This window comes from Silene latifolia, chromosome 10, assembly GCF_048544455.1.
Source record: "Silene latifolia isolate original U9 population chromosome 10, ASM4854445v1, whole genome shotgun sequence".
In the NCBI taxonomy this organism is placed as follows: domain Eukaryota; kingdom Viridiplantae; phylum Streptophyta; class Magnoliopsida; order Caryophyllales; family Caryophyllaceae; genus Silene; species Silene latifolia.
The window spans coordinates 50245695-50317783 of NC_133535.1; the positions used below are offsets into that span (position 1 = coordinate 50245695).

Here is a 72089-nt window from a genome sequence, read left to right on the forward strand (position 1 = left end):
GGACGGTTAAAAGAATGAGGAGGAGATCATTTTTACTCACTTCTTTTTGACCTAATTCTATCATCACAAAAACCCTAAAATAATTAGAGAAACTGGGGATCTCTTTCTAGCAAGAACAAGGGCATTTCTCAAAACATTTTGGGTGCAACAATTAGGAGAATATCGATCTCGATATTTGTTCTTAGGCAAAATTGCTAGGACCAAAGGTTGATTCTAATCTCTACTCTTTTTGTTTATGTAATTTCATTTATGACTAGCATTTTCATAATTATAATTTCGTTATAATCCGAATTTCTTGATGAAATATACCGATATTTCCCACAGGGTCCCTCTCCAACTCAAGCGGTGGAAATAAACCAATTGTAGAAATAGTAGGCAGCCTCCGACATGTGTTGTGTCATTCTTCTTGTACGATGCAACAACGTCGCTCAACCTAGCTAAAACATAGGAGCACCAATCCTGCCTCACTATGTCATCAACAGTCTCCACCGCGCTGACCAGCCTTTCAACACAGTTGTGCACCGTGGGTGCTCAAAAGGAGCCCATCGCGAACAGGACAAATAACTTCTTAAACATGTTACTGTTAGGTTCATATACCTATTATTAGACTCTTCTAATAGTGAACTAATTAACTTCTTAATTTACGTTCTTAAGATCTAGTGCATGCATAACAAAGTAAGAGATTTATAAGAAAAATAATGTCCCTTACATTATTATTTTCGGATTTATGGGCACAAGTAAGGTCTCCTACCTTCACTTGTTCTTGAGCTATAATGAGTATTAGGATGATCCTCCAAAACTCTAAATTAAGAGCTCTCCTTTTGATTGCCCCAAGATTTAACCCTTATCACTACGAAATGATATTTGCTAGATATTTATTTAGTAGTCTATCTTAAAATTGATTACTAATACTCATATATTACACTAATAATATTAGTAATTTTATTGAACAATTTGTATCATCATTTCTCAAGTTTTTTTAGAGAAAGATGAACAAGAAAGGTGTGAGAGAGGAAAGTTATGCATGTAGTATGAATGGTAGTATGTAAGAGTGAAGATAAAAGCCAAAAACTACTCATATATAAGTAGTGAGGCCGGCACATATATGGCCAAGCAAGGCATCTTCCTTTTTCTTTTTCTCTTATCAAAGTGTAGGTTGTGTAAGGCTAGTAGTGTAGGTTCCATTATTTATTATTTCATTACATAAAATAAAATAATCACAACCCACTAATACTCCCTCCATTTCGGTCCAACCCACATAAAATGGACTACCATTTTATTTTGTCAATTTGTCATTTGTCACACAATATGTCACATGTAGTATGTTACATGTTATTAATTAATTTAATGCATATTTATCACATAAATATCATTTTATAAATTAATTAAATTACATACAACAAATTGACTAGTGATACTTGATCACATAAATAAAATGAGTCATATAGTTATAATTCACAACATCTTGTAATTATAATTAACCATTCATTCTTGTCTCGATTGTTTCACAAACAATAAACAATTTCAGTAATAAAGTATTTCAATTACTGAAATAAATCTTATTTAATCCCATTACAATAAGATATCAATATTCTCTCTCACAAATGAATTGTTCAATTTTAAGAAATTGATTAACTTGTATCGTCATACAATTAATCAACTTTACTGATAAGGGCATCATCCTTTAGGTGTGACCTTAAGGGAACAACTGACCACCACCGTCCTACGACAGTAACGTCAAACTCTAGCAAGCCAATCGTTACCGATTAATGTTGATCAGTTGATTATATAAATGAATCATCCCTTACGTATTCTTAATATGAGATTTAATTATGATATTAACTCATGTGATCGCACTATTGTTGATGACACATATTCCAACAGTTACCACCATCTACCAATCCCAGCATTTCCTTCTTCACCTTATCCAATGATATCTCAGCCGTTGGACCCATATTATATCTCGCCCTGCACGCCATAACTAACTCCCGATCTGGGTTATCCTTTTTTGCTAGACGTCACCTGCACATCCCTGTCTGTACATGGCAGCATGAACACGTCATACACATCATGCTTGGTGATGACAAAGTTGGTCTTCTCACTAAACATAAACATTTGTGAATGGTTAACGTAACACTCCATCAACCAGTCCGCCATGAAATGATAGAACACATTTGCCTTCAATTCCAAAAGCCCACCAAACCCTATATCCTCAACGCATTTTTTCTGAGCTGGTGTCAACACTTGTATCAACTCGAACAACGCTCTTGGGTTACCGTGACTGATGCCCGTCGTTGTGTGCACCAAAGATAATATTTATAATACCTATTAAAACTAACAGAAGCTAGTGGTAACAGGGTCGAACCACAGGGAGGCGATGCAATTATTAGTTGTCTATTTAAGTCTTAAAGTAACGGTGTGTGGGGGTTTGATTTGATTTGGTCTATAGCTAAAGACAATAAAAGAAAAGTAAACTAAATAAACGGATGAAAACAAATATTAAAAAGGGGTGCTAAGATGGTCGGTTCACTATAGCTTCGGCGGCAGTAAACTAGGTAGGTCTAAAACAAACACGTGAGACGGGAAAATAAGAAGTCCTCTCGGTCCATTCTTACAGGTAGCATCTTTCGATCTCGCTACAGGTCCCTAATATCACTAATACTAACCTTCGTCCTGAAAAGTGACTAAAAAGGCTAAATTAATTCATCTCTCGATCCTATTAATTTAGTCGTCTTAATTAGGTAGGTTGTCTCCCTTCCCTATCTTTCGATCTTTATTGGGTCGGTCAATTCCTAAACATTTAACTAGTCGTGTGCACTCGATTCGTCAAACATAGCAATTAAATTAATTAAAACGAAGCAAAATCTCACGAAGCCAGTCGATCGACCAGGGTGTGCGGTCGATCGACCGTGGCGCGATTCCAGGTCTCCTATTCAATGCCGCCTACACTACAGATTCCCTACATCCTAGCACAAAGAGTTTAGCTACTCATACTGGAATTAATAACAACAATAAAATCAACTAATAAAACAGAAGAATTCATGCTTAAATTAATTAGAAGAACAATTGACATAAAACAATAATTTCGGCTTCGGGAGATCTAACCTAGCAATCCTAAACTACGAACGAAAGCAATAAAACTTAAAATAAGGAACAGAAGAGTACCGTGTAAAGGAATTGTAAAGGGGAGATCAAAACCGATTGCCAAAAAGAACTTTATTAACGAAAGATTAAACTTAAGAACCCTAATTATCAATGATAAACTAAAACTGAATAAAAACTGGATGATTGTAGCATCAGGAATGAGTTACGTTATATAGGTAGACATACGTAACTTTATTCTAAAACCTAAAAATACAATGGGCTTCTTAATTCTCGATCTCTTAATTCACGCAGATTAGCGGTGTGGAGTGGTCGATCGACTGGACTGCAGTGTACAGTAGCTCCTGTAAGTCGTGCGTTGGTCGATCGACTATGAAGGCCAGTCGATCGACTGCTTTAACTGATAGTCCGCTTCTAATTCTTCATAAAATTATCTTTCAGGCCTTGAAATGCGCACCAAGCTCGTTCCTTGAGTAAATACTTTACGTCAAATGCAATGCAAGGTACTCGGAGACGGATTTAGCTCAATATCTACTCATTTCCGCATAAATCTGCAATATTACATAAAAATACGAAAGTAGACAAAATGGGACAAATAGTAGCTTTAAACTACATAATTGAGCTCTGAAATGCGTGTAAAATGAGGTGTAAAACATCATATAAAAGACACGCATCAAACTTCCCCAAACCAAACCCTTGCTTGTCCCCAAGCAAGAACTAGACTCGATCCTAAAACCTAATGGAACGAGTTCAAACTCAGAGCGAAATACAACTATAAAGCCGAAACCAATTTAATGCAACAACTAACAATCAATTAGCAATATGAATCATGCAAACGAGTTATGAAGTCATTAAAGACTGCTGAACCATCAACTATAGAGACTTATCAATTCGGACTCTCACGGGTCGCTCATATCACTCATTAAATACAGGTGAGTATATGTGAAGATAGAAAGAATTCATATTGTAGTGACTCTCTCCTAACTACGACCTATAAGAACATGCCTGCAATCTAATATGAAAGTAATCTCTACAACCGTACATATGCATTTCAACCATAAAAGACCATGACACATGCCGAGGTAATATGGGATATGTGAGTTAATGGGTAAGAAGAGGCAAAACAATTATGGAAATGTGGAGGTATAGGTGATCAAGCTAGTACCCTAACAAAACCATATGACAAAATCCAACTTCTTGCTCAAAATCTTTGATCAACACGGTGCTATTAGCAAGCACAAATCTCACAATCTCCGAAATAATCAAACTACTCCCCATAAGATACAAATATAACATGGGAGCAAAATTCGCCATTTAATAAAGACTTTGAATTATGCGAATTGATTTTCTTTTTCTTGGGCTGCAGTCGATCGACCATAAAGGGCAGTCGACCGACCGTATCTACAGTATAGCACTCTTTTTTTCTTTTCTCTTTTTCGAATCATTTTTTTCTCTTTTTTTCAATTCTATTTTTTCTTTCTTTCTTTCCTTTCTTTTTCATCTTCCCAACAACATCTCAAAATGAGCATTAACTACCAAAAATGAAGTAACAATCCCAAGAACATAAGCTACTAGCTTGACAAGGGCAGGCTAAATGTAGGATGTAGTAACGGGACAAAAAGGCTATTTTTGGCAGTGTGAAGCTTATGGGCTAAAAGAACAAAGGAAACCTCTTCCACATGTGTCAACAAACCACGAACCGAATGCATACAGGTATTAAGCAGATTAAGTTCATATTTATGCAAATTGATGTAACATGTCTCATAAGGAGTACTACTCACATTCTTAGATAAACTAGTCATGGATGTCACCAGTTATAGGCTCTAAACCTCAGAAAATAATGTAGTTTGCCAAAATTCTAAGTCAAGTCTCAAGTCCAGCAAAATATTTAACGAAAACTCGTAGACTATGCATATGATTCTACTAATAACATGTCAATTAAGCAAGGCTTAGGCATAAACAGCTGAAAATGCAATGTCATCATTGAAATACTACCGTTCCGACTCGACCTATATGCTAAAATAAACATGCAATTTTTTGAATTTTTTTGAATTTTGATGTATATATAAGAGAAATGAAATAACAAACAAATGCAAACTGAAGTGCAATAAACGTAAAACAGAAATGCAATAAAACATGTGAATGTAGTGCAAAATCCTTCCCCAAACCAAATCACACAATGTCCCCATTGTGCAAAACCATGTAATGAAGTAAAAGGAAAACGGGAATTTGCGTGAAATACTATATAAGACGTGAAGTAAGGACTCGGAACTCACAAGACTTTAAGCGCAGCAAAAGGAAACCTCCCTAAACCAGCGTGAGCTAGGAGGTTTCAGTAGCCAGCAGTGCTACCAATAAGTACCTGAAAAGACAGAAAATACCGCGCATAAAACGAGAAAACAATTTATGAAACGCAACATCATGTGTAAAATAGAGAAATGGAAGAAAACAGAAACGAAACGGAGAATAAAGTGGAGAAAAGACTCTCTCAACTTCCGCAAATCGATCAAACACAGCAGGGGAATGATCGAAAACAGTCTGACGAAATAACATGGTCGATCGACCACATCACCCAGTCGATCGACCAGGGTGAACAGGAACAGAAGCTCCTGGAAATCGCAGCTCAGTCGATCGACCATACTGGCCAGTCGATCGACTGCAAAACCTGCTGTAACTTTCTGATTTCTTCGAATTAGCTCGATAACTTGAACTAACAAGGTCTATAAACCTGCAAATACACATAATAACGCGCTTGCGCAAAACCCAAAGTAACAGTCTAAAGTACTTAAAATCCTAAACAAACTTATAAGATGCGAAGTCTCGCGCATACAAAAGCAATAAAAAGAGTCTAAAAGCAATAAAATGAATGGTTTTGTAAACGTCTTGATCAACTAGTAGTTGATAAAAAATGGCCACGGAATGGCCCACTTGCTCGGCTTCTGCCTACAAGAGGTAGCCTCTACAGTGCTCATCTTCTCAGCTGCATTCTTCTCAACTCCAGCATCCGCAGAACTCAACAGATCAACAGCTTCAACATCTCCCCAATCAATGACCTCGTCTGACTCGTCAGAATCCAAATCGGACTCTGTTGCTTTGACTGGCTCCTCACCAGGCTCCTCATCAGTGCCATATCTAAGACATCCTAGACCGCCTCTTTGAACGATCGGCTCCCTCACAGCTGGAGCGACATGCGGCTCTTCCTTCCCCAAACCAGCTCCTGCAATATCCAAAACAGAAGAATCTTCCTCCAATTTGCTCCCAATCTGGGACGGAGGTGTTACAACAGGAATAGGAACAGATACAGGCATATCAGGAAGTACAATATAAGATTTCTTATCAGAAACCGTATTACAAGTTACGGGCCACATGGGGTCTTTCTTCTTAGCTGTTTGGGCAAAGACAATGGAATGTTTCCCTACTTTGAAGGTCAAAGTCCCTGAACCAACATCAATAACTGAACCAGCAGTGTGCAGAAATGGTCTACCTAATATGATAGGAATGTGGGCATCCTCGGGCATATCTAGTACGACGAAGTCAACAGGGAAAAAGAACTTTCCTATTTGCACAGGAATGTCCTCTAAGACTCCTATAGGCTGGACCGCAGATCGATCAGCCATCTGTACTGTCATGTTGGTGACTGCAAACCTAGTCAATTTCAACTTCCTAGCAAGACTCAAGGGCATGACACTAATACTGGCTCCTAGGTCACACAAGGCCTTCTCAATAGAAAAGGTGCCAATACTACATGGGACTGAAAAACTACCTGGGTCTTTTAGCTTATGGGGTGCAGTATGAGTCAAATAAGAGCATGACTCCTCAGTTAGTGCGACAGTATGCACAGTTTCAAGTGACTTCTTTTTAGACAACAGTTGCTTCATAAATTTCATGTAAGCAGGCACTTGATTAACTAACTCAAGAAAAGGAACTTGTACGTTTAAGCTACGAATAACATTTTCAAATTTATTAAACGATACCTGTTCCTTTGTCGGCACTAATCTCTCCGGGTTGGGGGCTGAAAGAAGTAACTTAGCCCTCTCCTCTATATCTCTCATGCCGGCATCGATGGACTTAGGCTGAAAATCCACTACCTTCTCCTTGTTGTAGCTTGACCCTTCTTCAGACCGTCTCAAAAATGAACCATTAATCGACATCGGGTCATATTTTGGAACCGGGACTGACCCATCAGCATTCGGGTCTTGCCTCAATATTTTCGGAGTAGTCGTACCCCGAAACAAGTGGTCCCTCAAGTTATTTGGCATTGGAGGACGAAAAGACTCATCATCAGCAGCGTCGTCAGTCGATCGACCATGAATGTCAGTCGATCGACTGACGTCTACAGGAACAGAAGTTGTTTCAACTCGCGGACTGGTCGATCGACTGGGTATGTCAGTCGATCGACTGACATACCTGCCGATCGTCTTTTTCTTGCCATTGTTCGTCACTGCTTTCTTCTTGCTTGGTTCCGCCTCATCTTTTTCAGTAGCTTCCTCAACCATGGCGGGCCCATCAAAGGTAGACCCACTCCTCAAAGTAATGGCATTAAGGGTCTCCTTTTGATCCATTTGCGACGGTAAATGTCCCGGAGCTCGAGTCGCACTCTTGCTAGCCAATTGAGCAATTTGGCTCTCTAACATCTTCACCTCGGCCTCTCTAGCTTGAGACTCTTTCAGCAACAAATTTTTCAACTCGACAAATTCAGAGCCTTGGGATTGCTGCTGCTGCTGAGGAACATACGGAGGCTTTTGAAACTGTTGTTGCTTATGAGGGGGCACCTAACTTTGCTGCTGCTGCTGCTGCTGTGGAGGTGGAGTCGGATTTAGGATATTTTGGCTACTCTACCTCAAGTTAGGATGGACATTCGGCTCATAACAGCTGTTTGTCTGCCTATAATGTTGAAAGGCAGCACAAGACTCATATGGATTGGGACAGTTGTCTGAAACATGTCCTTCTCCTCCACATCTCTTACAGACGAAAGGACCGTCTGAAACAGTATTCACATGATAGATCCCTCCTTTCGAAGCTCCTCCCAACTTGTACTTATCAAATCTCGCTGTGAGAGCCTCTAATGCAGCTACAGAAGGGGATTCAACACTTCTCCTTTGGTTTCCCCTGGAATTTCCATACTCAGCTTTATGGGTGGCCAAATCATCAATAATCTTCCACCCCTTAGTCTCTCCAACATTCTCCTGGAATCTGCCATTAGCTGCCGCATCCAGGATAGCCCTCTGATCGTCATAAAGCCTTATAAAACTGATTGCATAGGCTCCACTTCTCAAACCCATGATGTGGAATAGTTCGCACCAGCTTCTTGAAACGGACCCACGCCTCATGAAAATTCTCATCCGGACTCTGTTTAAAGCTCGTGATCTGAGCTCTAATGGCATTTGTCTTCGAGGCAGAGAAATATTTCTTGTAGAATGCCAGGACCAACGAATTCCAATCAGTGATCCCATTAGCAGCTCGATCCAGGTCTCTGTACCACTCCCTTGCAGCATCGCGAAGAGAGAATAGGAACATAGTTTCCTTCACCTGGTCCTGGGTCACACCGGTTGGTTGGGGTATGGAACAGCCATAATCAATTAATGTCTCCATATGCTTGGCTGCATCTTCATTTGCTGCTCCCCCGAATTGGTTTCTCTCACCCAAGTTGATATAGGACGGTTTCGGCTCGAATTTTCTATTCGTCCCAGGTAATGCGAATCCCTTATAGAGATTCTCAGCTGTCGGCTCGGAGTGACTCGCTATAGTTGCTTCTTCAGCCATGTCAGGAGATGTGACGGTCTCAGCTGAGGAAGTAGAAATAGGAGATGAAGGTGGATCCTCCTCAAACAGCTCGTTCTCGTAGTAACTGGATAGAGTACTCAGCTCTTCCTCTGTCGGCAATACCTTAGATGATCGTCTCAATTCACGCAAAGTCTTCTCAATCTCGGGATTGAACGGTAGTAATTCACCACCCTGTGACCTGCGTATAAGAAGAAACTACAAGAAGAATATGAGAATAGTTTAAGGAACAGACGTCCCTTAAACTAATAGAAAGACTAAAAATAAAAACAACTAAAAATTTTAAACAATTGCCTCCCCGACAACGGCGCCAAAATTTGATGCCCGTCGTTGTGTGCACCAAAGATAATATTTATAATACCTATTAAAACTAACAGAAGCTAGTGGTAACAGGGTCGAACCACAGGGAGGCGATACAATTATTAGTTGTCTATTTAAGTCTTAAAGTAACGGTGTGTGGGGGTTTGATTTGATTTGGTCTATAGCTAAAGACAATAAAAGAAAAGTAAACTAAATAAACGGATGAAAACAAATATTAAAAAGGGGTGCTAAGATGGTCGGTTCATTATAGCTTCGGCGGCAGTAAACTAGGTAGGTCTAAAACAAACACGTGAGACGGGAAAATAAGAAGTACTCTCGGTCCATTCTTACAGGTAGCATCTTTCGATCTCGCTACAGGTCCCTAATATCACTAATACTAACCTTCTTCCTGAAAAGTGACTAAAAAGGCTAAATTAATTCATCTCCCGATCCTATTAATTTAGTCGTCTTAATTAGGTAGGCTGTCTCCCTTCCCTATCTTTCGATCTTTATTGGGTCGGTCAATTCCTAAACATTTAACTAGTCGCGTGCACTCGATTCGTCAAACATAGCAATTAAATTAATTAAAACGAAGCAAAACCTCACGAAGCCAGTCGATTGACCAGGGTGTGCGGTCGATCGACCGTGGCGCGATTCCAGGTCTCCTATTCTAATGCCACCTACACTACAGATTTTCTACATCCTAGCACAAGGAGTTTAGCTACTCATACTGGAGTTAATAACAACAATAAAATCAACTAATAAAACAGAAGAATTCATGCTTAAATTAATTAGAAGAACAATTGACATAAAACAATAATTTCGGCTTCTGGAGATCTAACCTAGCAATCCTAAACTACGAACGAAAGCAATAAAACTGAAAATAAGGAACAGAAGAGTACCGTGTAAAGGAATTGTAAAGGGGAGATCAAAACCGATTGCCAAAAAGAACTTTATTAACGAAAGATTAAACTTAAGAACCCTTATTATCAATGATAAACTAAAACTGAATAAAAACTGGATGATTGTAGCATCAGGAATGAGTTACGTTATATAGGTAGACATACGTAACTTTATTCTAAAACCTAAAAATACAATGGGCTTCTTAATTCTCGATCTCTTAATTCACGCAGATTAGCGGTGTGGAGTGGTCGATCGACTGGACTGCAGTGTACAGTAGCTCCTGTAAGTCGTGCGTTGGTCGATCGACTATGAAGGCCAGTCGATCGACTGCTTTAACTGATAGTCCGCTTCTAATTCTTCATAAAATTATCTTTCAGGCCTTGAAATGCGCACCAAGCTCGTTCCTTGAGTAAATACTTTACGTCAAATGCAATGCAAGGTACTCGGGGACGGATTTAGCTCAATATCTACTCATTTCCGCATAAATCTGCAATATTACATAAAAATACGAAAGTAGACAAAATGGGACAAATAGTAGCTTTAAACTACATAAATGAGCTCTGAAATGCGTGTAAAATGAGGTGTAAAACATCATATAAATGACACGCATCAAACTTCCCCAAACCAAACTCTTGCTTGTCCCCAAGCAAGAACTAGACTCGATCCTAAAACCTAATAGAACGAGTTCAATCTCAGAGCGAAATGCAAACCGAATAGCCTAAACCAATTTAATGCAACAACTAACAATCAATTAGCAATATGAATCATGCAAACGAGTTATGAAGTCGTTAAAAACCTGTTGAACCGTCAACTGTAGAGACTTATCAAATCGGACTCTCACGGGTCGCTCGTATCGCTCAATAAACACAGGTGAATAATGTAAAGATAGAAAGAATTCAGTTTGTAATGACACTCACCTAACTACGACCTATAAGAACATGTCTGCAATCTAATATGAAAATAATCTCTACAACCGTATATATGCATTCTAACTAAACATATGCATTCCAACCAAACAGATGACCATGACACATGCCGAGGTAAATATGGATATGTGAGGTAATGGGTAAAAAGAGGCTAAGATAAATTTGGACAAAAACAGAGTTAAAAGCCAAGCTAGTAACTAAGGGAACCAAATTATAACAACATCCAACTTCTTGCTCAAAATTTTAATCGAAACGGTGCTAATAGCAAACACAAAACTCACAATCTCTGATATAATTGTAAATCCTCAAATGATGATAATAAAGCATGGGAATAAAATCACCAACTGATCAAAACTCCAACCATGTGATTTTGACTTTTCTTTTCTCGGGCTTCAGTCGATCGACCAAGATGGGCAGTCGACCGACCGTCCTCTACAGTACAACATGCGTTTTTTTTTCTTTCTTTCCTTCCTTTTTCATCTTCCCAATATCATCTCAAAATGAGCATTAACTACCAAAAATAAAGTAACAATCCCAAAAACTAAACTACTAGCTTGACAAGGGGAGGCTAAATGTAGGATGTAGTAACGGGACAAAAAGGCTATTTTTGGCAGTGTGGAGCTTATGGGCAAAATGAATAAAGGGATGACCTCTTCCACATGTGTCAACTAACCACAAACCGAATGCATACAGATATTAAGCAGATTAAGTTCATATTTATGCAAATTAATATAGCATGTCTCATAAGGAATAACTACTCACAATCCTAAATAAACTGGTCATGAATGACACCAGTTATAAGCTCTAAATCTCAGAAAATGATGTAGTTTGCCAGAAATCTAAGTCAAGTGTCAAGTTCAGCAAATAATTAACGAAAACTCGTAGACTATGCATATGATTCTACTAATAACATGTCAATTAGCAAGGCTTAGGCATAAAACAGCTGCAAATGCAATGTCATCATTGAAATACTACCGTTCCGACTCGACCTAAATGCTAAAATAAACGTGCATTTTTTTGAAATTTTGAAAATTTTCAAATTTTTTTTTTATTTTTATTTTTTTTTTAAAATTTTCTGTATATAAAAGAGAAAATATACAATAATGCAAGACAAAAATGTAAACGTGAATGCAAAAACATATGAATGCTATGCAAAACCCTTCCCCAAACCAAATCACACAATGTCCCCATTGTGCAAAATCATGTAATGAAATAAAAGGGAAACGGGGATTTTGCGATAAATTAACTAAATAAGACATGAAGTAAGAACTCGAAAACTCACAAGACTTTAAGCACAACAAAAGGAAACCTCCCCAAACCAGCGTGAGATAGGAGATTTCAGTAGCCAGCAGTGCTACCATAGGTACCTGAAAAGACAGAAAATACCGCGCGTAATCCGAGAAAACAATTTATGAAACGCAACATTATGTGTAAAATAAAGAAACGGAAGAAAACAGAAATGAGTCGGAGAATAAAGTGGAGAAAAGACTCCCTCAACTCCGCAAATCGACCAAACACAGCAGGGGAATGATCGAAAACAGGTACAGCAGCGAACATGGTCGATCGACCACATCACTCAGTCGATCGACCAGAGTGAACAGGAACAGAAGCTCCTGGAAGTCGCAGCTCAGTCGATCGACCATAGGAGACAGTCGATCGACCGGAAAACCTGCTGTAACTTCTAATTTCTTCGAATTAGCTCAATAACTCGAGCTAATATGGTCTATAAACCTGCAAATGCACATAATAACGCGCCCAAAATTGCGCAAAACCCAAAGCAATAGTCTAAAGTATTCAAAATCCTAAGCAAACTTATTAAAATGCGAAGTCTCGCGCACACAAAAGCAATAAAAAGAGAAACTTTAACGAAAGCAAATAAAATGTTTGTAACGCATTTGATCAACTAATAGTTGATTAAGAACGGCCACGGAATGGCCCACTTGCTCGGCTCTTGGCTACAAGAGGTAGCCTCTACAATGCTCATCTCCTCAGCTGCACTCTTCTCAACTCCAACATCTGCAGAACTCAACGGATCAACAGCTGCAACATCTTCCCAAGCAATGACCTCGTCTGGCTCGTCAGAATCCAAATCGGACTCCGTCACTTTGACTGGCTCCTCATCAGTGCCATAGCTAAGACATCCTAAACCGCCTCTTTGAACGATTGGCTCCTTCACAGCTGGAGAAACATGCGGCTCTTCCTTCCCCAAACCAGTTTCTGCAATATCCAAAACAGAAGGATCTTCCTCCAATTTGCTCCCAATCTGGGGCGGAGGTGTTATAGCAGAAACAGGCATAGAGACAGGCATATCAGAAAGCACAAAATAAGATTTCTTTTCAGAAACCGTATTACAAGTGACTGGCCACATGGGGTCTTTCTTCTTAGCTGTCTGGGCAAAGACAATGGAATGCTTCCCTACTTTGAAGGTCAATGTCCCTGAACCAACATCTATAATCGCACCAAAGAAAGTGTGCGAGAAATGGTCTACCCAATATGATAGGAATGTGGGCATCCTCGGGCATATCTAGTACAATGAAGTCAACAGGGAAAAAGAACTTTCCTATTTGCACAGGAATGTCTTCTAAGACTCCTATAGGCTGGACCGCAGAACGATCAGCCATCTGTACTGTCATGTTGATAACTGCAAACCTAGTCAATTTCAGCTTCCTAGCAAGACTCAAAGGCATTACACTAATACTAGCTCCTAGGTCACACAAGGCCTTCTCAATAGAAAAGGTGCCAATACTACATGGGACTGAAAAGCTACCTGGGTCTTCTAGCTTATGAGGTGCAGTATAGGTCAAATAAGAACATGACTCCTCAGTTAGTGCGACAGATTGCACAGTTTCAAGTGACTTCTTTTTAGACAAAAGTTGCTTCATAAATTTCATGTAAGCAGGCATTTGATTAACTAACTCAAGAAAAGGAACTTGTACATTTAAGCTACGAATAACATTTTCAAATTTGTTAAACGATACCTGTTCCTTTGTCGGCACCAATCTCTCCGGATAGGGGGCTGAAAGAAGCAACTTAGCCCTCTCCTCCAAGTCTCTCATGCCGGCATCGGTGGATTTAGGCTGAAAATCCACTACCTTCTCCTTCTTATAGCTTGACCCTTCTTCAGACCGTCTCAAAAATGAACCATTAATCGTCTTCGGGTCGTACTTCAGAACCGGGACTGACCCATCAGCATTTGGGTCTTGTCTCAATATTTTCGGAGTAGTCGTACCCCGAAACAAGTGGTCCCTCAAGTTATTTGGCATTGGAGTATGAAAAGACTCACCATCAGCAGCGCTGTCAGTCGATCGACCATGCATATCAGTCGATCGACTGACTTCTACAGGACCAGAAGCTGTTTTGTTTCGCGATTCAGTCGATCGACCGGGTATGTCAGTTGATCGACTGATATACCTGGTAGACGTCTTTTTTCTGCCACTGTTCGTCTCTGCTTTCTTCTTGCTTGGTTCCGCCTCATCTTTTCCAGTAGCTTCCTCGACCATAGCGGGCCCTTCAAGGGTAGACCCACTCCTCAAAGTAATAGCATTAAGGGTCTCCTTCTGATCCGTCTGCGACGGTAAATGTCCCGGAGCTCGAGTTGTACTCTTGCTAGCCAATTGAGCGATTTGGCTTTCTAACATCTTCATCCCGGCCTCTCTAGCTTGAGACTCTTTCAGCAACAAATTTTTCAACTCGGCAAATTCGGAAACTTTGGACTGCTGTTGCTGCTGAGGGACATACGGAGGCTTTTGATATGGCTGCTGCTGCTTATGAGGGGGCACATAATTCTGCTGCTGCTGCTGCTGTGGAGGTGGAGTCGGATTTAGGACATTTTGGCTACTCCTCCTCAAATTCGGATGTACATTCGGCTCAAAATAAGTGTTTGTCTGCCTATAATGTTGAAAAGCAGCACAAGACTCATAGGAAATGCTGCAGTTGTCTGAAACATGTCCTTCTCCTCCACATCTCTTGCAGACGAAAGGACCGTCTGAAACAGCATTCACATGATAGATCCCTCCTTTTGAAGCTCCTCCCAACTCGTACTTATCAAATCTCGCCGTAAGAGCCTCTAATGCAGCTACAGAAGGGGATTCAGCACTTCTCCTTTGATTTTCCCTGAAATTTCCATACTCAGCTTTATGGGTGGCCAAATCATCAATAATTTTCCACCCCTTAGTTTCTCCAACATTCTCCTAGAATCTACCATTAGCTGCCGCATCCAGGATAGCCCTCTGATCGTCATAAAGCCCATTATAAAATTGATTGCATAGGCTCCACTTCTCAAACCCATGATGTGGAATAGTTCGCACCAGCTTCTTGAAACGGACCCACGCCTCATGGAAGTTCTCATCAGGACCTTGTTTAAAGCCCGTGATCTGAGCTCTAATGGAGTTGGTCTTCGAGGCAGAGAAATATTTCTTGTAAAATGCTAAAGCCAGCGAATTCCAATCAGTGATTTCGTTAGCAGCCCGATTCAGGTCTCGGTACCACTCCCTTGCAGCATCACGAAAAGAGAATATGAACATAATCTCCTTCACCTGGTCCTGGGTCACACCGGTCGGTGGGGGTATGGAACATCAATAATCAATGAATGTCTCCATATGTTTGGCTGCATCTTCATTTGCAGCTCCCCCAAATTGGTTTCTCTCAACCAAGTTGATATAGAACGGTTTCGGCTCGAATTTTCTGTCCATCCCTGGTAATGCGAATCCCTTATAGAGATTCTCAGCTGTCGGCTCGAGTGATCAAGCTATACTTGCTTCTTCACCATGTCCGGAGATGTGACGGTCTCGGTCAAAGAAGTAGAAATAGGTGACGAAGGTGGATCCTCCTCAAAAAGCTCGTTCTCGTAGTAACTAGACAGAGTACTCAGCTCTTCCTCTGTCGGCAATACTCTAGATGATCGTCTCAACTCACGCAAAGTCTTCTCAATCTCAGGATTGAACGGTAGTAATTCACCACCCTGTGACCTGCGCATAAGAAGAAACTACAAGTAGAATATGAGAATAGTTTAAGGAACAGATGTCACTTAAACTAAAAGAAAGACTAAAAATAAAACAACTAATAATTTTAAACAATTGCCTCCCTGGCAACGGCGCCAAAATTTGATGTCTGTCATTGTGTGCACCAAAGATAATATTTATAGTCCAAACTACTACAATAGCTAGTGGCAGTCAGGGTCGAACCACATGGAGGCGATGCAATTAATAGTTGTTTTATTTAAGTCTTAAGGTAACAGAGTGAGGGGGATTTGATTTGAGTTGGTTTATACTAATGGCAATGAAATTAAAAGAAAACTAAAGAAATGTATGGAATCAAATGATAAAAGGGGTGCTAAGATGGTCGGTTCACTATAGTTTCGGCGGCAGTATACCAGGTAGGTCTAAAACAATCACGTGAGATGGGAAAATAAGAAGTCCTCTCGGTCCATTCTCAACAGGTAGCATCTTTCGATCTCGCTACAGGTCCCTAATATCATTAATGCTAACTTTCGTCCTGAAAAGTGATTTAAAAGGCTAAATTAACTCATCTTTCGATCTCATTAATCTAGTCGTCTTAATTAGGTAGGCTATCTCCCTTCCCTATCTTTCGATCTTTATTGGATCGGTCGATTCCTAAACATTCAACTAGTCGCGGGCACTCGATTCGTCAAACATAGCAATTAAATTAATTAAAACGAAGCATATCTCACGTAGCCATTCGATCGACCAGGATGTGTGGTCGATCGACCGTGGCGCGATTCCAAGTCTACTATTATAATGCCGCCTACACTACATATTCCATACATCCTAGCACATTGGTTTAGCTACTCATGCTTACGATAAAAATAACAACAAGATTAACAAATAAAGATACTGAATTCATGATTAAATTAACTAAACAAGCAAATAACATGAGACGATAAATTGGCTTTCGGGAAACTATTCTAGCAATTCTATACTACGAACGAAATAAAGCAGTAAACTGAATATAAGAACAGTGAAATACCGTATGAAAGCAGGAGAGAAGAATTGCAGAACAACGATCCAAAAACCGAATGCAAAAGTAAATTGTATTGAAAACGAAACAATCTTAAGAACCCTAATTACTGATGATAAACTAAAAACTGAATCAATGTCTCCGAATGAGCAGGTTACGTTATATAGAAATATCACGTAACTTTATTCTCAAAACTTAAAACACAATGGGCTTCCTAATCCTCGCTCTATTAATTCACGTCAAAATAACGGCTTGGTCGATCGACCACTGTGACCGGTCGATCGATCGATCAGGCTTTGAATGTAAGCTTCAGTATGTCGGCTCGTCGATCGACCATGGAGGTCAGTCGATCGACTGGAGTAGCTGGTACTTGGCTTCAAAAACTTCGTGAATTAGTCTTTCGGGCCTCGATATGCGCACCAAGTTCGTTTATTGAGTAAATACTTCACGTCAAATGCAATGCAAAGTACTCGAGGACGGATTTAGCTTGATTTCCGCTGGATTCTTCACATTTCTGCAATAATGTACAAAAACACGAAAGTAGACGAAAATAGGGAGAATAGTAGCATAAACTACATAAATGAGCTCTGAAATGCGTGTAAAATGAGGTGTAAAACATCATATAAATGACACGCATCAAGATCTATGAAAACATCTTATTGGACACATAACAACAACATTAAACATCAAATATTCAAATTTAATGAACACGGTGACATATTACACAAAAAGGTAAACAACTAAGGCACATTATACCTTCATTTGCAAGAGGCTTTTGCCTCTTTCCCTTTCCCTTCTTTTTCGCCACTGTTGGTGGTGGTTGTACTCCTTCACTTTTAGAATCTTCAATTTCTGATTCATCAACTTCAACCTCAATCACAACACCTTATCTCTTGCCCAATACCACCTTTGGACCTCTTCTTTTTATCACCACAACCTCTTCTACAAAGAAAAATTAAGATATCCAAATATTAATTCACAGATTGACAAATAAATCAATTAAAAACAGACATGCAAATCCAAAACACTCATGTATTGCACAATTTGGTAACAAAATCGTATATAAATACAAAGATTCCTCCACTTACCCATCTCGACGTCTTCAACAACACTTTCTTCAACCATAAACTTCTTCCTTCCGGTGGCTTTCGACCTCAATGGCACCTCCTCCACAGTTGCATTTGTGCCCTTCTTTGGACCCCTTTTTGGAGGGGTTCTGTTTGCCATTTTTTTTTTCTTTCCCATTGATCTTGTTGACGATTTTAGAATTTTATGGATTTTTTTTTTATTTTCAGCGAGTTGTGAGGAGAGAAGAGAGTGAAGTGAAAGAAATGAAACAGATAACTGAGAAATGAATGTGGGGGGACAGGAAGGAGGCGTGTGACAGGTAAGAAGTAACACAATGGTCAATTCACAACAGTACTTTGTGTACTCTAAATTATTATTAAATGCCAACTAACAACAGTACTCGACCCATATTCTCAATTTGGTATCAAATATGACCCGTCTTATTAATAAGACGGATATAGTAGGTCTTAAGTAAGACTTATTGTTAAACTTCTAATAATATTCAACCTTTATATGAGTAGAGAATAGGAATTTAATTTGTTAACCCTACATTAATAACACAAATTCTCATTAATTTTTTGTCTTTTAACAATGTGGTCCCAATAGTACGTACTATGTAAACTTATTTATTCAAATGTAGTACACATAGTAATTGGTTAGTTATTTATTTGTCATATTTTGTTTTTACAATGTAAGCAAGTAAGATTTGGGATAAATTAGAGAGGGAAATTTGGAGGGGAAATCGTATGGGGTATAATTGCCAATCGTGTACTTTGATGAGTAAAATGCATACTGCGAAAATCAGCACCCCTATATTATTAGCTGACATCATAGGACAAAAGGACACATGCATAATGCATCTGATGTATACATCAGACTTTTTAGCAACAGAACTTACGTGTATTTTTTTCCGAATTTTAAAGTTCATAAATTACATTTTAATTTTTTAATTTTAATTTTTTGAAAAACTCAAAATTAAATGAATTCATATGTATAGTTTTTGAGTTATATACTTATATTGAAATTTTTTTTAGCTTAATGTTTAAATGAAAAAGTTTAGAAATTTTTTAAAACAAAACTCGAAAAATTTATTATAAAATTCAAAACCTATAAACTAGTTATACCCTTAGAGGTAGACCTGTTAAATTCTGACTCGACCCGAAAAACTAACCCGACCCGTTTTTTCAGGGTCAAGAGTCGAGACCCGAAAATTTTGACTCGGCGACCCATTTAACCCGAACCCGAAATGATCCGTTATTTTAGGGTTGAGATCCGACCCGAACGAATCGACCCGTTGGGTCAAAGGTAAATATTTTTTTTATTAAAATATTAATATTTATATATTATATTTGAAAAAATAGTTAGAAAATTATTGTATTTAGAGAAATTTGTTGATTACAGCCTTTTAAAAACCACCTTTTGAAAATTACAGCCTTATATAATTTTTTTTTTTTTTGAAAATTACAGACATAATAACAGTTCTGATAAGAAATTACAACCAAAAGTTTACACCGTTGGAAAATTGAGACAAATTTGAATTTTTGTTGCTTAAGTACATTTTTTAGGACAAAAATACCCTTACCTTCAACCTATAACAACCCCTTATGTTCTTCCTCTTCATCTAAGGGGCTGTTTGGTTGCCTTCCAAATTCATGTGAATTGGAAGTTCCTAGGAAGTGCAAAAATGAGGTTTTGTTTGGTTACCCAATTCATGAGAAGTTGAAGTTCCTATGGAACTCCAATTCGTACATAATGTAGGAAGTCACTTACCTAGCCCCCCTTGGTAAGTGGAACTTCCCACATGAATTGAGTTCACATATCCCAACCAAACAACTTTTTTGAAATTCACATGAATTGCAAAATCATATGAATTTTATTTCATGGGAACTCCATCTCCCCATTGTCAACCAAATAACCCCTAAATTAACAACTCCATCTTCTCTCTAATTTTCCATTTCTTCTTCACCAATTTTATCAAATCTAATTCGTCATTTTACCCTAATCAATATAATTGAATTGTAATTCTTTTATTTCCATTTTCTCTTAAAATTAATTAATTAGTGTTCATCATCAATTTTCCCCAAATTGAAAATAATTAGGGTTCTTCAATTTTGGGAAAAATTTGAGGAAGTAGTGTGGAGGAAGTTGAGGGGTTTAGGGTTAAATGAGAGGTGAGTGAAATGAACTGGGTGAGTAGGCAAACAAATAAGCAAGAGTATTTCAGTCACATTTTAACACAATTCACCGGAAACGTCATCTTGGTGCAATTCTAAAAGAAAAGTGATATTATGGCTGTAATTTTCAAAAAATTATATAAGGCTGTAATTTTCAAAAAGTGGTTTTTAAAAGGTTGTAATCAACAATTTTCTCTTATATATATTACTTAAAATTACAAACACAATTAAAAGGTCAATTTTATATAACTTTTATAATATTTAATAATAAAATAACTATTAAAAAAAATATTTTAATAATTATGTTAATATAATTAATGTAAACATTGAATATGATTAAAATATTAATTTTAATTTTTTTTTAAAAAAAATTGATTATAAAAATTGTTAAAAAAAAGCATAAAAAATTATTTCTTAACCCATATTCTAATCATAACCCGACTCGCCTGACCCGTATAATAGATCTACTAGAGATAGTCATAATCCACTACCCAAACCTAAAATAGAAATTTTTTTAAACTCGTTTAACAAGGAGAGATAGAGTTGGTCACTCAGAAAAGACAAAAATGACGATAAGTAAACAAAATGAGATCACATAAATGACACTTATTTTTTTCACCAAAGCGTCTTGCTTGTGAAGACTTATTACAAAAAGGGAAGAGGGATAAGGTGGGGCACCCCCCATGTGTTGCCCCACTCACCTCTTATGAGTATTTTATGAGAGAAAACGGTATCCGTCACAAACTTGTGACGGATATCGCCGTATTCAATGAGATTTTGTGTTCAATGACATTTGTCGTCGTTATAAAAACGCAAATTCTCATACCAACTACCACGGTTGTCCTAGTTTTAATGGATGCTTGATTTGCTTCTATTATTTACTACTTACCATTACAAAACTCTGTCCTAAACAACTACAATAGGTCTTGGTATAAATGGGTGGGGCGAACAGACGGGTAAAGACCTCTAATAAAATGGGCAGGGGGGACAAGGTGGGGCATCCCCCATGTGCTTCCCATTTTATGGCAAATGGGTATTTTGTGAGGGAAATGGTATCCGTCTATACGTATAGACGGATAGTCTATCCGTCTATAATGAGAATTTGTGAAACAACTATTAGTTGTCCTTATAACTGAATTTAACAGATCTCATAAACAACTTCTCCCTCCTATTCTGAATAATTGTCTCATTTGCCATTTCCGTCTATTCACATAACTGTCCCATTTGTCATATTTGGATATGTTTTTTGACTTTCCTACCCTTGGCTCTTTTCTTTATTTACCATCCTAAACCATCATATTCAATACTTTTCATTATTTAACTCTTTTATTCTCACCCCTATATAATAATTTTCATTATTTTAACCTTATTCCTTAATTTTCGTACCATTGTCCAAATGGAACAGTTATTCGGAATAGGAGGAAGTATTTTGTTAATACATTTATCATAACAATTGCTGAAAATTAATAGAATTAATTAAACGATCAAGTTTCAGAACGAAAGCAGTAGCGAAATGTGCAAAATTAGCGAGATATCACCAATGATGAGAAGCAAGAGATGTTGGATATTTTCAGTAATTGAAAATATTAAGATTGTGGCCCATTAATTTGGCAGTCAAAATATGGACTCAAACTGCCCTATTTTGTCTCCCCATTTCCTTCAGTTGACCACCACTCTCCACTACATTTGCAACTGATTTTTGATGGCAAAATCAGTATAAGTACAACATAATTTCTGATTAACAAGGTCACCAAACCTACTCTCCCTTAAGAAAATATACACCATCTAAATCAGTGAGAAGGAGGGTTCGGAACCGAAATCAGAAAAGGCACACTAAGCAGACGGGTTTTTTACAACAGCAAAGGTTTATATCGGAAACGGGTTTATTTCTTTTATTTGGGTAAAAGCTGATCAGGAATACCGATAAGCAATGGCTGGAGGTTTAATTCTCGATCTTTATTTATCGCTTCCGCATTTTATATATCGTATATTCATTTAGTAATTGGAATATACATGATTAAGAATTGAATTAAACTTACATTTGGTATCAGAGCGAGTTTATCGCCTCTGTCTTGCTTGTTAATTTTCTGACTTCAGTCTTCCGTCTTGATATAATGGATCTGTTGTGTCGAATTTTCGTTTTTCCGTCTGACGACGGAAACTCCCTTGATAATTGTTTTTTGATTAGCTTCGTCTTCATTCTGATTCCTTTTTATCATGAAATCTGGAATTTTTGTGTTGGGTTTTTCTGGGTTTTAATGGAGATTTTTATGGAGAAAGTCGAATGGGGATGAAGTTTGTTGCCATTTTCTCTCATAACTGTGTATTGTTGGTTTAAGACTCTTGGTTTATAGTCTTTCTCATAATGTGCAGTACCTTTATATGATGTTAACATGTCATGTAAATAATAAATAATAAAGTGATTTGTCCTTTTCTGGAGCCCAACACACGGGGACTTGGGATTTTTATCAATTTCGGTTCTATGCATTGGATACTTTTACCATAGGATACTTCTTGGTGTTTTGTTTAGATTTTGTCCATTAACCTTGTTTTGTGAGTATATACTTATACGTATATGCTTGTATATTATATTGTTGGATGGACTTTATTTATTCCCTTTTTGTTCTCTTTAGTTGCAGTCAGTATCAAGTACTCACATTATTAACTCAACTGTTCTTTCAATATGTTGCCTCCTGAGACCATAGTACTTGTGTTATTTTTGTCTATACACCTTTGGTTTATCGTGGTCTAAGAGTAATGCTACTGTATTTTTTTTTGGTGGTTGTAATTATATGTGAGATTGAAGTTAGTTGGTCTATATACATGAAGTTCTGTATATAACTTAATGTTTAAATGTCAAGTGATTTTAAATTTGTTAGTTAGGGAGTAGCCACAGCATCTCTAATTTATTAAATTTTATTCGAAATCACATGTGGAAACTAGACATTTATTGTAATTAATTATACGTAATGTGATGAGACTTACCCACAGGAATCTTATTATATTTGTTTGATTAATTAGGATGTTATATTGAATTATGTTTCTTAATATACCCACAGGAGTTGAGAAATGAATATAATTTGATAGTTTCATCATAAAGTTTAAAATTTTTATGCATCTAATTTGAGTAGACTTTAGCCCACAGGCAAGTTTATGTCACTAGATTCATATGAGCATAATTTACATTGGTAAGTTGTGATAAAGTTAAGTCTCATTTTTTGTTACTAAGCATGTATATTTAAAATTTGCAGCAAGTTTACCTGGAAGTTCCTTTGATATCAAAATAGACGTTCCTGAATTAACTGGTGATAATTTTAAGGTGTGGAAGGAAAGAGTTCTATTGCATTTAGGATTCACGCGTTTCGATTATGCCATACAACACGATGAACCGACTGAGGTAAAGGAAACTAGCACACCAGATGAAGTAGACCATCATGAAAAGTGGGAGAAATCAAACTATATTTGCACGATGTTCATAAAGACAAAACTGTGTGCTAGTATCCGAGGTTCCGTCGAGCATCATACTAAAGTTCGAGACCTTCTTAAAGCAATAGATGAACAGTTCGAAACTTCTGATAAGGCTTTGGCAAGCACCTTAATTATGAAATTCACTTCTTTGAAGCTCAATGCCACTAAAGGAGTGCGTGATTTCATCATGCGCATGAGGGATATTGCAGCCCAACTTAAGGTATTGGAAGTTACTATGTCTGACTCTTTCCTAGTACATTTCATTTTGTGTTCTCTTCCAGCACAATATGCTCCCTTTAAGATCTCTTACAATACACATAAGGATAAATGGTCTCTTAATGAATTAATGACCATGTGTGTTCAAGAGGAGGGGAGGTTGTTGTTGGAGGAGGGCGAAAAGGTGAACCTAACCACTAATACTAATAAAGAATCATCTAGTACTAAGAAGGGTCACCATAAGGATAAGGGAAAGGGTAAGATATCTGTTGAGCCGACCATTAAGAAGGAGTCTTCATGTTTCTTCTGTAAAAAGAAGGGACATATGAAGAAAGACTGCATAAAGTTCAAGGCTTGGCTTAAAAAGAAAGGTAATTTTCATGCGTTTGTTTGTTATGAATCTAATATGGTTAATGTTATTCATAATACTTGGTGGATTGACTCTGGTACTACAATCCATGTTTCGAATACCTTGCAGGGTATGACAAACCTGCGGAAACCAGTGGCAAGTGAAAGCTCTATCTATTCAGGAAACCAGATAGGCTCGAACGTGGAGGCCGTAGGGACATGCAGTTTAGTTTTGAGTAGTGGTTTTGTTTTGGTTTTGGAAAAGACATTTTATGTTCCGAATTTTGCTCGGAATTTAATTTCAGTTTCAAGGCTTGTACCGTTTGGATTTACCTTTAATTTTTCGAATTCTGGTTTCGATTTGCGAAAATTCTAAAGTTATTGGTTATGGTATTTTGTCTGATAATTTATATCGTCTTTATTTACAAAATGATACCACTCAAAATACTATGCATGTTAATACTGGTTTAAAAAGAAGTATTATGAATGAGGAGTCCTCTATGTTGTGGCACCCGAGATTGGGACACATCTCCATTGAGAGGGTTAAGAGATTGGTAAAGGAAGGGGTACTTGGTACTTTAGACTTTACCGATTTTGATACTTGTGTTAGTTGCATTAAGGGAAAGCAAACTAACAAATCTAAGAAAGGTGTTAAGAGGAGTTCTGACCTATTAGAAATCATACACACGGATATTTGTTGTCCGGACATGAACGCTAATGATCCGAAATACTTTATTACCTTTATTGACGATTATTCACGATATATGTACATCTACTTACTTCGTTCCAAAGACGAAGCTTTTGATGCCTTTAAATTGTTTAAGGCTGAAGTAGAGAAACAATGTGGTAAGCACATTAAAATTGTGAGATCAGATAGAGGTGGTGAGTACTATGGTAGATATACTGAGGATGGACAAGCACCTGGTCCTTTTGCTAAATTCCTTCAAGAGCATGGGATTGTTGCCCAATACACTATGCCCGGTTCTCCGGATCAGAATGGTGTAGCAGATAGAAGGAATCGGACATTAATTGAAATGGTGCGTAGTATGAGAAGTAATATTAAACTTCCTTCATTTTTGTGGGTGGATGCACTAAAGACGGCTGCGTATATATTAAATCGGGTTCCTTCCAAGGCCGTCTCAAAGACGCCTTTTGAGTTATTCAAAGGTTGGAAACCGAGTTTGCAACATATACGCGTTTGGGGATGTCCGTCTGAGGTGAGAATTTACAACCCACAAGAAAAGAAACTAGACCCAAAGACTATTAGTGGGCATTTCATTGGATATGCCGAAAAGTCCAAAGGTTATAGGTTCTATTGTCCATCTCATAGTACCAGGATTGTGGAATCTAGAAATGCAAAATTTCTAGAGAATGACTTAATCAGTGGGAGTACTATAGAAGTTGAACCTGAAAAGGATCAACATGAAGCTTCACCCTCTGTTTTAAGTGAGAGGTTGGTTATTGTTCACGGTCCTGAAGTTCGACCGCAGGTTCAACAACCAAATACAGAAATTCCACAAAATGTCGATCAAAATAGGGTGGATCATAATGAGGAAGAAGTTCACCGTGAGGTTGAACAAATTTCATTAAGAAGATCTATTCGAGAAAGAAGATCGACTATTCCTGACGACTATGAAGTGTATCTACAAGAATCGGATTGCAATGTTGGAGCTGATAATGATCCTATGTCATTTTCACAAGCCATAAGTTCTACAGATTCAAACTTATGGATGGATGCTATGAAAGATGAGATGAACTCTATGGCGTCTAATCAAGTTTGGGATCTCGTCGAGTTGCCTGATGGTGTAAAAACCATCGGATGTAAGTGGGTCTTTAAGACTAAGAAAGACTCACTTGGCAACATCGAGAGACATAAGGCAAGACTCGTTGCTAAAGGGTTCACTCAAAAGGAAGGAATCGACTACACGGAGACATTTTCTCCTGTATCAAAGAAAGATTCTCTTCGAGTGGTCATGGCATTAGTAGCTCATTTTGACTTCGAGCTACATCAAATGGATGTGAAAACGGCATTTCTCAATGGCAATTTAGAGGAGGAGGTTTACATGAAACAACCTGAAGGGTTCTCCTCTAAAGATGGTGAGCATTTGGTTTGTAAGCTAAATAAATCCATATACGGTTTGAAACAAGCCTCCCGTCAATGGTATAAAAAGTTCCATGAAGTAATTTCTTCATTCGGTTTTGAAGAAAATATCATGGACCAATGCATATACCTTAAGGTCAGTGGGAGTAAGATTTGTTTCCTTGTGTTATACGTGGATGACATTTTGCTAGCAACCAATGATAAGGGGTTATTATATGAGGTGAAACAATTTCTTTCAAATAACTTTGATATGAAAGATATGGGCGAGGCATCTTATGTCATTGGCATTAAGATCCATAGAGATAGATCCCAAGGCATTTTAGGCTTGTCTTAGGAGGCCTATATCAACAAAGTGCTTGAAAGATTCGGAATGAAAGATTGTTCACCAACTGTAGCACCTATTGTGAAAGGTGACCGATTCAGTTTAGACCAGTGTCCCAGGAATGATTTAGAAAGGGAACAAATGAAAAATGTTCCATATGCTTCAGCTGTTGGTAGTATTATGTATGCTCAAGTCCTGTACTGGACCCGACATTGCATATCTTTGTTGGAGTATTAGGCGATATCGAGTAACCCGTTTCGATCACCGGAAGGTCAAAAGAAAGTGTTGATGTACCTTCAGGGTACCAAAGACTACATGCTTATGTATAGACGGACTGATAGTCTTGAAGTGTAATACCTCGTATTTTATATCGTTTATTGAGTCGAGTAATTGTTTGGTCGTATTCTTAATTAATTAATTTAATTTCCGGGTTATTTAAATAATTAAAGACGGGTTTTGAGTCGGGTTGTTGAGTTGTTCAAATGTTTGATTCGGGTTTTCTTAATCGTATAATTCGTTAATCCTTTAATTATCATTTTGGTTTTAGTTCCGAGTTATTTACAATAAAATAATAATTAATCATAATTAATTATTTAGAGACGGGTTTAATAGAAAAGTTACTATATCGGGAAAGTTTCCATTTTTAGAAAGTTCTATCTTTAATAACTCTCTATTTTGGGAACGGGAATAGTTAAGTAATTGTTTATCATTATTTATCTTTCAGAGGGCGAACTGTTGTGGAATATTACTGAGCACCCAACTATTTGATTGCGGTATTGAGATAGGGAAATACACTTGACTTATTACCATTGTTGTTGAAGTGTGTTGACTTGTTTGTGTTTCATATGACCAAACTGTGAACGTTGACTTGATTCGTGGTTGTTGATTCGTGTTATGATTCATATCCTGGAATGTGCTTGATTGAATTGATCGTATTGAGTATATTATCATAATATTCGGTAACCGGCATGATTCTATGATTTACCCGTTCAATGACATACATATTGTGTTGCATTAATTTCTTGAGCATTCATATGCATTGGAGATGGAGGATGTTGTGGAGACGTGGTGAGGTGATGATGATGTTGTGATAAGGCCCAGGCGGGTTCTGCAGGACTTGCCCTGGTGTCCTCAGCTGCGAGCTGGCAGATCGGCTGCGGTCGATATATATATATAGTCTACCGGGGATCGGTATGGCTGGGTTGTCCGGGTTATGAGATACGAGTTGAGATGGAGATGGAGGTGACGGAGGAACATGCATATCATATTACTTGTTGTTTCATTGTTTTCCCTACTCAACCTCGTGGTTGACCCTGTATATTCGTGAACACCTGTGATGACCCAAATATTGGCGAGCAGACTTGACAGGTTTAAGAGATAGAACGGGAGCTTGGTGGGCGTGAGACACGGGATCAGAAGACTTAGTAGCTAGATCATTACTTAGAAGACTTTCATTTTCATTTATGTTAGTTCCTTGTAATTGATGTAAAAGAGGTTTTGTAATAATTAAGTTAAAGTAATTATATATATCTTGCCTTGGAGTTTAATTTGTTATTCACTACCTCGGGAAACCGAGATGGTAACAGTCCGGTTTATTAGGGAATGCCTTGCTAAAGGCTCCTTCATAAATCGGGGTGTTACAAAGTGGTATCTGAGCGAACGATCCTCAGGCCTAAACCAATGAACCCAATGAACGTAGGATGTGTCTAAATAAAATGAACCCCTGGGAATAAACTGTTAGGAGCTCACAGTGCGGTTAAGAAGGCGCCCTTAATACGTGCTCTTTTGCCCTCTCAGTTTTGAACCAGGTAACCCGAGATAAATTGAGTGAATGGGGTAGTTAGAAGGAAAACCTTGGATATAATCGAGTGATGTATACCTTGAGACCCATACATTCTAACCATTCTGCAGGACAACGTTACGGTAAGTGTTACGTATGAATGATGACGTGATCATATGATGTCGTGGAGATGAGAATAAATTTTCGTGTTCAGTTTAATAATCAATGAAGTGTTGGATTGTGGTAATCGTGAGCGTGAAAATAATTAAGAATTGATGATAACTATCTGGATAGATGTTGAATGATGTGTTGATAGTACTACTATGTCTAGTAATATGCGGTTATGTGATCCCGAAGCCATGCTAGTATAGTATTGTGATAGTAATTAGAAACACTATTGAATTGCTTGTTTCTAGTCATAGCAATCGTGATTTAGATGTAAGGAGTAGGTCGAGATGCGAAGGGATTCTATGGGATAGACGTATACGTAAGTACAAAGTGTGAGATTTAAGTTGGGATGGGTTAGTATACATAGTGGGTTCATAAGAGCTTGTAACATAGTAAAGAATGACCTAGTGCTGAAACACGTTTGTTTGATTTTACTCCCTAATTGATCTTGCTGTCATTTCTTTCCTGTTTATTTCCTGTAGATGAAAATTTTATGAGAGATAGACTCGTGAGTTAGTGTTCATTTGGCATTGGTTTCATGTTTATAGGATATACGGATTAGGAGTAATAAATATTTTAGTGGGCTGTGGTCAGGAAGTTCCTGTGCAGTGATGTTTTGACCAACGATTTTGTAAAACTTCTCATTTAATTTGTATAAATGATTTTTGCATAATTCCAACTCCATCGACCAGAAGGTTCGCATACGTTTTCAAATTGATAAGCCACGAAATTTTTTGATGTTTCTATATTAAATGGTAAGTTTTGCAAACTGACCCAAGTTTCGGACCAATTGCTGCCACATACTTGTTTGGACCAACTGAGTTGCAAAATCCTTTAAAAATTGAATTCTTGAACTTTGGACCTCATTATTTTTATCACGAATTATTAACTCTCTGTATGTTATGAAAAGTAATATAACTCAAGTTTTCGTTGAACGGCTATTTATTCGTGATTTTTGAAAGTTACAACGTGAATCATGACTTGTAAAATGTGCGTTATATGTTGAGTTTTCATATAATTGTTTGGTTATTTCATGAGCCTCATTAAGGTGACCTTATAATGTTTTATATGATGACAGTAGCACGCGTTTTCAGTAGTTATGTATCTTAACAAGTGATAAAATTAAAGTTTAGTTGATAACATTGTTGGCATGATAGTATGAGTGAAATTGAATAGCTTAATTTGATTCTTAATCGGGGCTGAAATATTTTATACGAGTCCAGTTGTTTGCATAATTTACATACGTTGGGCGTGTTGTATTATCTCTGGTGTCTTCATCATATTTGCATAGTGGTCGGATATATGTAAATATCAAACTATAATGTCATATCTTGGTAAAGTTGATGGCGCTAAATGTTAACTTGATTGTTCTCATATACTCGCATGAATATTTATAATAATTATGTTTAAATGTTTACACATGGATGGTAGTAATGAGTATGTCTAAATGTTCACTCATGTAGGATGCCATCTGAGTTCTAATGTCTTTTATGTGAGTCTGTGTGCCTATAGTTATACTTATTACTTTCATTGCATTAACTTATTTCAGTTGAACCTAAACTTATGATATGATAACAAAACAGTGTTGTTATTCCTTATTGGATATGCTCGTTATTATATTGTCACAAAATACTAAAGTGAGTCTTGCAATTGTATGGGCGTGATATGAAGGAAACTGTTTGATGTAGCACGACATTTGACATATCTATATTTCCGAGTCGTTCCTATCAATTATACTCTAATGAATATTGTTTATGATAACTATGTTGACAATTATAATGGGATAACCCTTTGATGATCCACATGTTATGTGTATGTTTAAATGATAGTCGTTATAGTTACGTTTAATTGAGCCGCGAGTTGCCTATTTGTTCAAACCGTGCAAACCAGAGAACTTGTTCACCTTGCTAATCTTTGCCATAGATAATGTTTTACAAGTTCTATGATGGTATATGTATATGTTTAGGCTAATTATGCGATATCTTTTGTTTTGCTGAAAAGGAGTTATACTAAGTTGCTGGACACAACTGAACGATATGGTTGCTAAAATGTTAAACACATGGGTGATAATGGAAGTAATGTAGTGTTGTCATGGATCATATGTTGTAACTTTTATTGGGAAATATGTTTTCAGAATTTATATCATACAAATTGATTAATTCGTGTTGTATGTCTGATGAGTCAAAAGGTTTTGATTACGTGTGATGTTTTCTATGGTTTCAAGGTGTTTAAGTAGTGCATATGCACCGCATGTTTTAATACTCCTGGTGATTTATTAGTAGTAGGGCGGAATGAATGCACATATGATTCAATTGTTCGGAATTAGTAATAGTTTTGACTTGGGAGAGGAATTTGGCGGGGTCAATGTTAGATTGTATGCTGGCTTACGTGTATCCTTGTGGTTGATCTTTCTAAGGTTGTTGTTCTCTGGTAGATAATGCGAACTGTGATGATCTTGGGTTGACCAAAACCCTGGTACTACAACAGTTACCCTGAAAACTTGTTATATAACTTTCGCACACTTAAACCTCGTGAATGAATCCTTTATCTTAACACCCTTCTACGGTAACACCCTTGTGTCTTAATTTGTTTAACTTTCCACTTTGTAGGATGGATCCCTACAATGTACACCCGCGAGTGTGGACAGCGGGCCGCCCACGGGGGCGCTTGGTGAAGGGGCTCGAAAACAAGCGTTTGCATTTTGTAAGGAGTCGCCACCAATTTTTATGGGAAATTGGAACCGTTCGAATACCTCGTGTCATGTCAAGACACAAAGTAGTGACATGAACACTAAGCAATCGTTACCCTTAGCATTCTATGTCTAGAATGACTCTCGTGGATGCCAATGAACACGGGTGCTCACGGAGATCTGGAGTAAGGGGTGAGGGTACGTATTAGGAAGCTCTTTTGATCGAACACCTAATCCCGCCCGCCTCGATAGCGGCCTCTACTAATGATTAGGGAAGTTATTCGTACTTGATATACCGTCGGCTATATGCATGCAATGCAACATCCATAGATTAATCCTAGCATGTGAGAATTAGACTAAGTCGGTTGACATGTAATTAGCATACAATTGGGTCGAAGTAGGATTTAATGCTCATTTACATGTGAAAGCATACAAACAATAAAAGAAAAACAATAAATTACAATAATGGAAATTACATTAATTACAACGGATTAGGCGATTTATGTCGAAAATACCTTTAAAACGGATAATTTGAGAAAAAGGATAAAAGAATAAAAGAAATAAATCACGAACAGGTCAGAAGGTGATATTACGAACATTAGTTAGTTAATAAGTAGCTAATTAAACTAGGTCAAGGCAGAAAAGGGGTTCAGGGACAGAATTCACCCTGGAACAGGCGCAGCAGGCACTGCGCCCTTTGGAAGAGGCGCAGCAGTTGCTGCGTCTGTTCCAAGGGTGAGTTCTGGCTGTGAAGCCGGAACTGCAAACCGTTAATGTTATTTGTTAATTTTAGGGATTGATTACGATTTTAGACTCGGATGAAAGTTATTAGCAGATTATTTACATATGATTAAGGTCATAAAACAGTAAAACATGGATGAGACGGAAATAAGACGGATTAATTATGTGAAGGGTCGATGTTAATGAATGATTAATTAAACTAACTAACTAAACGAATTAGACTAAACATGATGAATGACGACGGATTAATGAACAAACAGGTGAAAATATACCAACGATGAATCCCAGAAACTCAACATGAACGAATTGAATCTCTAAAACTCGAATTGAATTTAATGACGAAAACCCGCAAATATTGATTATTTGGGATTTGAGTCGGATTTATGACGATTTAAACATGCTAATGATGATGGTTAATATACATATGAATTATTAAACTATCATGTGAACGAATTAACAGACGAACAAAACAAAAGAAATTAAATTTGGTACGAATTACAAAGGACGGAGGAAGAAGAAAAGAAGCAGGAACTGCGGCAGCCTCACGAAGAGGCGCAGCAGGTGCTGCGCTCCTTCGAAGAGGCGCAGCGGTTGCTGCGTCTTTTCTCGACGTCTGTCTACTGGAAATCCGCAAAAAAGGTTTTAAAGACGGTTTTAGAAATCGGTTTTAATGAGGTACTTTCGACGTAAACCTTACAATAATGGTACGATAAATAAAATACAATAAATAAATAAAGATTATACACCCTCAGACTTATATGTTGACGAAACGAGAAGAACTAAGATATCGATTAGTGACGCTCGACGCGAATGCAAAGAGAGTGCCCTCGTAAGAGGAAAACGATTAAGTTAATTAAGGTTGATTATTGGTGTAGTTGGTCAAATTGGTCGGTCATGCAACGGAGAGGCTGGTACCCGGAAAGATCCGAGCTTACGTGGTCGGAAGTCCAAGCACGTAGGCGCCAATTAGTAAGAACGAAGTCTAGAATGCAAAGGGAGAAGAGAAGGGCGGACACTCGCGTGAGAAATATGAGGAACGAAAGCTCCTATTTATACTAATCACGTGAAGAAATAGGGTTTCGGAGACTCTTTGGAAGTGAATCTCGGAAAGATATGAAAAAGATACGTAAATCATGCAAAGAAGGGCCTGGGAAGAGGCGCAGCAGCCCACCGCGTCTCTTGGAAGAGGCGCAGCAGTCTTGCGTCTATTCCCAGGAGGTTTCCTCCTGCTTAAGAAAGATTTCCGCGTTTGAGTTATGGTAGGACGGAAATAATTCGATTATCTTTTGAATATTACGGGATATTATTTGCCAAAAGATAAAATTTGAGAAATATGGAATAGAAATATCCTAACATTCCGAACATTCGACTCGGGATTTAACAAATATTAGAAAATGGAGACGGTTTTTGACCCGGACTCCGAATGTACTCTAATTACTGCCAAAACGACCGTATCGGCACGTAGATGACAACTAAGAGGTTGACATTAATATTTGAGCAATCACTTGACGATAATCTTACGAACTGTTACTAATCGTTCCGCGAATCAAACATGCGGCCCAATCATCACCGGGTGGTTTGCGAGAGGTGCAGAAACGAGGTGTCTACAGAGCCCCCACTTTGACTGAGGCTTGGACAAGGCGAAAGTCAAAGTATAGCCATCAGGTCAATCGAAGATTACAACCTGACGACTATGGCGACGCGAGGTGGCTCAAGGGGTCTGAGCCAAGGACCTGTTGTCGGGAACATTTTAGAGTCTGTCGACTTCCGGGGAGGGTCGTTTAAAGTCCATTAGACTACGTAAGGAGGCTCGCCAGCCATAAGAAGAGACCATACCTGAGATTTAATCGAACTTCGCGGGGAACAAGAGATATTGAAAACAGCAGGACGTCGGTAGAAACTGCTGGGGATCCGCTTGCGTCGGTCTCAAGCGAACTCGCGAAACTTGAGGTTGAATCGCTTGCGTTGGTCTCAAGCGAACTCTGGTTGGGGAACATACCGACGACTAGGAACATCTTGATCGTCGTAGGGGAAACCTTGAGTGAGCAGTACTGCAAAATACTACTGCGCTGGGGACAAACGACCAGGAACATCTTGATCGTCGTAGAAAGAAAGTCTTGAGTGAGCAGTATTGCAAAATACTACTGTGCTGGATAAAAATTCGAACAATATCACAAATATCTTTGCTGCGCGGGATAAAATGAATTCGGACGATACTGCAAAATATTGTCGCGCTGGATGAAACGTGGGCCGGAACGAAAGAAAATCGTCGAAACGGACCAAAATGATAAAACGTCATCGAGGAAGAGGCGCACCAAAGATGGGCCCACGAATAACGAACTCATAACGGATTTTTGAAAATCCGCCAGGAGGGAAACAAAGGCAGAGGCGCAACAAGAGCTGCGTCTTTTGGAAGAGGCGCAGCACCTGCTGCGTCTTTTCCCTAATTTGGCAATTCTGCGTAAAAACGCGAAAGTCAGAAGGTTTATGTTCATTTTATTCGAAACACAATTTTTGCAATTTCTCTCTCAAATCTTCACCATTTCCGCCAAGGTTTGATTCAAAAGCTTGCTTAAAATATGACTAATCGAGGTATGTGCTTTAATCGTGCATTAATCTTCCATATTTGTCGAATTTTGAGCTGCGAACATTAGGGTTTTCGACCCTTTTGATCGAAAATTTGGGGCTTTTCCCCCAAATGGATTTGTCTTGCCAAATTGATGCTAGAAATGGATAATAGGTAATGTTAGAAACATAACCATGTATTTACTTTGAATTTTCATCGAGTTTTGAGCCCTTGAGCGAATTTTGAGACGGTTTCACAGCTAGATCGTAAATTGCTTCGAAAATGGCCCTAGGATTGCCCATTGGTGATGAAATTTGATATTTGGGATCCTTGGATGGTGGGTAAACTTTCTACCATCTCGGAAGTTTGGTTTGTGACAACTTTTTCAGGACACTCTTCTAGGGCATAACCGCCATTATAGCGAAATGCTGCCGAATTTTCGACTCGAACCCGGAACTAGGCTTTGACTCGGACTTGACTTGACTCAACTCATCACATGAGTGATTGAATTGGTGGGAATATGGCCAAGGATGGCCAGAAATGGGGAATTCCCGGGCCTTGAAGGCTCGAAAACTTCTTAACAAAGGCTTGTCGTCATGGGACGCGGCCTGAATTTGCTTTAACGTTGCAGGTGACGATGCTTCTACTTCTGGGAGAGATCCCATGGACATAGACGCCGCTGTTGTTGAGGAGGCGCTAGAGCAGGCCTTCACCGCTGCGGTGATGGCTGCTGCGGACGAGGTTCCCGAGGAGGAGGTCTGCGAGGAGGAGGAGATTCCGAGACGGGCCCACCTCGGACGAGGAGGTCGTCAGCTGAGAGGTGCTCCTGCGTGGGCTGAGACCTGGGAGAGTAGGCACCTCGTGTGGGCTGCAGAGGGTCACTTGTCCTATAGGACGGTGAAGAGCTTGGTAAATAGGAATTCCCTAACTCATTACCTATCCTTCTCTATCTTTGTTCAAACTTCTTTTAAATTCATTCAAAACTAAAGATAGCTTTGTTTCGAATCATAATAGGAGGCCGGGAACATCCGGTCGTTCTCGGGGTACACGACGGCGATGGAGCATTACGAGCGGCTGTCGGCGGAGGAGAGGGCCATGATCGAGCGTGGAGCGTTCGGTCCTCCGGGTTCGTGTCCGGAGGGATATCGTGAAGAGGAAGTTGCGGGCCAACCTTAGCCTGGTCCGCGCTTTCTTGGATCGATTTTGGGATACGACTTCCACGTTTCACCTGCCTTTTGGTGAGGTGGGAGTCACCTTGGAGGACTACGGCATGATTTACTCGTCCGTGTGTGGGACGAGGAGATGGTGTGGCCGGAGACTGGCATGAGGGCGGATTCGGCCGAGGCGAGGAGGTTGATCGGCTGGAACCTGTCGCCGAAGGCTGTTGCGGTGCCGGGTTTGGTACCCAGTACCTACGTTCGAGATTACTTTGCGGGGAAGACCCCGGCATCGGTGGTGATCGATGGGAGGGAGACGACTCCTCCTCCTTGTACAGCTGAGCAGAGGGCTCGTCTGTGGCTTTGGTGGTTCTTGTCTTCGATTTACCTCGGAGACAAGGGTGAGAGGCTGTCGACGAAGCTTCTCGCCTTTCTTTCGACCCGAGTTCCCTAGGGCGTTGGGGCCGGTCACTTTCTTTTTGCGGTCCTCATCCGCTTTATGAGGGCCATGGTTCGTCCGGAGTTGATGGAGAAGGGGACTTCTCTCCGGCGCTGTCGGACACAGGCTCTTGTTGGAGGTATGAACCTTCCTTTAGACCAAAGTAAATTCCTTTCTTTTATCAAAGATCGAAAGATCGTCATTGACTATTCTGTTTTACATGCGTGGGTGTACTCTTACTTTCCGGGCCTCGCGCCCAAGAGGACGGAGCCGTTGGAGAGGGCCTACCCCGTGGTGAGGGATTGGGTCATGTGCCGGACGAAGAGCAAGCGTTCTTCTCACAATGTCTACCGGCGGGATGTGAACGCTCTTCAACTGAGCAGCGTGAGTATCTCATTTGTATTCATTCACACCTTCTTATACTTTGTTTTAAATTGATCATAGGAATGACCTTTGCCTTCATATTGTCGCAGTGGGTGCCCAGACCTTGGGCGGAGTACGCTGGAGCGCCTCCTTTTGTCGCTGAGGTCCTTCGACCTAGGAGCTCGAGTCGGCTGCTGTTGTGGACGTCGATGGGTCATGTGTGGTATCTGGGCGAGCGGTTAGCTCGTCAGTGCTTTCGGGGCGCGTTGACGGTTCCCGTCGATCCTCCTAGGACGATGTTTAGGGAGCCTTCTGAGGCTGAGAGGGAGGCGGACTTGGCTGGCGCTAGTGGCGACGACCTTCTTCTCCCTGACGAGGATTACTCGGCGTTCCTTTACGGGAGGTTGGCGTATTGGCCGGTAGTGGTGAGTATCTTTTGTTTTCTTGTTGGATTTTGATTTTCGAGAATTGCGACGAAAGATCATCGATTAACGAGGGCCATTTGTCTTTGCAGGAGGTTGAGGCGGCGGGCATCGAGGCCCCAGAGTACCCCGAGACCCTTGAGTACACTGACGCTACTGGGAGGACGACGATCTCCGAGCTGCGTGACTTTGACGTGGCTGTGACGGATGCTGGCCTAGATGACTGGCAACATCTGATTCGGAGGGTGAGTTCCCATTTTGCATAGTTTTCGTGTAAGAACACATTTGATTGAATTTGTTCAATTTTGCTGAGAATTACTTTTTGAAAATGCAGGTTGCGCCGTCCCGGTTCGTGGCATTATGGAGGGTGGCCAACCGGCTGCGAGCTACGGCCATCGAGGCACTCGTCGGCGGTCGAGGTCGTCAGGTATGAACCTCATTTGTTTTTCCTTGATCTTTGGTTTTTCAGTTTTGTTTGAATTGATTGACATGAGCCAATTTATTGTTGTTTACAGGCCGATCGTGAGCTGGAGCGAGAGTTGGCCCAGTCTCGGGAGGAGACGGCTCGCTTGCTGAGGGAGCTCGAGTTTCGGGACGCCGAGATTGCCGCGCTTACGGCGAGGGTTGCCGAGCTGGAGGGTGCCCAGCAGTAGTCTGCGTGGTTTTGTAGACTTGATTTTGAACATTTTTGGACTTGTTTGGGGCGCAAGCCCCGATTACTGGACTTTTGATTTGTTTGGGGCGAAGCCCCGGTTGCTGTACATTTGGACTGTTTGGGCGAAGCCCCGGTTGCTTGTACATTTGCTTTTTGTATATACGACGGCCCGAGTGCCTTTTGTCTTTCTGGGTTGTGTTGTTTGTACCTGCAGGTTAGCTTTTGAACAGGTTTGGTAGACAACGGTTTACGCCGTCATGCTGCCGAAATTTACATAGAAAATCACGCAACACATACATTTTTATATACACATAGGGCCTTTAATTAGCGTAAAATGAGACTCAAAAGGACGTGAAAATGCAAAAATGCAAAAATTTTGTCGGAAATGACCGGACGGTAGGGAGGGTTATAAGTTAGAAAATGGAAAAAATAGAAATTAAGAAAATGAAATGACTAAGTAAATGTTGAAATTAAAATGAAAACTAAATATAAAAGTGTGAGAAAAAATGGCGGAAAATGTCGATGTCGCCTCGAAATGCGTGTCCGCGGATTAAGGAAACCTGAAGCATGGTAAATTTCTCGGATGTACCAAAATAAAATCCCGTAGGAATAGGAAATTATTCGTTTATAGAATTAGGAAAGATCCAAACACGGAAATCACAGAAGTAAGGCTGGGGAAGAGGCGCAGCATGAGCTGCGTCCCTTTGAAGAGGCGCAGCAGGTGCCGCGCCTGTTCCTAAGCAGGTCGGTTCTGACGGATTTTTGGAAACAGCAATTAGTATAAATAGAAGCGTCGACGAAGCTTTAAATCATATAATTCTTCCGTCTCTTCTTCGTCGATTCACACATAAAAACTCCCAATAAATTTTCAAGAGAAAATTATCATCATAAATACTTTGGAGATTCGCTTGAAGGAATGGACTAATGAATTCTCGAACATCGAGAAGCATGATATGGGTGCTTACAACCTTGGGTCTTTGTTGAGTTTGAAACTCATTAAGGTTGTAAAAACGTTCTTGGATGCTTGCCTTGATTATTGGGACCCAAATTATCACGTTTTTGCGTTCCCAGGAGGTGATATTTGTCCTTTTCCGGAGGAAATTGCTGCTATTGGCGGGTGGGACCCTGAACATCTACCTGCCATCCCTTCTACTGCTCAAGGGTATAAGAGCAAGTTCAGAGATTTGCTTGGACTTACTAGACTCGAGGTGGATCGCTTAGTTACCCCGAAAGGCGTGAGAATGCTGGATTTTGTAGACCGATTCATCAACAGGGCCGACCCCACAGTTTCTTATGTTGCCAGGAGGAGGGCGTTTGGCTTCTGTTTGCTACATGTGTATGTCTTTCAGGGACATGTTGATGAAGATCTGCGAGGTGATCCCCGTCTATTGGGTCTTATTGAGCAAATGGAGCTGCGCAGGAGCCCAGCTTGTCTATGCCTAGGGGAGATCATTTTGGGTTTGGATAATAGGAAATCCAACCGCGATCTGCCGTTCTTGGGAAGTCCCGTTATCCTACAGGTAAAAGACACCCTTCTTTCTCTTTTTTTTTTTTTTTTTTTTTTTTTTTTTTTTTTTTTTTTTTTTTTTTTTTTTTTTTTTTTTTTTTTTTTTTTTTTTTTTTTTTTTTTTTTTCGCGGGTGTCTAATACCTGTTTTTTGGTAGGTTTGGCTTATGGAACGGCTCCGATTGCTCGAGCCCCCAGTTCATGCACTTTCCTATCATGCCCGTATGATTTCGATGAGGACACGGTACACATGGTGGACTTCACCCGGTCTGCGACTATTGGAAGAACAAGTCAAGACCGATGATGGCCCGTTGATCGGGTGGGTCGTTCCGTGGTGGCACCTCAAGTCTTCTTTCGGAGTGTCTTCTTTAGATCCCACTAGGTCCGTGCGCATTCCCGGATTGGAGTTTATGGTATGCATCTTCCCCGAGAGATTGATGAGGCAAGTCGGGTTGAAGCGAGATGATCCCTAGGCTTGACACCGTTCCGAGATGCTATGGCGCTTACTACAGAGAGCCGAAGAGAGTGGGCTATGAAGTGGGCCCAAAGAAACATGTGGTTCTTGAACTTCTCCTCCAACGCCTTGTGGGTGTCGGACTCTTATCTGAGGTGGAGGAAGGCTGCAACTTCGGAAGAGCGCGAAGGACTGAGGAAACGCGAGCCCGTTGACTACAAGGTGCGCGAGGGAGAGAAGGAGAAGGAGAAGCATCTGACTGAAGGAGAAGAAGAAGCCGGGTTTCAAGTCATTCATCCTTCGAAGAAATCGAAGACTACTCCTGTCGCAGAGATGGTGGTTGGCAAGAATGGAAGAGTCAGGCCTCGAGAAAGACCGTTGGTGATTAGGTCTGAAGTGGTGCAAGAGCGCCCGGCTCGAGGTCGTGACAAGAAATATGACAAGAACGACAAGGGCAAGGGAAAGATGGAGGAATAGCCCAAGTCTTATTTATTATTGGATTATTATTATTATTGTTGTAATAAGAAAGGAGGGATTTTTAGAATCCTAGCCTAATCTATTTTTATTATTTGTCGTATTATTATTATTAGAAATTGAATGAAATAAAATGGTTATGAAACCGTTGGTATTTTCTACTTATTACTCTTGTCGAATTTCAAATGCGATGCAAATGTCCTTCTATTTACATTTTAAATATAATGGTGGGTTGAATCCCGTGAAGAATTGCCTACGTATTCACTTAAAAAAAGCGAAATCAAACCCTTGCGCGTAGTTCGAGTAAATGTAGAAGAATAATTGTTCGAAGCAAGAGCTTGTAATGAACATAGAAAATAAGCATGAGCTTTTGCTTACTCGGGAGGTGCGAATTTAGTTTGTTTGATGATATGAGGATGACAAGTTTGCCAAGACGCAAGAGCATAGTGACATTCAAATGGGCCAGGGGCCGCTTATTTAGTGCCACAAGAGCGACACTTAGGTTTACGCGAGGCGCGTTTTTGTTCTATTCTAGGCATAGTATCGTTTCAGTTGGTCGAGATTTGTGGGGTTTGAGAACTCATTCCCATCTAGGTCTGTGATTCTAACCGCGCCTCCTGGGAGTATGGATTTGACTAGATATGGTCCGGCCCAATTAGGTTTGAATTTTCCCCTCGGGTCGACAGGTAAAAGAGCTCTAACCGATTTGAGAACTAAGTCTCCTTCCTTGATGTTTCTTGGCCTAACCCTTTTGTTGAAAACTCGTTTGATACGTGCTTGATATGTTTGGACATTATGTAAGGCACGTAGCCTATGTTCATCCAGGAGGATGAGTTCTTCGTATCTATCTTTCTTCCAATCGGCCTCCGGGATTTGACTCTCTAGTAGGATGCGCAGGGATGGTATTTCTAGCTCAACTGGTTGTACGGCTTCCATGCCGTAGGTCAAATAGAAAGGAGTAGCCCCAGTGGGCGTCCTAACTGATGTACGATACCCCCACAAAGCGAAGGGTATTTTGCTTGGCCAATCTCTGTAATTGTCAGTCATTTTCTTGAGGATTGTGATGACATTTTTGTTAGCCGCTTCTACCGCGCCGTTAGTCTGTGGTCTATAGGGCGAGGAGTGATGATGCTTGATATTGTATTTGGCTAGCAATTGTTCGGTTTCGGCTTGGAAGTGGGACCCATTATCGCTAATGATCTCATGTGGGCAACCATATCGACAGATGATGTTGTTTTGTATGAATTTTGCCACATTTTTGGCCGTAAGAGCGGTGTAGGAAGCCGCTTCTACCCACTTGGTGAAGTAGTCAATTGCCACTAGGATGAAACAGTGACCTCCTGTTCCGGCTGGGGTTATTTTTCCAATTATGTCAATTCCCCATGCGGAGAATGGCCAAGGAGATGTCATCGTATAGAGCAACGAAGGAGGGACATGTTGTACATTCCCGAAGATTTGGCAATTGTGGCAATGTCTCACATATTTGATGCAATCGGATTCCATTGTGGTCCAATAGTACCCTAGACGTGTGATTTTCTTTGCCATCATGGGTCCACTCATGTGAGGACCGCATTCTCCGTCGTGGACTTCTTCCATTACTTTTCGTGCCTGTGAATGATCAAGGCAACGTAGGACTACACCAAGAGGTGTTCTTTTGTATAATTCTCCTTGCATGAGAACGTATTGTGAAGACAATAGGCGTATAGCGCGTTGTCCCCTTTTGTCCATATCTGGTGGATAGGTACCATTAAGCTTGAAGTTCAGGATTGCTTGGAACCAGGGTTCCTGTGCGATTTCTTCTTCATCGGTAATTTGATGGACATAAGCCGGCTCCGACCGTCGTTCGATACACAAAGGCATTTCCATCATGTAATCTGGCATGTTTATCAAAGATGCAAGTTTCGCAAGAGCGTCTGCAAATTGATTTTCTTCTCGAGGTAGGTGTAAGTAGGTTACGTGATCAAAGAATTGAGCGACTTGGTCTATCCTAGCCTGATAGGGTGCTAGGCTTTCACTTCGGATTTTCCAGGATCCTGTAACTTGGTTGATGATTAGTGACGAATCCCCGTGCACTCGGAGGTTTTTGATGCCTAAGCTTACTGCCGCTTGTAGTCCAATTAGACAAGCCTCATACTCTGCGGCGTTGTTTGTCACCTCGAAGTCGAGTTTGACAGCAATCGGTGTATGCTCACCTTCAGGAGAAATGAGCAACACTCCTATCCCAAATCCTCTTAGGTTTGATGCTCCATCAAAGTATAGGTCCCAGGAGTCTACATCTGTTTGAAGTATATCCTCGTCTGGAAATGACCAAGTATCTATGGTTTGTGCGTCGTTGATGGGATTTTCTGCGAAGAATTCGGCGACGGCGCGACCCTTTATTACTTTCAGTGGCACATATTTGAGGTCAAATTCCGAGAGCATCATGGTCCATCTTGCCAGGCGTCCGTTGAGGACGGGTTTCTCGAAGAGGTATTTGACTGGATCCATTTTGGAGAATATCTTGACAGAGTAGCTAAGCATGTAGTGACGTAGCTTCTTTGTTGCCCACACAAGAGCGAGGCATGTCTTTTCGAGTTGTGAGTATTTGCACTCGTATTCCAAGAACTTCTTACTTAGATAGTAAATAGCTCTTTCTTCACTTCCTACGGTTTGAGCTAGCATGGCACCCATGGCGGTTTCGGTTACCGTGAGATACAAACCAAGAGGTAGATCTTGTTGTGGTGGCATGAGCACTGGTGGTTTAGCCAATATCTCCTTGATTCTGTCGAACGCCTTTTGACAATCATCGTCCCACATGGTGTGGTCTGTTTTCTTGAGTTTCTTGAAGATAGGCTCGCAAATCATCGTAAGTTTCGATATGAATCGACTTATGTATTGCACTTTTCCCAGGAATCCTCTGACTTCTTTTTCTGTTTGAGGTTGTGGCATTTCGATCAGAGCTTTGATTTTGGAAGGATCTATTTCTATGCCTCGTTGGCTAACGACGTATCCTAGGAGTTTGCCAGATGTCACCCCAAATGTGCACTTTTGAGGGTTGAGTCTCATGTTGTACTTCCGTAGCCTTGCGAAGAACTTGCGAAGGTTCGCAATATGTCCCTCTCTTTCCTTGGATTTGACGATCATGTCATCTACATATACCTCGACTTCTTTATGCATCATGTCATGTAGGAGTGTAGTCGCGGTGCGTTGGTATGTAGCTCCGGCGTTGATCAATCCGAACGGCATTACTGTATAGCAATAGGTTCCCCATTGGGTGACGAACGCGGTCTTATGCATGTCTTCCATGGCCATTTTGATTTGGTTATAACCCGCATATCCATCCATGAAGGATAGTAATGCGTGGTCTGCAGTATTGTCCACTAATATGTCGATGTGAGGTAGAGGGAAGTCATCTTTTGGACTTGCTTTGTTCAAATCCCTAAAGTCAACACAAACTCGGATTCTCCCATCCTTTTTGGGTACGGGCACTATGTTAGCTACCTAGTCAGAATACTCGGAAACTTTGATGAACCCGGCTTTGAATTGTTTGTCAACTTCTTCCTTAATCTTTAGAGCCCACTCTGTTCTCATTCGTCGAAGCTTCTGTTTCACGGTTTGAAACCCGCCTAATCGGAATCCTATGTTCGGCGATATCCCTGTCGATCCCTGGCATGTCTTTGTAGGACCAAGCGAAGACGTCTTTGAATTCATTTAGGAGGTCTATGAGGTCGGCCCGTTCGGTAGAGCTCAAGGTAGTCCCTATCCTAAGTTCTTTGGGTTCTAGTTCAGTTCCTACATTGATGGGTTCGGTGTCCTCAATTACAGGTCCCCCTTCCCCTTCCTGTAGTATTTCTTTGGCTACGTAGGGAGGTATTTCGGTCAAGTCTGGGTTTTGGTCATCCTCAGTATCATCATAAACAGAATTGCACTCAAGATAACGCAAAGAGTAAGCAGAACCTGATTTATTCATATTAAGATTTGAGTAAAGTTGAAACAAAGAAGCCAACTGATCCATGGTCAGTGGCGGTAAAGGGACAGTAATTGGGGCATTTCCCGAACTACTGTGGCTACTTGAAAATAAGCTAGGAGAAACGAAGGGAGTGGGGATGACGACAGAAGTAGACTCTCTAATGACTTCTCTAGACTTTGACTCTAACTCCGACTCCGACTCTGATTCTGATTCGAACTCGTCGTCTTCTGGTTCTTATTTGAACATCTCTCCTTCTCCAGTGGTGAGCTTGAAGAGTCTTCCTTGACTGTTGGTCCATTTGATTGATTTTCTCCATCCTTTCTGCTGCTTTGTGTCGATTTCTGTGATCAATGCGGTGGGGTTGAAGCGATCGTCTTGAAGTATCGTAGTAATGATCTCATCCTGCGCGGCCTTAACAAATCGGTCCTCTCCAAACAGGAGGCTCACAGCTTGTTCGTCTAAGCAAGGTGCTTGACGGGTTTTGACGATAGGAACCGTTTCTGGAGGGATGAAGTAGCAATCGTGAAAGATCTCGATTCCGGCTAACTTCCTCTCGAGGTAATGCCAAGGTTCGGGAAATCCATGAAAGAGTTCCGAACTTCCTTCTTGAACGAAGTATCCATTCAAGGTAGGGAGATATGGCCTCATTTGGACTCCTACATACTTGCGATTTTGGACTTGGGCAAGCATTTCGAGAACTTCTTCTGTTGTGGGTTTGTACCCTAGTCCAAGTGGTATTCTCGATGAGTTGCCTTTCTTGTATGGCGCGAAGGTGTTCTTCCGAATCGGGTTCAAAGGCATTCCAGGGAAGTATCCCTGATTTTTGAGAATATGGTTGACCACCAAGTTAGAGTAGGGATTATAGTATAAGGGTGCCAACTCACTTTCTATGACATTTACACTTTGGAAGCCCCCAAGTTCGTATATGGGATCCGCAAGGACTTGATTATTTGATTGCTTCTCAATTATTGCCTTGATAGGCGACGAAGTGATTGTCACAACTTTGCCATTGAGTGGGATCTTGATCTTTTGGTGAAGGGTGGATGTTACTGCTTTGGAAGCATGAATCCAAGGCCTTCCCAGAAGTATGTTGAATGAAGCTTCGATGTCCACTATTTGGAAGTTAACCTTTCGTTCGATTGGTCCCGTGGCTATGGTTAGGCTAGCAAGTCCTACCACTTTTCGTCGTGTACCGTCATATGCACGTACACCTTGATTTGTAGGGGTCCAGTCCGACTCTTTCATGCCTAGTTTGTATGCCGTTTTGAGGGGTATGACGTTGACCGCGGAGCCATCATCTACCAAGGTCATTGGCACATTTTTCTTTAGACAGATGACAGTGATGTATAGAGCAAGGTTGTGGACCGGCGCCGAAAGGTGGCAAGTCTTCGTCTGAGAAAGTAATAGGATTACTTAGCTTGGGTGATTCTTGGAAGACCAAGTTGACTACATCTTCAGGAGTAGAGTTATGTGCTACATTTAATTTGGCCAAAGCTTGCAGTAAAGCTTGGCGATGCGGAAATGAGCTTGCCACTAGTTGCCAGACTGAAAGATCAGCCTTGGTTTTCTGTAATTGCTTGAGCAAATGATCGGTGGGGTCGTCTTCGTTGTCATTTGGTGTGATGACATTGGTTGGACCGTTTTGGGTGGTGCTTTGATATGGGCGACCCGAACGAGTTAGGTGGTCCACATCTTGGTCTTCACCATTTTGGACTATTTCCTTAACTAAGGAGTTTTCGATGAGATACTCGTCTTCATCATCATCGGCCCAAACCCCATTAACTGCGGCTAGTTCCCTCATTCTCATGATATTGCTTTCTAGTCGTATGATTTGATCGACTAGTTTATCGACCACGGTGACTACTTCTTGCATAGTGGTATTTGGAGAGAAGATCAATGGTACGCGCTCTTTAGGTGTTGCATTGGGATTGCGCAAGGTCGTTACCATGTTTTCTAGTTCCCACACTTGTCTATCTACACTCCTTGCCCATGCGATGAAGTCGGAAATGGTAGGGGAGATGGTAGAGTAGAGTCTTTCTTTCTCAATTGCATGAATTTCGTTTTCGGTGGGAGAAATGAGATGTGAGCAATCTAAGGTAGATTCGTCACTTGTAATCACTAGAACTCCAAGAGGATTCTGAGTGTTGTTGGGCTTACCTCCTGGTGGAATTGGAAGTCGACCATCTTCAATCATATCTTGTAGCACGTGTTTCAGCTTGTAGCATTTTTCTGTGTCATGCCCCTTGCCCCTATGGTATTCACAGTAGGAATTTTCATCCCAGAATTTGGACTTCCTTTCGGGTTCGGGAGTAGGCCCAATGGGTTGGAGTTTACCTTGCTTCATTAGCCTTTTTAGAGCATTGGAGTATGTATCCCCAAGGTTTGTGAACTTCCTTGGTGGGCTAGTTTTCTTGGAAGGCTCGAGAAGGTTAACTTCGTCGGTCTTGCTAGTAGAGCCGTATGAACGACTTGTGGACCCTTGATATCCTCGACCTACCGTTTTGGACAAGAGTCCTTTACGGATGTCATCTTCAATTCGTGTCCCTAGTACGGTCAAGTCTTTAAAAGTCTTGATGTTTTGATATCTCAAATGGTTGGCATATATGGGCTTGAGATTGTCCACGAACTTCTCCACAAGAGTGGTCTCATCCGGGCGTTCAACTAGTTGAGTACTAGTCTTCCTCCACCTACTTAGGAAGTCGGTGAATCCTTCCTTGTCATTTTGGGTAAGAACCTCTAGAGTACGCATATTGACTTGGATTTCGGCATTATCCGCGTATTGTTTCGAGAACTCGATGGCGGCGTCCTCCCAAGTAGCGACCTTTTTGTGATCTAAAGTGTAGAACCATTGCTTTGGGATGGTGTCAAGAGATGAAGGAAAGATCCTTAAGAACATCTCGGGTTTGATGCCTTTGATAGACATGTAGTCCTTGAAGGCGCGGATGTGGTTCAAAGGGTTCTCATGTCCTTTAAACTTAGGGATATCCGTCATGCTAAAGTTAGTTGGCAACTTGGAATTGACGGCTTCATACTTGCGATTGTTCTCCCTGTAAATGTCATCCCCCTTAAGGTACATCAATTGCTCCTCTAGGTATTGGAGTCTTTTCTCAGCTGCGGTTGTTCCTAGGACAGGATTCTCATCTTTAGACTCGTCATCGGAAAATTGTAGCACTCCACCTTTGGGGGGAGGTAGCTTTCCCTCTACATCAAAGATACGGCCTTCGATAAGCTCAAGGCGGTCATAGGTTTGTTCTTGGGTAATTTGCATTTGGGCTATCGCGGCTAGGATTCGATCATTACTTTCTTGAATTTGCTGGAGGTTCGTATCACCACTTGACCCAGGCATCTTGGAAACTGGATAAGAGATCGACGACGAATCAAAACACGATCGACCATTCCATCACACTTGCTAAAAGAGGAAAAGTTTTGACTCGTGAAGTGGGTGTGTGCCACTTGTGTTGAGTGAGTTTTGAAGAAAGACAAGGTCTTTGAAAATGTGTGTCCTAGCCAACTGTAGTGTAGTTGTAGGAGTGGACTCGAGGTGAGGTTTGAAATGGGCTTGCGGCCCGAATTTTGACACGACAAATGGACAGAGTTTTGACCGGATTTTGTGCTAATTAAAGGCCCTATTTAGAAATTCTTGATTGAAAACGGGTTTTGATTTTTTTGAAAATTCGTCATGGTTTTGTTTAGAAATGGTGATCACATAAGGTTTACACATTTATTTTAACGGGATGCTGAGTGCATTTAGAAGGGTTTTGGTTTAAAGGGTGGGTTGCCATACCGAACCATCAAACCCGAAGTCTGTGGAGAGGCTCGTGCCAAACAAGAGTAAGGCCGATTCCTAGTCCATTTCCTCAAGTAGTGAAGGCCCTTGATACAAACAAGAGTAAGCATCATGGTATGGATGACGTCAATCGCTATCCATCTTTAGGCCCAAATAAGAATTAGGACCGTTTAGACGGGACGATTGGTCGAATGGGTTGGGTTGGGCCTAGGAAGGCCAATTTAAACGGTCTAGGAAGACCGAGTTATGAAAACCGACAATTGTCTTGTACAAACTTATTCCCTAACCTTGTTCAAGTTTCACCCTTAGCTACACGTAAGTGTATTTCCCCAGCAGAGTCGCCAAACTGTGGACAGCGGGCCGCCCACGGGGGCGCTTGGTGAAGGGGCTCGAAAACAAGCGTTTGCATTTTGTAAGGAGTCGCCACCAATTTTTATGGGAAATTGGAACCGTTCGAATACCTCGTGTCATGTCAAGACACAAAGTAGTGACATGAACACTAAGCAATCGTTACCCTTAGCATTCTATGTCTAGAATGACTCTCGTGGATGCCAATGAACACGGGTGCTCACGGAGATCTGGAGTAAGGGGTGAGGGTACGTATTAGGAAGCTCTTTTGATCGAACACCTAATCCCGCCCGCCTCGATAGCGGCCTCTACTAATGATTAGGGAAGTTATTTGTACTTGATATACCGTCGGCTATATGCATGCAATGCAACATCCATAGATTAATCCTAGCATGTGAGAATTAGACTAAGTCGGTTGACATGTAATTAGCATACAATTGGGTCGAAGTAGGATTTAATGCTCATTTACATGTGAAAGCATACAAACAATAAAAGAAAAACAATAAATTACAATAATGGAAATTACATTAATTACAACGGATTAGGCGATTTATGTCGAAAATACCTTTAAAACGGATAATTTGAGAAAAAGGATAAAAGAATAAAAGAAATAAATCACGAACAAGTCAGAAGGTGATATTACGAACATTAGTTAGTTAATAAGTAGCTAATTAAACTAGGTCAAGGCAGAAAAGGGGTTCAGGGACAGAATTCACCCTGGAACAGGCGCAGCAGGCACTGCGCCCTTTGGAAGAGGCGCAGCAGTTGCTGCGTCTGTTCCAAGGGTGAGTTCTGGCTGTGAAGCCGGAACTGCAAACCGTTAATGTTATTTGTTAATTTTAGGGATTGATTACGATTTTAGACTCGGATGAAAGTTATTAGCAGATTATTTACATATGATTAAGGTCATAAAACAGTAAAACATGGATGAGACGGAAATAAGACGGATTAATTATGTGAAGGGTCGATGTTAATGAATGATTAATTAAACTAACTAACTAAACGAATTAGACTAAACATGATGAATGACGACGGATTAATGAACAAACAGGTGAAAATATACCAACGATGAATCCCAGAAACTCAACATGAACGAATTGAATCTCTAAAACTCGAATTGAATTTAATGACGAAAACCCGCAAATATTGATTATTTGGGATTTGAGTCGGATTTATGACGATTTAAACATGCTAATGATGATGGTTAATATACATATGAATTATTAAACTATCATGTGAACGAATTAACAGACGAACAAAACAAAAGAAATTAAATTTGGTACGAATTACAAAGGACGGAGGAAGAAGAAAAGAAGCAGGAACTGCGGCAGCCTCACGAAGAGGCGCAGCAGGTGCTGCGCTCCTTCGAAGAGGCGCAGCGGTTGCTGCGTCTTTTCTCGACGTCTGTCTACTGGAAATCCGCAAAAAAGGTTTTAAAGACGGTTTTAGAAATCGGTTTTAATGAGGTACTTTCGACGTAAACCTTACAATAATGGTACGATAAATAAAATACAATAAATAAATAAAGATTATACACTCTCAGACTTACATGTTGACGAAACGAGAAGAACTAAGATATCGATTAGTGATGCTCGACGCGAATGCAAAGAGAGTGCCCTCGTAAGAGGAAAACGATTAAGTTAATTAAGGTTGATTATTGGTGTAGTTGGTCAAATTGGTCGGTCATGCAACGGAGAGGCTGGTACCCGGAAAGATCCGAGCTTACGTGGTCGGAAGTCCAAGCATGTAGGCGCCAATTAGTAAGAACGAAGTCTAGAATGCAAAGGGAGAAGAGAAGGGCGGACACTCGCGTGAGAAATATGAGGAACGAAAGCTCCTATTTATACTAATCACGTGAAGAAATAGGGTTTCGGAGACTCTTTGGAAGTGAATCTCGGAAAGATATGAAAAAGATACGTAAATCATGCAAAGAAGGGCCTGGGAAGAGGCGCAGCAGCCACTGCGTCTCTTGGAAGAGGCGCAGCAGGTGCTGCGTCTATTCCCAGGAGGTTTCCTCCTGCTTAAGAAAGATTTCCGCGTTTGAGTTATGGTAGGACGGAAATAATTCGATTATCTTTTGAATATTACGGGATATTATTTGCCAAAAGATAAAATTTGAGAAATATGGAATAGAAATATCCGGAACATTCCAGAACATTCTGACTCGGGATTTAACAGCTATTAGAAAATGGAGACGGTTTTTGACCCGGACTCCGAATGTACTCTAATTACTGCCAAAACGACCGTATCGGCACGTAGATGACAACTAAGAGGTTGACATTAATATTTGAGCAATCACTTGACGATAATCTTACGAACTGTCACTAATCGTTCCTCGAATCAAACATGCGGCCCAATCATCACCGGGTGGTTTGCGAGAGGTGCAGAAACGAGGTGTCTACAGCGAGACTGTTGCATGTCACTTGATGCTGACTTTAATGAGCATTGTGAGAAACTTTGTGCTGCCATGGACAAGTATGGCCATAATGGGCACCCTGAGTACTTAACTAATACTCAGTTAAGAGCGTATACCCTTATCGATACTATCCCTGACTCTGGCATACTAAAGGACAGCAAACACTTCTATATGAGAGAGTTGTCCACCCATTGCATGAGGTTATGCCGTGACCCCAATTACTGCGGCGGGGCCAGTTACCCGCCCGAGCATACCTTTGACTTTATATCAGGCGACCTGAGATACGAATTTTACGCTAATGTACCTGATGCCGAAAGTACGACTGAACCACCCAAGCCAGACTTTGGGGAAGAGGTGAACCAGGAAGGGAATGACATAGAAGTCACCAGAATCAGAGTAAGCGCGACCTAAGGACCGTTAGGTTAGGGTTAGTAACACCATGATCGGTCTGTGTGGAGCCATGTAAACCTTTGGCTCCTTTCTTGTTGTTCTTTAGTTTGAGGTTGTATTTTAAGTCAAGCATGAGCTAAGTAATAAGTGTTACTTGTTGACAATCAGTTAATTCCATAATAAAACCTTGTTTTCGACTTTAATGTTACTGCGCAATCTCTTATCATGTGTTCTTTTCTGTTACATGTTGTTGACAGTGATTTTGTTGCATAGGGATATGAAAGTTGAACAGAGGTTACGAGGACGTAACCATGTTTTTAGTTGGGTAGGATTGTAAAATCTTAATGTTTATGTTGCACTTGTTTATAGATTGTGGTTTTGATCAAGTTGTAGATCGTGGTTTTGATCAAGCTGATGTTTCGTTGCGTGGTACCCATACAAATGAGTTCTCTATGTTGTGTAATTAAACTGCTGTTATGGTGCTCTGATAGTTTGCATGAGTTCATGAGTGGTGATAGGTTTGCATGAAGTAAGTTCCGGGACGTAACTTTCTTTTTAGGAGGGTAGAATGTAACATTTTGTTTTATGGGCCTAAGTTCATGAGTTCTTATATTAGAAAATCTGTTTTGGTAACCGCGGTGATGCGTGGAGGTTTGATAGATGAGCGAACTTCGGGACGAAGTTCATTTTAAGGGGGGAAGACTGTAATACCTCGTATTTTATATCGTTTATTGAGTCGAGTAATTGTTTGGTCGTATTCTTAATTAATTAATTTAATTTCCGGGTTATTTAAATAATTAAAGACGGGTTTTGAGTCGGGTTGTTGAGTTGTTCAAATGTTTGATTCGGGTTTTCTTAATCGTATAATTCGTTAATCCTTTAATTATCATTTTGGTTTTAGTTCCGAGTTATTTACAATAAAATAATAATTAATCATAATTAATTATTTAGAGACGGGTTTAATAGAAAAGTTACTATATCGGAAAAGTTTCCATTTTTAGAAAGTTCTATCTTTAATAACTCTCTATTTTGGGAACGGGAATAGTTAAGTAATTGTTTATCATTATTTATCTTTCAGAGGGCGAACTGTTGTGGAATATTACTGAGCACCCAACTATTTGATTGCGGTATTGAGGTAGGGAAATACACTTGACTTATTACCATTGTTGTTGAAGTGTGTTGACTTGTTTGTGTTTCATATGACCAAACTGTGAACGTTGACTTGATTCGTGGTTGTTGATTCGTGTTATGATTCATATCCTGGAATGTGCTTGATTGAATTGATCGTATTGAGTATATTATCATATTACTTGTTGTTTCATTGTCCGGGTTATGAGATACGAGTTGAGATGGAGATGGAGGTGACGGAGGAACATGCATATCATATTACTTGTTGTTTCATTGTTTTCCCTACTCAACCTCGTGGTTGACCCTGTGTATTCGTGAACACCTGTGATGACCCAAATATTGGCGAGCAGACTTGACAGGTTTAAGAGATAGAACGGGAGCTTGGTGGGCGTGAGACACGGGATCAGAAGACTTAGTAGCTAGATCATTACTTAGAAGACTTTCATTTTCATTTATGTTAGTTCCTTGTAATTGATGTAAAAGAGGTTTTGTAATAATTAAGTTAAAGTAATTATATATATCTTGCCTTGGAGTTTAATTTGTTATTCACTACCTCGGGAAACCGAGATGGTAACTGTCCGGTTTATTAGGGAATGCCTTGCTAAAGGCTCCTTCATAAATCGGGGTGTTACATGAAGTGGTGGGGTACTCCGACTCAGACTTTGCTGGCTGCATTGATTCACGAAAATCCACATCAGGATATGTGTTTATGCTAGCTGACGGGGCTATATCCTGGAGGAGTACTAAGCAGACATTGACAGCCACTTCTACTATGGAGGCCGAGTTCGTTTCTTGTTTTCAGGCTACCTCACATGGTGTATGGCTGAAAGGTTTCATATCTGGGCTCAGAGTCGTTGACTCTATTAGTCAGCCAATTCGAATGTATTGTGATAATTCAGCTGCGGTATTTATGGCTAAGAATAATAGAAGTGGAAGTCGAAGTAAACACATCGACATTAAGTATTTGGCCATAAAAGAGCATGTCCAGGAAAAGAAAGTGATCATAGAACACATTAGCACTGAATTAATGATTGTTGATCCCTTGACTAAAGGCATGCCACCTAAAGGTTTCAAGGGTCATGTAGTGAATATGGGACTTGGTCCCATAATGTTATACATTTATTTATTGTATTGAAATTTTTCATTTAGTTGGATATTTTCTCATTTTGGATTATGTACGTACATTCTTTGGTTATTTATTTTTGTTGAGAAATATCATTATGTTTTGACCTAGAGTAAACATATGGTTTATTCATTAAGTTAAGTGTGAGTGGTGAGAGACTAAGTGTATCGTAATACATGGAAGATTAATTTTCGCTCTAGAGAATTCGTCGCTATGATTCGTACATGAAGTTTCTCTTGCGTAAATGGGCCAAGTGGGAGAATGTTGGATATTTTCAGTTATTGAAAATATTAAGATTGTGGCCCATTAATTTGGCAGTCAAAATATGGACTCAAACTGCCCTATTTTGTCTCCCCATTTCCTTCAGTTGACCACCACTCTCTCCACTACATTTGCAACTGATTTTTGATGGCAAAATCAGTATAAGTACAACATAATTTCTGATTAACAAGGTCACCAAACCTACTCTCCTTTAAGAAAATATACACCATCTAAATCAGTGAGAAGGAGGGTTCGGAACCGAAATCAGAAAAGGCACACTAAGCAGACGGGTTTTTTACAGCAGCAAAGGTTTATATCGGAAACGGGTTTATTTCTTTTATTTGGGTAAAAGATGATCAGAAATACCGATAAGCAATGGCTGGAGGTTTAATTCTCGATCTTTATTTATCGCTTCCGCATTTTATATATCGTATATTCATTTAGTAATTGGAATATACATGATTAAGAATTGAATTAAACTTACAAGAGATGGATGCGGCGACTTTTCTCTGCGGTCGAATAAAGGCAAAATACTAATTGCAGTAGACACAATTGCTTATGGGCGGTCACAATCCTCACCGCTATAAGTACAGGTGCTCCAGCTGCTGCTCTCATGGCTGATCCGTATATCCAATTGCATTGCATGTATTTGGCTAACCTACTCTCTCTCTCCTTGTCACAGGAGCTTCGTGTAATTTGTGATTAGTGATTAGAGAATTAACGGCATGGGGGAGTTGTTGCATAGCTGCAAATATCAATAGTCGAGGTGACAAAAGGGAGTTGGGGGTTAGGGTTGCTGATTTCCACAGGAGAGAAATTGAGGACAGGGATGATGATTTGTAGGAGGCTTTGGCTTTGTAGATGCAAGATTTCTCACCTAATTAAAGAACAAGTCATGCTCTACGAGTCAATTCCGGAGTAAACTATGGATTGTTGATATGAGGAGTTGCAAAGATAGTATGGAGTGAAAATTCATCAAACCCTAAAACTCAAAATATCCCAAATCAATTTCACGTACTTCAAATTTCTCACCTCCATCAATAAAAAACTATGAAGATGATCATAATTTGAAACCTTCGTACCAGAAATTTAACAAGTAGATGGACCATGGATCTGGTAAACCTCGTCTTTGTGGTTGACGTGGTTGTTGTGGACTTCTTTGTTCAACGATCTCGGTTTGTGCATTGAAATTTGGCGGAGTAGAGGAAGTAGAGACATCCTCCTTTGACTTTGAGACTTTGACATCAAACTCCACTTTGTTATGGAGTTCCTGGAATGGTACGATGTCTGGCAACACCTTCCTTCTTGCAGAAAACATTGAATTCATTCAAACAGAACTCAAGACCATTGTCAGTTCTTAATCTTTTTACTTTCTTTCCGGTTTGGTTTTCGATCAAAGTTTTCCACTCTTTAAAGGTGGGAAACGCCTCATTCTTGTATTTGAGAAAATAAACCCAGAGTTTTCTGGAAAAATCATCAATAATGGTCATCATATAATGACAACCTCCTTTTGAAGGAACTTTTGAAGGACCCCAAAGATCATAATGGATATAATCCAAAGTACCCTTGGTTCTATGAATACCCTTTGAAAAGCTAACTTTTTTCTGCTTGCCAAAAATGCAATGTTCGCAGAAATCAACCTTACCGGTACAATGCTTTCCGAGTAGTCCTTTCTTGCTCAGGACATTCCTTTTTCAATCATGTGGCCCAATCTCATATGCCACAATTTGGTTTCATCGCTGGATAAGACAACTGCTGTAGAACCTGTAATAGTAGAACCCTACAGCACATACAAGCTACCAGATCGATTTGCCTTCTGATGGGAGTGATGTCGTCGGGTCACATCCAATCAAACACATTTATAATACTCAACAAACAATTAGTTAGCGGTAAGTCGAGGTCGATTCATGGGACGGTGTGCTTTGGGTTCTAAGTCTATCTATCTCAATTTATGCTAGTGTCACGATTGATTTGGGTTTGTAGTTGTATTCTAAACTAATGAAAGTAACAAAGTAAAGCAAACAATGAACTAAGAAATGTAAACAAATGACTAAAAGTACTAGAATGTCATGGGGTCATGAGGTCATAGGGGATTCATGGTGTTGATCATACAAACATGTTTACAAAGTTGCAAGCAATTAATGTTGTAAAGGAACCGAGTTGGTTTATGTCTTACGGTTCATAGGAAGAGTTGGGTCCCGGAGCCGAATCGATTAGATTGTACAACACCTACAAGTCGACTTACTTTCTTCCTATTCAACTTCTATGCATGGTCTAACGAGACTCGAGTTGGTTCATATCTTACAAGTCTGGTTAAGTAGATAAGAGATGGTTGTAAATGCAAGGATTCATAGGCTTAGCATTTCATCAAACATAACATGTGCATAAAGTTGAGATCACAACAAGCAAGCAATTTGATTATGAAAATATATTAGATTAAGCATGACTAATCCCATGTTGGTTTCCCCTAATTACCCACTAATCCTAGCTAAAAGACTACTCACTCATTATCATGGGAAACATGTCATTAATGGTGTCAATCATCACAACAAGTGTAAACATGATAATGGAATGAAGAAAATAGACAATAAAGAGTAAAGAGTAAAGGAATTATACCAAACTTGGGGTGATGCAAATAATGAAGCAAAGTATAAAGGAAGAGAACTTGATTGATTGATGAAGGGTTGTCAATCCTCCAATAATAACCCAATAATCTTCAATTACCCAAAAGTAACAAACTTGAACAATAATTAAGGAGAGATTAATGTGCAATTTGTGGAAAGATTAAAGAGTAATCTATTCTAATCTACTTCTAATCTAATCTAAAAGAGTTTTCTAATGTGGAAGCCTCCCCTTTGATTATCATCAAAATGGGGTATTTATAGTAGTGCTTCATTAGGTTAACTAAGGCTAAACTAGTAATTAACATTTGTAAGTTCTAAGCAGGGAATCGCTAGTCTTTCGGAGAGATGGGCATCTTTGCTGAGGACGCCACGATCCGCTCGTCCAGGAGGAGAATCCGCTCGGATTGTTGCAGGGGTGGACGAGCGTCTTCAAGGCTTGGACGCTCGGATTCAGGGCTTCTTGGACGGGCGTCTTGTCTCCTTGGACGCTCGGATTCTTCTTCAGAATCCTTTTCTTCACTTACTCATCATTCTTGTGAGATTAATCTTTAGTTCTTGCCTTTTCTTCAATACTCGTTCAACCAAGATCATCAATCTCCTTCCAAATAAGCTTAAGAGACGGGAATTTCCGCCTAATTGTCTCATTTCCTACAAATCAAACACAAAGCAATAGGAAAGAAAAATAGGAAGCATTTGACGGGTAAAACGGCTATGAGACGCTATAATAATGTGCAAAATAGGCTCAAGTCGGGGACTAAATGTGCGCAAATAATGTTCACATCACCTTCATTAATACAAGAGCCCCTTTGGACACTTTTAAAACTCCACCTTCAACTGAATACTTGCACCCAAGTGATTCTAGGGTGCCTAAGGAAATGAGATTCCTCTTCAAGTCAGGGACATGTCTGACACTAGTCAAGGTTCTAGCAACACCATCATGTGTTTTAATTTTTACTGTACCTTCACCAACAACTTTGCATTGTGCATCGTTGCCCATCAAAACAAGACCACCATTAATGGATTTATAAGTAGTAAACCAATCTTTATTAGGTGTCATGTGGAAAGTACAGCCGGAGTCAAGTATCCACTCATTTCTAGACCTTTGTTCTATATCAGCAGCAACTAAAACATCCCCATCAGACTCAGACTCAACAACACTAGCTTCAGCAGGGTGTTCAGGTTGTTTACCTTTACCCTTATCATTTCTTTCTTGCTTATTTTTCAGATTAGTACACTCAGAGATTTCGTGTCCTTTCTTCTTGCAATATCGGCAAAATTTAGAGTTTTTACCTCTTGATTTTGACCTGGCCTTACTCTTACTACTACTACCTCTTTCAAATGTTCTCCCTCTAACAACCAAACCTTCACCCGATTGTTCAGAATTAATTTTAGTATCAAATTTTTCTTTTGATAGGAGGTGAGACTTGACATCTTCAAAGGATAATGTAATATTATTATCGTATAACATAATTTCTTTAAAGTGTTTAAATGAGGGTGGTAATGAGACAATGAGTAGGACAGCTTTATCTTCATCATCGATTTTAACATCAAGGTTCTCCAAATCTATTATGATAGAATTAAACTCATCTAAGTGTGTTTTTACGGGAGTACCTTCTGACATGCGGAGAGTGAATAGACGTTCCTTGAGTCGAAGCTTATTTGCTAGACTCTCGGTCATGTATAGAGATTCCAATTTAGTCCACATACTAGCAGCGGACGTCTCTTTAATGACCTCACGTAAAACTTCACGTGATAAACAAAGTTGAATCACGGGCAATGCCTTCTCATCCATTTCATCCCATTGTTCATCTGTCATAGTGGATGGTTTCTTCGACCTACCATCTAAAGCCTTCTTTAAACCATTTTGTATAAGGACAGCTCGCATTTGAACTCTCCAAACGGCGAAACTAATTTTACCGTCAAATTTCTCTATGTCAAATTTTGTCGACATTATGGAAAAATCTCTGTTGAAAATAATATGGCTCTGATACCAATTTGTTGGGGTATAGAGTACGGAAGCGAATAAATTCAACCAAAGATTTAAGAGAAATAATAAAAGACAATAAAAATAACACCAAGATTTTTAGGTGGAAAAACCCTCTTTGAAATAGAGGTAGAAAACAACCGGCGAGAGAGCCAAATATTTCACTATAATGATTTATGGGAGTACAAGTATTTCCTCGATGGCCTATAGAAGATGACCAAATAAATTACTCTCGGAGGGTTAAATGATATTGAACACCCACAATGATATAATATAGAGAGTAGGAATAAAGAGGAACTAGTTTTTGAACCCGTGCACTACACGGGTAGAAACGGAAATTATTATTAAAAATGACAACTTACATATTTTTTGTATTTAGTAAATTATTAAATTTTAAAAATTTTCACTTTGTCTACTACCCATACACTTTTGATACTATGATTTTTTTCTCGACTTTTAATAAGTTATTGGCAAGTAGTCGAAGTAGGCGCCTGAGGTAACTTAGACTTGTCAAAATTGAGCTAATCCGAATAGCCCTACCCGACACCCAAATTCAGAACCAAAGCTTGATCTGAACCCGAATTGTGTAAAACAATGGATAAGTAACTTCTTATATGAAACTTCCTTTGTCCTACTCATTTGTTTGCTTATTCCATTTTAGGTTGTCTCAATAAATTGTGTTTTTTATATTTTAGGAATGCCTTTGATAAGCAATTTGATACTTCACACTCAATTTGATTCACTTATTATTTAATAATTGACCCCCTCCTCTTTTCTTGCCATTTGTGTCCAAACCAAAGCCAAACGAATGATTGGGACGAAAGGACTCAAGGGAGTATGAAACTTCATATTTTATTTACCCAATCGTTATTACACAAACTAAAACTATTGCAATGCGACATATGTTATTTTCCTACCCCGTTGACGTATCAATGTTTACGTTCTCATACGCATTTAAGTAAAGATGTTTAAAATGGTATTCCTACCCCGTTGGCATATCAATGTTTACGTTTTAATACTCCGTCGTAAACTTAAAACGGATCAAATAAAATCCATATGACAAAAGAATAATATCTAGGGATTAATAATAAGCTTGTCCGATCCATCCAAGTACGGTGTTATTTAATTCCCCATTTTAAGAAATACCCTATGTATTTTATAATGTGAAGTATCAAAATGGTGGTAAAAACAAACCATAACCGTTGTGAATTTCTATGTTAGTTATATTTCTTGAAATATACTCTTTCCTCCAATTCATTATTTTTGTACCTTTGATTAAAATACCTCACACAAAGAATATTAAAGATAAACAAATGATTTTGACATTGGAAAGGAATCCGTTTTTGACGTTAATGAAGATAGACATAATTGGAATAATCATAATACTCCAAATCATTTTGAATGAATTTGGTCAAATTAATATGCTAATGTTCTAATTGGAATATTAATTGGAAAGGAACCCTTTTTTTCTTAATTTTGTGGGAGATGTTGTTTGAAGTTAATGAGGATAGTATTCAAATTACATCTACCAAATTTAACGCAAATCACATTATTGTTATTTGAAGTAAATTTACAATTCTTAACAATTAACAGTTTGGGAAATATAATATATGGTAATAATATTTTAATATATAGTCTTTCACATGGTTACGACACGTGGCATTAAATATGAAGTATATATACATCACGATGTCCTACTATAAAAGAACCTTTGGAGTTGCTTATGGTAAAACAGTAACATTGATGTAAAATACCAATAACATTATCGAGTATAAATTAACAATTTAACATAGATAACATCTTTCCTATTATCTTATTCTATCTAATATTCTCTAATATTTGAAGTATAAATATAAAATTATAAAAGAGGAAGAAGTGAAAAACGCAACTAAATAAAACAACACAATCAATGGCTCCCAAGAGTTATCAAGTCCCTTGTTGGGTCTTGCACATTTGCAAATTGAAAATGAACAATATGATAAACCAAAAAACAAAAATGAAAAAAAATGACATAATTCTAATTTTTGTTCCTTAAATAAAATTTACCTAAACTAAGGTAACAAATATATTGCCTAATATTGCGATATAAAGTGTAGATTAGACGGAATCTCAACAAATCGCGATTTAATTCCAAATTTAATTTAATAATGATAATTTCTCCTATAATCATATTAATTCCTCCAATAAACTCTCCCAATTATGGAAATAATATCATATCAAATATTCATGTGTATAGGAAGAATCAATAATTATCATTCTATTTTAGGATTTTGTACTTGATTTAATCTTCCTAGCTATATGACCTTTAGATTATAATATCATATCAAATATTCATGTGTAACTTTTGGTATCATTGTCGCTAAAATCATGCATTGCCACAAGGCACAAGCTTCACTTGAAATATAGACACATGAAAAAACATAATAGGAGTATTAAAAAAGACATAGATTTAAGTGGATTCTAATTCGAAGAGATCACAGCAGGTAGTTCTTCTTACTAATTCAAATTCTAGAGGCACTCCAACCCGAGTCCCCACGCCTGAAAACAGAGTAGTAGTTACTATATCTTTTCAACCGCTGCTTGAACTGATTCTCGCATGATGTATAATACTCGTTAGCATCGATGTCAATAATACACGTACCATTTTCGAACCACTTTTTTCTTGAACATTTACGTATATGAGGTATCGTTATGATTGTGATGTCGTTGATGGTGGGAACGGGTGGTAAGTAGGCTACTTTGAGACATTTTGGTTGAAACTTTTAAAGTGAGTAAAGGTGGTTTTGAAAGTACATTGTCGACATAGGTAAATGGAAGTGAGCATCATATATTTTCTGCAATATGGATGATACGTGCATTTTATATAGTCTTTTTAGCCTATTTTATGCACGTATTTTTATGCTTTTATCGTAGTTTATGCTACGAAATGCCCCGAATACGCTACTTTGGGTTATTATGTCTTATTCGCAGGAATGAACCAGAAAGTAGTGAAATCGAGCCATTTGTCGTCCGTTTTGCATGCATTTGGAGGAAGAGTGAATTTGGAGCGGAATTATTGCTGTCTTGGGATGCGTGAAGATATTTCGGGAGCTAAAAGGACAAGTCAAAGTCAAAGTCAAACTAACGAGAATTATGAGCTGCTGAAGTTAGTTTTCACTCGATCGAGCACTTTACTAGTCGATCGAGTGGTTTTAGATTTAATAATTAGTCGATCGAGTACTTTAGTTGGTCGATCGACCAGTTCCATATTAGTGTTTAGTCGATCGAGCACTTTGCTTGGTCGATCGAACGGTCTGAGCTCTATTTTGCTCGATCGAGTAGTTTAAAACCACTCGATCGAGTGGATTCTCTTACGGGCTGGGCTTTTTTAGCTTATTTCCGTCATTAGGTTAAATAAATCCTATTTTCTTATAAATAGGAAGTTAGGACGTCATTTGACTCTCTCTCCTCTCTCTCTCTTCTCTTCCCCTCTCGGGATCTCTTATAATTCCAATATACTTTTCCCTGTTACTTTGTTCATTCCTAATTTCCGGATCTATTTCTACTGTAACTCTCTTCTCTCCCTTTTCTCCTTATTTTAATTTAATGTTTATTATTCCCCCTTCCCTTATTCTTGCTCTTTCGTTTATGTCTAGCTAATTCTCTTGTTAGGATTAGGGTAGTCAATGAATGAATGTTAATTGCTAATTAGGCTATTAGATCTGTCGTTGCTGTTGTTGTCTTTGTTGTTAAACTGCCCTTAACTGTATCTTGCTAGTTGATTCGAAGCAATTAGCCTTTTAATATTGGTAACCCTTGACCTGGACCGAAAGGTTGGAATAGGTGAGACCCGTAGTGAACAATAAGATGCTTTAGTGAGGGCGAAAGTTAAGCTAATAGCATTTTAGGGTGAATTGAGACCGAAAGGAGATATTCATTGCCCCTTAGACCGACACATCGACTGATTTGTGACCTTAACCGCAATTAACTGACGTTCATTGATGACCCGAAATCCTAGTTCCCTTCTCTTATTGTTGATTTCTCTTGCCTTTATCTTTCTTGCCTTTAATCTCCTTAGTCTAGTCAAAACATTTCAAACCCCCAATTGTGACATTAGACAGATAGAATAGACAAGTAGATAGTAAACCGCCTCCCTGTGGAGATCGACCCTACTTATCGCTAGCTTCTGTTAGTTATATTTAGGTATTTATTTTTGGTACATAACGACCGTATCAAATTTTGGCGCCGTTGCCGGGGACGCAACTATTTATTTATTTGTTTATTTCTATCTGTTTTTAGCCTCAGGGGATTTTTCCCTTGAGGCCGTTCTAATCTTTTCTTTAGTGCTGTTTTGATAGGCCTTACAGGTTCTACCTAGACAGTTCTAGGTGAAAGATCGTCAAAGGGAAGGCTTGAGTACCTTTGACCCATCACCTATGTCCCATTATATGGCACAGCAGGTGATTTACTGCGGGAGATGTGGTTCTGCTGAGCACAATGCAGTTCTTTGTATGGCAGAAAATGACGCGGTCTACGAGTTCAAGCGTTGAGGACGTGTTAGCCATTCCCCTGTAGTTGTGCCGCCATATCCACCCTATCCATGGCCACCGCAACAAGATCCTCCTGATATACAAAAAGAAGAGATTGCGGAGCTGAAATCTTTGTTGGAAATACTTGCATCCAAAAGGCAAGAGAGTGATAGACATATGGAAGCTCAATTCATTGAGCTGGAGTCACAATTAACTCAGTTAGCAGCTGAGTCGGATAATGGGCAACCAGAAGAGGAGTACTTTACTGAGAGCGGTCCTTCCCATGAAGAAACCGTGTTGCCCAATGCTGAGGATGACTTTTATGACTCGGACGACGAATTTCTATCATACTTCAATAGTTTACACAAAGATTTCAGCGCTGTACAGGAAGAATAACTCGATCGAGCGACTTTTATTAGTCGATCGAGTGAATTTCCAGAAGAAAGCTCACGATCGAGTGATAATTCTGCTCGATCGAGTGAAAATCAGGAAGGAAGTGGTCGATCGAGTAATAATTCTACTCGATCGACTGAATTGGCCAGCGAGAGCATTGATTCGTCATGTGGATTTGTTTTGGATGACGATTTTGACGATGATAATGGATACGGTGAGTCTCCTCTATTCAAAGCTGAGTTGGATGCACTTGAGGCTGCGATTTACGGGCTGAAATCCACTGAGGAGGGTGACGAGGAAGCAGCTGAGTTGGTAATTGCTCCTAGCACGGAAGAGGTAATATCTTCCATTGTCAATGATTCCGTCATAGAGAGCGACCAACCCGAGGTAGTAAACGATAATTTTATTATTGTTAGTTTTAATAATGTATTGCCTCATTTGACTTTTGCTTCGCATTCTAATGCTTTACCCCTTCCCAGTAGGTCGTATAATTTAACGATTTTTCACCGCCCTTGTCATCTCAATCTTGTTAATATGAAATGGGGCCCTAATTTATTGTCAATTGCTCCCGCGCTCCTTTATTTTGTGGATAAATTTAGGAGCTCACATAGGAAATTTGTTAGGCTTAAACGGTTGTACAATTTTATTTCCTATTTCTCTATTCCACTTTGGTGCTACTTATGCTTCTGTGTAGCACACGCGCAGATGTATGATTTAATGCTGCGCGCTTTGAGCTGTTTTGATTGTGACTAATTAGAGAACCTCGAAGAAAAAGAAGGTCGAGCTGGGACCTGACTGAAGCTAGCGCTACCCGGGAGGCAACCCGGAGTTTTTATTTTGCATTTTTATTTCATTTCAGTTGTAATAAATGGTTTTCATACCATAGACTATCTCAGTATGCTTGTTTAGTTAGTTTGCGGGCTGTTTTTATTTGCGTTTTGCAGGAACACACTGAGAATCACTCGATCGAGTACTTCTTGTACTCGATCGAGCACTTTTGTTGCTAAATCCACTCGATCGAGTGATTATTTTACTCGATCGAGCACCTACAAAGAGAGAACTACTCGATCGACTGCTATTCTCCTCGATCGAGCAGTTTTAGACGCCCAACCCCCTCGATCGACCAATGTTCTAGTGCCATCGAGTGCTTTTGACTTGGATTTGCTTCCTGAGACGGTATTCCGGGCCTTTAGCAACCTCCCATGTTCATGGTCGGTTTGGGGAGGTCCTTTCTTCGCGCATTTTTGTAAGCTTTCCGTATTTACTCTCTTTCTCCTCTAGTTTGCATTTCCTTTCCATGGTTTGGTACAATGGGGGCATTGTACGGTTTGGTTTGGGGAGGTTATGCATCCATATCTGTGTCTGCATGTTGTTTTTATTGCATTTCTGTTGTCACGTTTAATTTTTGTATGCATTGTTGTTTATTTTCTTAAAAATTTAAAATATTGTTGTTTATTTTCATATAAAAAAATTCCATAAAAATTAAAAATTGTTAAAAATTCAAAAAAAATCACGTTTATTTTAGCATATAGGTTGAGTCGGAACGGTAGATTTCAATGATGATATTGCACTATAATTTGTCTTTTTGCTTAAGCCTTGCATTGAACTATTATCTTTTTAGCCTTGTGTTATTGCATATCTACGAGTTAATGTTAAAATTTAGCTGAACGAATAGACTTGACCTGAAATTTTGGCAACCTACTTATAATTTCTAAGGATTAGAGCCTTATAAACTGGTGTCATTTGTGACCAGTTTCATGTAGGATTGTGAGTAGTATACTCCTTGCATAACATGTTCATTAATTTGCACGTATATGAAATTCAATTGCTTTTTGCCGTCATACATTCGGGTTAGTGGTTGGTGTCACATGCAGGGAGGTGCTTATAATTTCCCCTTTCTTTCATTTTTACCCATTAAACTCCACATTAGCCAAATTTGCATGTTAACCCTTAACTACATTCCAAATTTAGCCTTCCTTGACAAGCTAGTTTAGATTGTTCTGCGGTATATTGTCTATTGTATCAAGTTTGGCTTGCATCTATTGATTCGGAGTTGGTATTTTATGAAGAAAGGGAGAATGATGAAAAAAAAACGTGAAAAATGAAATCAAAAAGAAAAAAAAAAAGAAGTTGAAAAAAAAATTCGAAAAGAAAAAAAAAACGAAAAAGAAAAAAGACGTGATGAATAGGGAAAAAATAAAGAAAAAAGGAGTTTGTATTGTTGACGGTTTCGCTCCTATGCTTTATTTATATCATTTGAGGAGTAATTTTAGTTTGGTTTGGTGAGATTTTGTGCCAAATGAAGGGCGCATGTGCTTAATTCGTAATTGAGTTGGAAATGGATGTTGTCATATGGTTTTGTTTAGGTACTAGCTTGATCACCTATACCTCCACATTCCCATAAATGTTTTGCCTTTTCTTACCCATTGCCTCACTTTACCATATTTTTGTAAGCCCTCGGCTGTGACAGGACCTTGTTTGGTTGGAATGTATGTACGGTAGCTAGAATTGTCTATCATATTAGTTGCATGCATGTTCATGTGGGTCGTAGTCTAGGTGAGCGACTATTTTTCTTTCTCTCTTACATATATATGTTCACCCTTTGCTTCATGAGAGAAGAGTGGCCCGTGAGAGTCTATTATTAAAGGTCTTACAAGGTCGACGGTTCAGCTTTATTATAAACATCTTATAACTCGTTTGCATTTGACTGTCTGCTATAAGTGTTAGTTTGCTTGCATTAAAATGGTTTAAGCGGGCATTTGTAGCTAGCTCTGAGTTATCTTTTCCGTTCCATTAGTTTGCATTTAGTTTACTCGAGGACGAGTAAAGGTTTGGTTTGGGGAGATTTGATACGTGCATTTTATATAGTCTTTTTAGCCTATTTTATGCACGTATTTTTATGCTTTTATCGTAGTTTATGCTACGAAATGCCCCGAATACGCTACTTTGGGTTATTATGTCTTATTCGCAGGAATGAACCAGAAAGTAGTGAAATCGAGCCATTTATCGTCCGTTTTGCATGCATTTGGAGGAAGAGTGAATTTGGAGCGGAATTATTGCTGTCTTGGGATGCGTGAAGATGTTTCGGGAGCTAAAAGGACAAGTCAAAGTCAAACTAACGAGAATTATGAGCTGCTGAAGTTAGTTTTCACTCGATCGAGCACTTTACTAGTCGATCGAGTGGTTTTAGATTTAATAATTAGTCGATCGAGTACTTTAGTTGGTCGATCGACCAGTTCCATATTAGTGTTTAGTCGATCGAGCACTTTGCTTGGTCGATCGAACGGTCTGAGCTCTATTTTGCTCGATCGAGTAGTTTAAAACCACTCGATCGAGTGGATTCTCTTACGGGCTGGGCTTTTTTAGCTTATTTCCGTCATTAGGTTAAATAAATCCTATTTTCTTATAAATAGGAAGTTAGGACGTCATTTGACTCTCTCTCCTCTCTCTCTCTTCTCTTCCCCTCTCGGGATCTCTTATAATTCCAATATACTTTTCCCTGTTACTTTGTTCATTCCTAATTTCCGGATCTATTTCTACTGTAACTCTCTTCTCTCCCTTTTCTCCTTATTTTAATCTAATGTTTATTATTCCCCCTTCCCTTATTCTTGCTCTTTCGTTTATGTCTAGCTAATTCTCTTGCTAGGATTAGGGTAGTCAATGAATGAATGTTAATTGCTAATTAGGCTATTAGATCTGTCGTTGCTGTTGTTGTCTTTGTTGTTAAACTGCCCTTAACTGTATCTTGCTAGTTGATTCGAAGCAATTAGCCTTTTAATATTGGTAACCCTTGACCTGGACCGAAAGGTTGGAATAGGTGAGACCCATAGTGAACAATAAGATGCTTTAGTGAGGGCGAAAGTTAAGCTAATAGCATTTTAGGGTGAATTGAGACCGAAAGGAGATATTCATTGCCCCTTAGACCGACACATCGACTGATTTGTGACCTTAACCGCAATTAACTGACGTTCATTGATGACCCGAAATCCTAGTTCCCTTCTCTTATTGTTGATTTCTCTTGCCTTTATCTTTCTTGCCTTTAATCTCCTTAGTCTAGTCAAAACATTTCAAACCCCCAATTGTGACATTAGACAGATAGAATAGACAAGTAGATAGTAAACCGCCTCCCTGTGGAGATCGACCCTACTTATCGCTAGCTTCTGTTAGTTATATTTAGGTATTTATTTTTGGTACATAACGACCGTAACAATGGATCAAAACCGTCGAAATTACACGGGATCAAAATAAGATGAGGTATATTTATCTCTCTTTTTTTGGTACATATGAGGTATATTTATCTTGAATAGCTTCATTTTAAGTATGTATAATTTGGGCGAGATTTTATCAGAATAATCTTTTTTTTTTTTGAAGAAAATATCAGAATAATCTTGAATAACTTGATTTTTACCATAATTTATTTTATTAGTAAGGCCAGGTTAATATTCCAAGATTGATACACAATTGTTTCATTAGGAAAGATCTCAATATTCTTCTTGCCTTGATGGTCGGCTATTAATTATGGAGTAGAATATTAATACTTATATACTTCCTAAATTGCTAACGTTAGAGATTATATGTATAAATGCTATAAATACATAAATATACATGTATTGACAAATTTAAATAGTGGATGACACGTGGCATTCCAATGTGTTGTGACACGTGGCGATCAAAGGGGCTACCGGTTGTTGCTTTATATAATATAATATATGATATGATAATAATGAGAAGTATTGTGTTGTAGTTTTGTTGTGTGATTTTTGCTGAGGATTATGCATGTATTTATAGTGACTTGGGAGTAAATGTTGAAGTGCGTTAGCATTGCATTTCCATCAGGTTCCATGCATTCTCTTTACTCCATCATCAGTTTATTGAACTTTGTATTCATTCACCATATGTTTCATGAACACACATTACTACTCCACCATAAGTTATTGTATGTTTCTCATAAACTCACACATTTCAATTTATTGAAATGATAAATGTGAGGCATAACTCCAACACAAATGATAGTATAGACCCATATTATACTACCAAGGAGGAAAGTAAAAAGAGGAAGGTTCACCTTGTTGATGATCATAAATTAGTTGTGGGAAAATGTAATCGGAGACTGAAAGCTAGACCAATTATAAACAAAGCAAATCGCTTGTCTTTTACATCTTCTGAATGCAACATGAACAGATTTAGTTCTTTGAAGAAAAGAAATCTCTCAACTTTGATTCTCTCATGTGACCTTTTAAAACGTAGTGCCTTTGATCCTATTATCAATTCATCACTTTCTCCTACATGTAAGACGAAGCAATCAGAGCTCAGTAGGACTCTGTTAGTTGGCTCTAATCTTAAAAGGAAGATAGAAAACATTTCGGTATCTTGGGAAAAGGAATCTGTATTCCGACATCATAAAGCTATGAAGCTGGTGGATGAGCAAACTCATTTGTGTTACACTAACGGAATTCTCAATCTAGGTGAGGTGGCGACCCAACAAACGGCCACCACGGAAGCAATGAAACTTTTGAGTTGGAATTGTCAAGGACTAGGAGGAGTAGACTCCTTGACAATTCCGTATTTATCATGGTTAGTCCACTCACATCATCCTAGAATATTATTTCTACAAGAAACCAAAACCACAGTTACAGCCGCACTAAATAAGACCCGTTGTCTCAAGTTCAATAATTTCTGTGTAATCGATTCCCAAGGACTTAGTGGAGGATTGGTACTCCTATGGAATGCAGAGGTCAATCTTCTTCCCATATCTATTGACCCACACTTTATTTTTTGTAAACTTGTAACTACGAAGACTTTTGAAATGTATATTATCTTCCTATATGGGGCGGCTTCTGTTTCGGATAGACGGAGAGTTAGGAATGCTCTATTACCGTATGCGCATGAATATTCTGTACTTCTTATATAGGTGACTTTAATCAAGTTCAATATTCTCTGGAGAAGCTAGGTGGATCTACAGAAATACAAGGCTGGCGGGATTTTATATCGTGGAGAATAATGTCACAATTACAAGAGTTACCCTACCAAGGTCCTCAATTTACATGGACAAATAATAGGGAAGGGGATGAGCTAATTCTTGAAAGGTTTGACAGAGCTTATGCTTCTAATTCATGGAATCATCTATATCCTGAAGCTTGTTTATGGCATTATCCAATTACTGTTTCAGATCATGCAGTTATTATGTTAGAGACCAGTCCAGTCAAACGAAGGAAAAGGACCCCGTATAGATTAGATAATTGGTGTTTGAAGCAAAAATATATTGTGGACTTGGTTAATGTGAACTGACAATTACCGTTTGGTGGATCTCAAATGTATTCACTTTCGAGGAAAATGGCTGACATTAGATAAAAAATTATGAATTGGGTACTCCAGCACAAGAATTTTTATGGAATAAACTGGAGGGATATCAGCAATAACCTCATGAACTCCGTTGTGAACATCACAAATTTGCAGGAAGCAACAAGCTATAAACAGCAGAAGAATTATCTCACATGGGAGGCCAAAATTAAGCATGATTTCCGGCTTCAGAGGGCAAAAATCGATACGCACAAGAAGGTCATGCTCCTACCAAGTATTTGTTCCAGAGAGCAAGAACCATAAAAAAGCGAAATAGTATTGGTGCATTGAAAGATAACGAGGGTAATTGGTGCTATAATGAAACTCAGGTTAGAGATCTTATAACTCAACATTTTCATTCTCTCTACAAAGTGGGAACAAACTTGGCAGAACCAGCACAACAAACTTTTACTGCTTTAGATTCTTTGCCAATAAAACCTCTCACAGTTGAGCAAAGCCAGTAGTTAGATTGCCCTTTCACAGCAGAAGAGGTTAGGGATGCGCTTTTTTCGATTGGTGATGATAAATCTCCTGGATTAGATGGATACACCTCAACCTTCTTCAAGTATTTTGTATTTCTGGCAGACAGTAGAAAAACATGTCTCTACTGCAGTACTAAATTTTTGAATTCAGGGCATCTTTTAAAAGAGTGGAATCAAACACTCATCACCTTAATTCCAAAAATCACAACCCCTGAAATAGTCTCACATCTTAGACCCATTAGCTTATGCAATGTTTTATACAAAATTGCATCCAAATGTTTAGCCAAGAGGCTCCGGAACATTTTGCCTGAGATCATTCCCGAATCTCAAAATGCTTTTGTCAAAGGAAGAATCATTTATGACAATTGTTTGATTGCTCATGAAATCATGACATATATCAATCAGCAATCAAGTGGCACAAACTGTTATTTGGCAATGAAGCTGGATATGAATAAGGCCTTTGACAGAGTTTTATGGTCATTTCTTCTTTATCTTCTTCAGAGGCATGGTTTCTCCAGAAAATGGCAACAACTCATTATGGAAACGGTCACCACCGTTTCGTATCGTATTCTTATCAATGGCGAACCGACAGACAGTTTTAAACCTAAATGTGGAATCCGTCAAGGAGATCCAATCTCTCCCTATTTATTTATTGTTTGCATTAACTGTTTATCTCTCATGCTTGATAAGGCGCAACTCAACAAAGAAATCCAAGGTATAAAGTTGCCACGATATAACGTTCCGATCACACATTTGATGTATGCAGATGATTGTTTACTTTGTTTCAAAGCTACACCCTCAAGCTGCAACGTCATAAAACAGATCATTACGGAGTTTGAAAAAGTTTTGGGGCAGATGGTTAACTACACTAAATCTTATCTCAAGTACAGCCCTAATGCTCCTCCAGATTTCAGACAGTACCTCAGCGGTCACTGCAAATGCAATCCAAAGACAACTTTGGATTATACTTGGGAGTACCAACAGACATTGGACGCAACAAAGTAACTCCTTTCGGCTATCTTTTGGACAGGGTGATAAATAAACTAACCTCATGGAATACTTTGAATCTCTCAAAGTCGGCGAAACTTATATTGATCAATGTTGTGCTCATTGCATCTCTTAATCATGTGATGTCGGTATACAAATTACCACAAGGAATCACTTCAAAGATAGAAGCAGCTATCATCGCATTCTGGTGGTCATCTTCAGGTAAAAAGAGAAGTTTACACTGGCTCCCAAACAATATTTTGCATCAGCCAAAACAGTCTGGCGGCCTACAACTAAGGAGTATACAAGTGATGAATCAAGCTCTTTTGGCTAAGAATTATCATAGGGTAATGAATAATCCACAATTACTTCTCTCTAAGATGTTCAATTGAAGTATTCCAAAGATTGTGATGTTGCACCGCCTCTAAAAAGCAACCATTACAGACCTTCATGGGGCTGAAATAATATACTGAAAGCTGCACATGAGTTGCTGGACGGATTTGCGTGAAAGATTGGAAATGGCTCAAAGATCAATTTATTGTTGGACCCATGGATTAACGGAGCCAAACCAATACTCTCCAATCAGGTTTCTCCAGAAGCATCGGTACCAATACATGCGATTGTTGACTATGATGGCAACTGGAATATGAGAACACTCGGAGAATATTTTCAAGCTTCATCACTTGAGTGCATCATCAAAATGGAGCCGCCAAATGTCAACACGGATGATTTCATTTATTGGAAATATACTAGCGATGGACAATATACAGTCAGCTCAGCTTACAAGGCTCTCATGACAAAACACGTGAACATAAATACAAATGTCCCTATGAGTTTTTGGCGCAATTTATGGAAGCTAAAGCTACATGCTTGTTGCAAGCTATTTATGTGGAAATTGTTCCACAATGCTCTACCAACAAAGGACCCCTTATTAAAGAAAGGATTGCAAGTGCCGCCACATTGTATTTTATGCAGAAGGGTCAACGAAACGGCGGATCATCTATTTAGGCAGTGTGAAATGAGTCAACACATATGGAAAAGTGGTGATCTAGGAATATGTGCGTCTATGAACCATATAGCTCTACCAAAATGGACGTCAGATTTTATTTCTTATCTTTTGAAGAATGATCGTCAGGGTTCTGGGTACAGTACAACCGTGTTTTGTTCCATATTATGGGCCATTTGGCTAACTAGAAATGATATTGAGTTCCGAAAGAAGAATGTTACTCCGCACCAAATACTAAATCGAAGTAAGGAGCTTGCACATCAGC

The 72089-nt window shown here is 39.4% G+C and overlaps 1 protein-coding gene and 2 non-coding genes across 3 annotated transcripts; all 3 read left to right on the forward strand.

Moving 5' to 3' along the window:
- The first annotated feature begins 8377 nt into the window (after positions 1–8377).
- On the forward strand, positions 8378–8484 carry LOC141609796 (small nucleolar RNA R71). The gene has a single exon (XR_012527706.1). It is a non-coding gene; the product is annotated as a small nucleolar RNA R71 (small nucleolar RNA).
- A 6809-nt stretch (positions 8485–15293) lies between these two features.
- On the forward strand, positions 15294–15400 carry LOC141609862 (small nucleolar RNA R71). Its single transcript, XR_012527768.1, has one exon. It is a non-coding gene; the product is annotated as a small nucleolar RNA R71 (small nucleolar RNA).
- An 8052-nt stretch (positions 15401–23452) lies between these two features.
- Positions 23453–24609, forward strand: LOC141608987 (uncharacterized). The gene is made up of 2 exons (XM_074428273.1): positions 23453–24285; positions 24393–24609. Exons 1-2 carry the CDS (start codon positions 23700–23702, stop codon positions 24425–24427), a joined length of 621 nt encoding a protein of 206 aa, XP_074284374.1. The 5' UTR covers positions 23453–23699; the 3' UTR covers positions 24428–24609.
- The last annotated feature ends 47480 nt before the right edge of the window (positions 24610–72089 follow it).

What these genes read in the sequence shown, in the direction of transcription:
- LOC141608987 (XM_074428273.1), top strand. Translation starts at nt 23,700, where the DNA reads ATGTTCATAAAGACAAAACTGTGTGCTAGTATCCGAGGTTCCGTCGAG. An exon ending in GGCTTGGCTTAAAAAGAAAG is followed by an intron (nt 24,286 to 24,392) that starts GTAATTTTCATG and finishes AATACCTTGCAG; the next exon opens with GGTATGACAAACCTGCGGAA.